The sequence below is a fragment of the Notamacropus eugenii genome, chromosome 2 (assembly GCF_028372415.1).
Source record: "Notamacropus eugenii isolate mMacEug1 chromosome 2, mMacEug1.pri_v2, whole genome shotgun sequence".
Classification (NCBI taxonomy): domain Eukaryota; kingdom Metazoa; phylum Chordata; class Mammalia; order Diprotodontia; family Macropodidae; genus Notamacropus; species Notamacropus eugenii.
The window spans coordinates 301,636,988-301,709,076 of NC_092873.1; the positions used below are offsets into that span (position 1 = coordinate 301,636,988).

General features: G+C 39.9%; 1 long non-coding RNA gene across 1 annotated transcript; it reads right to left on the bottom strand.

Annotated features, from left to right (window-relative positions):
- Positions 1-14,120: 14,120 nt before the first annotated feature.
- Positions 14,121-45,941, bottom strand: LOC140523927 (uncharacterized). Its single transcript, XR_011973516.1, has 3 exons — positions 45,731-45,941; positions 37,822-37,924; positions 14,121-14,841 (listed from the first exon to the last, which is right to left on the bottom strand). It is a non-coding gene; the product is annotated as an uncharacterized lncRNA (long non-coding RNA).
- Between the last annotated feature and the right edge of the window lie 26,148 nt (positions 45,942-72,089).

Genomic DNA, 72,089 nt, shown 5'->3' on the forward strand with positions numbered 1-72,089 from the left:
AGCCCCAAAACTCTGTGGGACAGAGATCACCACCTCAAAAAATGTTGGAGTATGAATCAGAGATCAGAAAAGGTCTTTATTCCTTCTGTTGACCTGAAAACTTGTTGAAGAAAAGGCAACATGGCTGAATGCATATATTTTATGATTTAATTAATTAATTGATCAATTCCCCATAAAGAAAACAGTTACATAATGCATTATGGAGCCAGAAATGTTCTGGCTACCCAGTGCAGAAATCTTCTGGCTTATATACATTTTGCCATGAGAAAGGAACTCTCCTAATTGAGCAAATCATAAATTCAGTAAGACAGGACAATTAACAAAGTAATGTTGGTCAGGCCTTGGGATTCCAGCTGGGTAAACACATGTCTCAGTGATAAAGAAGGAAATCCCACCACTAGTGAGTGGCAGGCTTCCTGCCCTAAACAGATAACTGACATAGGAAAGGGTAAACAAAGTTCAATAGAAACTACGACCTAGGTTAAAGGTCTCCTAAGGAGGGTAGAGTCAGCCTTGGCTGGCTTTTGCTGACATAGGAAGAGGCACCCTCTGAGTTTGCTTCAGAGAGAACAAAGAGATTATTCCAAAATTTTATATTAAACATTATCACTTCTCATGAGAAAGGCCATCACCCTTGAAGTTCAATTAGCTGTAGCCAGGGAGTGCACTAGCTGGCCTTGAGAAGCAGATTTTTATAGCCCTAACCTATTCCCCCATCCTTACCTATTTACTCATTTGCTGAGTACTTGGGATTTAATGGAAACTTATCAGGGGCTACTGAGATTTCAGATGACTTATAGAAACTTAACAAAAGGGGGAAAGTCCTTCTAGTCTTCAACTGAGGAAACTACATTATAGGCTATCTCCCACACTCCAAAAGCTCCTGTTTGCAGATGACATTTTATTGATTTCATCAAGCCCCAAAACATTGCAGAAAATCCTGCAATCACTCAGAGGAATTTAACCTGTCTATCCACGTAGGGAAGATCAAATGGATGAAAATATCTATTGCCTAGAGTTTCAACATGCACCTGACTGTACATCCTGTAGATTTTTCCAACAGTACACACACACATACAGACACACACACACACACACACACACACACACACACACACACTTCAAATGGTCCAAATCAGACACTGACTTGGGCCCAGAGTTGAAAAGGAAGAGAGCACAGAGCAGGCTGGATTACTTTCCAGAAACTGCAAACTTTTACTGAGCCCAGATTTCCCATGAGAGTTTTCTCCTCCTCACTCAAACATGAGGGGATAGTCAACAAATCCCCCAATATGGGGGGCTAGCAAACCAAGCCCCAGTTCTTTGGGCATGTCCAATATGCTCTGCCTGATGTCAATTCATGTGAATATTTGGTTAGCCTGTTTCTAGAAATGTATGAAGAAGGTGCCTTTTCTCAGATCATGTCTTTTTGAAAGACTCAAATGAACAAAACTCTCTCTTGCTGGCAGCATTCAGTGAAAAGGAGGAAATGTTGTGAGCCTTTAAGGGAGAGCTGCCCATGGACAGATGTCCTACCTCCCCACCCAGCCACCGTATGAAGAATTCATTGCACAGTGGATTGCAGTTTGGGGTTTTTTTTGTGTCTGTTTCCTTATGTTAGGTGAATAAGTATCAGAGACACAGCAGAACAGATTATGATTTAGGGAGTTTTAAATGGTTTGAGGAACACCTGAGACCTAACAGTTGGTTTCCATATGTTGCATAAGAAGACACAACCCCTCAGGGTTACTTATACAGTCCTGTAGGGAGAAATCATCATTGCTTTCTAGGGAATCAACCCGCCTATTAGAGTGGGAGTTAGGAGAGTGAATCCAGAGGGTATATTGCATATATTTAAGCCATACTTGTTATTTTATTGATATAGGAAATCCCCAGTAAGGAAACCCTTTGCATAACTACAACAAAAACTTTAAATCTGAAGAGAAAATGCCTTAACATTAGTAAATTTGGGGGCAGATTACGTTTGATAAAGGCCATTAAAAGCCCTTAATCCAGAGTTGTCAATTTCTGCAGGCTCAGGCATTCCTAGGGAGGAGATGTACCTGCCTACTCTCTTTCTGTAAGTTTGTGTCTTCACTCCTCCCTCTATGGATACTTATACTTTGAACATAGAAAGTGCCCTCAGTTTATCTTCTGTTTAGTAAAAGTTTCTGAGTTAATTGAGCTCATTTTGGCTGATTTGTTAAGTGAGAAGTATATCAGCATGGGCTCGGGACCCACAGTTATGAGTAGTATAAATCTAGCTCCTGCAATGTAGGGTGTCCCCTAAGATCCTCAGAGAGTGAATTACAGCAGTGTGCACACTCATTTTGGAAGCCCTGACCTGCCAGTATGAGGGCAGCTTGTTTGATTGAGCCAGCCCAAAGAGAAAAAAGAAGGGAACAGGAAATAAGAATGGGAAGGGGTCAGACAACACATCCACTGCACTACAAAGGATTGGAAAAATATCAGGAAGATAGAATAATCCAGAACAGAGCTATTAAAAAGTTTGAGTTGCTGTGAAGAGAACACCTGTCATAGAACCCATATCCAGGTGAAGCTGACATCAGGCTAAGTTAGGCTTTCAAGGGGAAGCAAAAGACCCAGTTACAGCAGGAAGGAGTTATAGCCTGAGGGAAGAAACAAAACTACAAACACACTGAACTAGAAAACCATGGCCACCTAGGGCACTGGTCTCCAAAGTGGAGTGGGCACACCCTTCAGGGTACCAAAGAGAATCCACCAATGTGCTGGAAGACAACAGAACTGCTGTTTCTATTTTGTTTTATCTAAGGAAAGAAATTAAGCTTTACTAATAAGAATGTGTAGATTTCTGCCAATGTCCTCATTAATCCCACATGTTGGACACTTGTGTGCCATAGGTCATGGATCATCCTGAGGAAAGAGAGCACCACAATAAAGAGAGATTAACAGACACTGTAACAACCCTCATTCATTGTTTACTTTCAGAGGATTGTTATGCACAGAAGTTTATGTGCCTGCTTAAGTAGATTAATGGAATATATTATGTAGCTTTAGCTAAATGAATCTAACCAACAATGTCTTGAAAAAGGTCCTACCAAGAAATACTAAATGAAAGATAATACTAAAAGTGAGTGACAGAGCTCCTACTCCAAACTTCTGCCCTTTAGCATTATAGAAAGCAACAAAACAAACCAACCCCAACATGATGATATAATTAGACCTTTCTTTTTTTTTTGGAAGCAATCACGGATAAGTGACTTGCCTAGGGTCACACAGCTAATAAATGTCTAAGGACTGATTTGACCTCAGGTCCTCCCTTCTTGCTTAAAAGAAAACTGTATCATTTCTTAAAACTCTCATATGGACGTATTTATAAAACTAGGAAACAGAATTTTCCAATGTGTTTAAAAATCTTCAAACTAAAATATTTTAATGGATTTTAAACTGTTGGGGGCTGTAAAAATATAACAATCCAACACCTTCTGATTAGTTTATAAGACCAACTGATTGATATCAAAAGGAGGAAATTTTTTAAGTGAGATTTGAACAAACGTTTTTGCATCATTGGTGAATGGGATCAAGAAACATATATCATTAGTAAACACAGCCAATGATGCAGTTTTTCTACTTGAATCTATTTCTTTTCATTGGACACCTTTTTTTCAGGGAGTATTGAAATAAACTAAACTTAGAAACAAAACTTTCAATTACTATGTCACAAAGGGTTAAAAAAAGTTAAAATATTATAGAACATCCAATTATATTGCTTTCACTATAACATGACATTTTAAGAGAAAAGTAAAAAGAGGTTTTGTATTGGTAATAGGTAAAATAAAAATTATTTTAAAATCCTGTTTTTAACATCTTTGTGACATACTTTAAAAATTCTATTTGCATGTATTTTTTATAATTTGTATATAGTATATTATTACATTAGTGTAGGTATAGAATTATTTTTTATCTTAAGAGTATTATTTTTCCAATTACATGTAAAGATAGTTTTCAACATCCAGTTTTGTAAAATTATGAATTCCAATTTTGTCACCCTCTCCCTCTCCAAGACAGTAAGCAAAATGATGCAGATTATACTAATACAATCATATTTAAATATATTTCTCCATTCGTTAAATTGTGAAAGAAAAAGTAGTAGAAAATGAAAAATCCACGAGAAAGGAAAAGCAACAAAAAAAGTGAAAACAGCATGCTTTCATCAGCATTTAGACTCCTTAGTTCTTTCTCTGGACGTAGGTAGCATTTTCTGTCACTGCTCTTTTGGACTTGTCTTGCACAATTGTATTACTGAGAAGAGGGAAGTCTATCCTAGTTCATCCTTGCACAATGTGGCTATTGCTGTGTACAGTCTTCTCTTAGTTCTGCTCACTTAAGTCAGCTTTACTTCCTATAAGTCTTTCCAGGGTTTTCTGAAGTCTGGCTGCTCATCATTTCTTGTCGCACAGTAGTATTCCATTACATTCATATACCACAACTTGTTCAGTCATTCCCCAATTGATGATCCTTCTCTCAATTTCCAATTCTTTGCTACCACAAAAAGAGCTGCTATAGATATTTGTGTACATGTGGGTCCTTTTTCCTTTTTATGATTTCTTTAGGATACAGTCCTGGCAGTGATAATGCTGGATCAAAGAATATGCATAGTTTTACAGCCCTTCGGACATGGTTTCAAATTGCTCTCCAGAATGGGTGGATCAGTTCCCAACTCCACCAACAATGCATTAGGGTTCCTGTTTTCCCACATCTTCTGCAATGTTATCATTTCATCTTATCTCTCATATTAGCCAGTCTGAGAGGGGCGAGATAATGCCTTAGAGTTGTTTGAGCAGGCATAGAATTTACAAATAAATATACATATATTGTGACTGCATGCCAAACTTCATTTTAGTGATGGGATGTGTTCTAGTCAAAAAGACTGGAGAAACTGTCCTTGATTCTTTCAGATAAGGACAACTAGTCCCAAAACACCTGAAGAAGCCTGGAGGACACCATTGAATTGTAACAGTAAGCTAACTAAAGATCCTAATTATGCCTCCAAGTCATAAAGAAAGGTGTAAATAATATTTAAAAGTCAGGAAATGAGTTTGGATTTTAATAAAAATATTTATTTAATAACTGTTGTATACAGATCCTGTTTTGGGAGTGGTAAACAATTAAGAAAAGCCTTGGTTCCTGCCTTCACAGAGTTTACAATCTGTTAAAATTTTCTTTAGGAAGACTTCAAATAAAAGGTTTTTTTTAATGATTGGTGCATTGCAAGATCATAGATCCATAGCTGAAAGTACAGTATCAGGCACATAGTAAATATTTTAAAAATTCTTGGTGATTGATGGCAGGAGGAGACATTAGAAGTCATTTAGTCCAAAGCCCTCCACCCCCAGCCCCATTTTCAGGTAAGGAATCTGAGGCCCTGAAGGGAAAATTTAAGGACTTGCTTTATAAAGTCCTTCTGCATAACAAGGACATGTCTGTATCACCAACCAGTGTGTCAGAGGTTCTCTTCTGAACTCACTCTCTTAGGTCCTCAATTAAAAACCAGTAACTGAAAATATTGTAGAAGGAAATTTTAATGACAAAAAAATGGGGGAAGATGAACAAACCTGAAAACTATGAATTCATATAGATTATTCCCAAAGATTTAAATCACTCTCTATCATTTTAAAAAGTTTATAAATTCCCAGAGCCAGAGTTGCAGACAGGATGATTCCTCTCATGTTGTGGTACCCAGGAGATGGTCTGGTCTGGGAAGCGGCCCATAGCTCTCTGCTGCCTTCCAACTTTTCTAACGTAGCTCTAGTTGAGTGGTCCTTTTTAAGTTCCACAGACTCCTCCAGGTAGTCCTCTCTCTCATTTAGTTGTTCTTTAGCTCAAAATGTTTTAAAAAACAACTTCACTGTGGAGTAGAACTTTTTTTGTTCTTAGGCATGGTCTTAGCTACCAAGGGGGTAAAACAGAAAAAAAGAGTTTTGTCATGTCCTTCAATCTGTAGGGGAGAATAGTTTTGTCCACAGTCAGAAACTCAATAACTATTTATTAAGCCCTACAATGTGACAGGCACTGTACTAAACTGGGGATTCAAATAAAGGAGGTCTTGAGGAGCTCACGTTCTAAGGGGGAGACAACATGCCAACAAGCTCTGTGTAGGCTAAATAGAAAATAATTGACTAGAAGGAAGAGTGTGTTCGAAAGGCTTCCAGTAGAAGGTAGCATTTTAGTTGGAACTTAAAGGAAGCTGGGGAAGCCAGGAGGCAGAGGATTCTGGAAATGGGGGACAGCCCATCAAAATTCCCAGAGCTAAGAAATGAATTGTTTTGTTTGGGGAAGGTGGTGACCAGTAGACAAGCTTGAATGCCCTGGATACCTGAGGGCTCTCAGGTCTGTCTTTTGTACAGAATCACATATTCACCGGAGCTGTGTCACCAGGCAGGTGACATCCATCTCTCTGCCTATCATTAAGTAATCATGGTGGTGATGATGGAGTAGCCCTATGGTGGGGAGAGGAGAGCAACAAGCATTATGCTTAGGTGCCTATCATGCAGCCCAGTCACAAATCCAGTACAATCCAAATTCACCAGGACAGCACTAAATGTTTCACAATTATTTCATTTTATCCTTACAATAATTTTAACCCTGTAAGGTAGGTGCTATCATAATTCCCATTTGGTAGTTGAGGAAATAGTTAAATGACTTGCCCTAATGTAGGTGTCTGAGGTTGGATTTGAACTCAGGTCTTCCTGACCCTAGGTCCAGTGCTCTATCTATTGCCTTAGGGGAAATATGTGTGAGTGTACATGTGTACATACAGACATGTATATACATGTATGTATACACATGTGTGCATGTGTGTGAATATATATCTCATTTGAGGCTTGAAAGAGGCATCTTTTAGTTTAATATCTTTCCTTCATTCAATTTAAAGAACATTTATTAAATTCATACTACATAGAAATCTTTGGAATGCAAAGATGACAATGAGATATGATAGGTACACAAGGAAATTAAACACATACAAAAAAACACAAAGTTGCTGGATGAGGGCCCAGAGCCACTCCCGGGAAGATCAGGAAAAGCCACTTCTGGGAGGTGTCACCTACCCGAAGGCTTAAGTATTCTACAAGGTTGAGGTGAGGGTAGCTAGAGAAGGAGAGATCCACCTGTGGTAAAGCAGGAGAGGGCAATGTCACATGCAGAGAACAAGTGGCTGGTCAGCTTGTTTGTGTGTATGTATTCATCCATCACAGCCAAAGAAGACCATGCCATCAGAGAAATGATGACATGACTTGCACTTGACTTTGTTTTGAGGGAGGGAAGGATGTGCAGGTCACCATCTTCACTTCTTCTCCAGAGTTATCTGAATCCAGTGACCAGATATTCATCAGGATGACTGGAGATGACCCAGGATGAGGCAAGTGGGGTAAGTGACTTGCCCAAGGTCACACAGCTAGTGAGTGTTGAGTGTCTGAGGTGAGATTTGAACTCAGGTCCTCCTGAACTGGTGCTCTATCCACTGCACTACCTAGCTGCCCCATCAGCTTGTAACAGAGAATACGAAGGGCTAAGTGTGAAATCAAAGTGAAAAGATAGGTGGGAATCAGACAATGGACAGGTGCATGTGGGAGGACATTACTCTGTCCTTGAGAGAATAGGGAGCCACAGTTTTTTACTGTGGTCAGTTGGATGGAGACCTTGTTAGATCTGTGTTTGAAGACTGACAGTTTAGAAGCTGTGTTGAGAATACATTTGATAAGGAAGAGGCTGAGGGTGAAGGGCAGGGAGGCTAGCCGCAGGTTCTTGCTAGAATCCACATGAGAGATGATGAGAGCCTGAACCAGGGTGGAGGTTATGAAGGTGGAGAGGAGAAGAGAGAAAGGTTGGTTGGGTAGTGATGAAGAGACTTAGCAACTACTGGGACCTGGGAGCTGAGGATGAGGGAAGAGTTAGAAATAAGGACAGGAGAAGTTTCCTTTTTGTCTCTGCACTGCCAGCACCCAGCAGGGCATCTGGCACATAGTAGGAGAGCACATGGGGAAATGGACCTGAGATTTCACTAGTACAGGAAATTCTTGTGCTCTCCTTCCTTTTAGTCCAACTAATTCCCCTATGGTGCAGCTAGGTGGTGCAGTAGATAGAGCACTGGGCCTGGAGTCAGGAGTACCTGAGTTTGAATCTTTTCTCAGATACTTACTACCTGTGTGACCTTAGGCAAGTCACTTGATCCTGTCTGCCTCAGTCCTCTCATCTGTAAAATGAGCTGGAGAAGAGAATGCCAAACCACTCTAGAAACTTTGCCAAGAAAACCCCAAAAGGAGTCACAAAGAGTGGGACATGACTGAACAAACTTTCCTCTGAGGCAGTAAGTAAATGCAGTGCACTTTCTTTGGAGAACCCATACCTTGCATTTGTTCTTTTATAGAATGACAGACTTCCTGACAATAGCAGCAGCATCTCTTTTAAAAACACCTGTTATGTGTAGGACAGTGTGCTAGGCAATGGGATGAGGTTTAGGGGTGGGGAATGTAAAATTTAAAGAATGTATGGTCCCCACCCTCTCAGGACCTGACAGAGCACTGCTTCTCAGCAATCCACAGGTTTGTGTTTTCTAGTGACACTAAGATGATTTAGCAAGACGGCCACTTACCTGGAATTCCTAACCACCTGATCATAACAAGGCAGGTGTTCTGTGCTAAAGCTATGGCTACCTTTCTGGGTGTCATTCAGCCCAGTCACAAATCCGAGGCTGAGATCATTGAGAAGTTTTGCAATGTGGATATAATTTTTCCAAAAATTTCTGATGTGACTACTTAAAACCTAGACACTCTTTCACTCATGATAGTTCTCTGATACTTCTGATGGTTCTCTGAGGGTGGCCAGTGCTTCTTTTCTCCTGCCCAGGTCAGTACTTACTCATTGAGATACTATGCAATACCACTCATTCCAAGATCTTGGGGAAAACTGAAATTTCTCAGTGGATAGATAGCTTTAGACTGGTCACCTCCAGTCTGCCTTATACACTCAGAAGTCTCTCCTCTGGCTCTAACAACTTCTTTTCATCCAGGTAGAGCAGCTCTGCTAAGAAGCTCATGTTGACAATCACTTTTTCCCATGAATTGTTGAAAATAGTCAATGTTGGAGAAATCTTTTACTTGAAGTCTTCACTTAAATCAGAGGTTCTTAACCTGAGGTCCAAGGACCCCTGTGGGGTCTGTGGATGAATTTCAGGAGATCCATGAATTTGGATCAGAAAATAATTGCATCCTTATTTTTACAATCATCTAACTGAAAATTTACATTTCCTTCTATTGTGAATATAAGAAACAAAACATTCTGAGAAAGGGTTCATAGGCTTTAGTATGCTGCCAAAGGGCATAAAAAAGGCTAAAAACCTTTGACTTAAATAGGTAGAACTCTACTGGGTCAACATAGACTTCACATCATGGGGATCTGAAGGCTTTCTCTCTGGAAGTATAATATGGACAATCACTGTATACCCAACATGCACGTCAAGGAAAACAGAACTTCTTGGCATAGTGACTGGTCAATTTCAGTACAAGTATTATTCTTAACCCTATCTTGGCTCATTTGTACCAAGGTCATGAACGTTTTCGTTAGTAGTATAATTTATTTTCCAATGTTTCCATGTAACTGGAAGACTTTTTACTCACTTCTTGACCTACAGTTTAGAATTCGATGCAAATGTCTTTAGCATGACCCATGTTCCCCAAAAGGCTATTCAGGATCCTCAAACAACCATGTGCCGTATCAGAATAAGCGACTTTCCATTTTGAGTATGAAACACATCAGATACAAGTCCTCTGAGATTCTCTAGCAGTTGGCTGAGTTTCTGCTTTTGACACCTATGATTTCTATAACCATTGGCAATTCAATTCTGATATTCTCAAATATGGACTCTATAGTATATAGTCCTCCTATAGGACAGTAGCATCTTCTAAATACAATGACTGATTCCTGGGGCAATCCATTCAGGGTACAATTATCTGCCTCTGTGTCTGCCTGAGGACCTGTCTTTGCCACACAGAGAAGCACAGTAAGTATGCCATACCTCACACCTCTCTCTTTCAAAAATATTACAAATGTCTTTTAGTCAGATTCTTGACCAAAGCCCCTGGATCAATTAGCATGAGAAATATTCTCAGTCTTTAACTCTCAATTCCTAAAAAAAAAAATCCCTTTTCCTCCTAGTCAAAGTCCTAATCCTTTCCTTTGAAGAAATTGAATAAAAAGATCAGAAATTCTGTTCTCCAGGATGACAAAAATCAGGCCCTTTATAACCTTTCCAATCTTCTTAGGCCCATCTCCCTTTCCATGTTCTATGCAATCCAGTGACACTGTGGCCATACCCCGTTCCTGGGCTTCCTTCCCTCCTCGTCTCTGCCTTCTAGCTTCAACCATTTCCTCTCATCATTAGGAAGCTGTTCTTGACGTTAAGCTTCAATGTGCTTCTTTATGATTTCCCTCCTCAAGGGGTAGAGAGGGAGGGAGCTAAAGAAGTCGGAACTCAAAGTGTTAGGACCAAATGTAATGTTCTTACCACTGGGTAACAAGAAATACAGGTTAAGGGGTCAAGAAAGCTATCCGGCCCTACAGGACAAAAGAGAAGACAGAGACAAGGGCAGGGAGGGAGGATAGAGGAGAGAGCAGATAGGTCACAGGGGCAATTAGAAAGCTTGGGTCTGGGGGGGGGGAGGGGAAAAAAGGGGAGAAAATTTGTAACCCAAAATTGTGTGAAAATAAATGTTAAAAGTTTAATTTAAAAAAAAAATGATTTCCCTCCTCATCATTCCTGGTTCCACTTTCCATGGCTTAATGTTCTCAGCTCTCTTCTGCACAAACTTCCTTCCAATACTTGAAGACAGTTCCCATATTCTTTGGGTCTTCTCTTCCCCAGACTAACTATTCTCAATTCCTTTAAGTGAGACTAATATGACATAGATTCAAGGTCCTTCCTTACCCTGGTTGTCATCCCTCACATAGTCTAGCTCATCAACGTCCTTTTTCTACTGTGGTGATCAGACCGAACACAATACTCTAGGGGTGGTATTACTGTCACGGTCTTGTTCTGGGAAATGTTTTTGCCTTCTATATCATAATGCTGACTCATACTGACCCTGCGATCTACTGAGTCTCCAAGGTCATTTTCCGGCAAATTCTTGTTCAACCTTGACTCCTTATACTTACATTTCAGTTTTTGATCTCAGGTAGAAGACTTTACATTTATCCCTATTGAATTTTATCATGTTGTTGCTGCTCAGTTGGCCTAACTCTTTGTGATCCTGTGGGCACGCCAATGCTGTCCAGGAGGTTTTCTTGCAAAAATACTAGAGTGGTTTGCCATTTCCTTCTCCAGTGGATTAAGGCAAACAGTGGTTAAGTGATTTGTCCAGGTTCACAGAGTTAGTAAATGTTTGAGGCAGGGTTTGAATTCAGATCTTTTTGATCCACCTAGCTGCACCTTTATCTTATTAGATGTAACTTAGTAAGATTTCTATAGATCCTGACTCTGTCATCCAGTATGTTAAGTACACCTTGCCATTTTGTATCATCTGTAGATCTAATGAACATTCATTTCATCTATGCCTTTATCCAAGGCATTGATAAAAATACTCCACAGAACTCTCTCTGGGGCTCTCTACTGGAGACCTCCTGCTAAAGCAACAATAAACTATTAATGACAACCCTTGGAGTATGGCAAATCAATCAGCTTCAAATCCATTGAACTGTATTACTGTCTAGTTCATGTTGATATTCTTGACTCTTATATCCCTACTCAGGAAACCTTAGGAAAATCTGCATGCCTGACTCTCCAGTAATCTGAAACCAATTCCCCACTTGGAGGTATTCAGTTTATAACTTTGGGACAGAGTGTTGTGTTCAGAGTCAATAAAACTCATCTTCCTGAATTCAGATCTGGTCTCAAATACTTCCTAGCTATGTGGCCCTGGGCAAATCACTTACCCCTGTTTGCTTTCATTTTCTCATCTGTAAAATGAGAAGGAAATAGCCAATTATTGCAGTATCTTTGCCAAGAAAACCCCAAACCCCATGAAGAGTTGGACACAATTGAAAAACAACTGAACAATGAAGTTCGTAACATTACAGTTCATAACATATTGAAAAGAAAATAGGAGATGAGAAAGAAAGCTGTGAATGAATAACTATTGATTCCAAGTAGTTATGTAAATCCTCACTCCCTTATTATCCCATAGATGGTTTTGGGTGTGACTCTCTGCTGCCCCTTCCTGTCCACCTAGTGCTCCTTCTAATTTTTCTCATTGATAAGGTTCCTTTGGCAGTTAGACTTTGCCCCAAGCCTGGTATGCTGCTTGCTCAGTGGCCGACATGTCCGTTAACCTAGGAAGCCAAAAAAAATGCTGTCTAAGCAGGCCACAATTCTCCTTGTCATTGGGTCTAGAAACTCCCAAGTTCTTTGTCCATCAGGAAACCTTCCTTAACAGTTCTAACTATGTCAGGCCATACCAGGAACTATTTTGGCCCCTGTCTTCTTGCCCAGGGCCAAGGTGTGTCCCTTGGCATCCAACTTCTGGAGAGTTTCAGTCCTATCACAAATTTTAGGTTCAGATAGGAACAGAAGTGAGCTGATCAATTTTAACAACTGGCTTTCCCCCACCTCCAATGTGCCCAATTTACTTTTAAGTTCAATAACCATTTTAAACATTTCTTGCATCCCTTTCTTAAGTTCAGACAACCAAGAAAACAACAAATAAACTTGTAGCAACTTCGGATTTCTGAAGTGCAAATGCTTTCACTTATAGTTTAATAATCAACTTTTGATAAAAGCCTGGCTCCAGCATACCCCTAGATGGGTGACTAGGTGTTTTTTTTTTTTCTTCTCTGCTACCCCAGGATCATGGAGCATTAGAAGTTATGAGGAAACTGAAGTCTAGAGAAAGGGAGAGACTTTCCCAAGATTTTATATATAGTAAGTAGCAGAGCTTAGATTTGAAATCAGGTCCCACAAAAAACCAGAGCCAAACCTTGCAGCCTCTCACCATGCTACTCCTGGCATATGTATATGACTCTGATTCTGTCTGTTCCTCACAGCAGAACTGGAGATGTGACTATATAACTCCTGGAAAGGCTCAGGCATGGGCAGGTTAGGGGACAAGAGGGAGAGGAATGGCACATGTCCCCAACCCAATGAACTCGCTTCATTTTCTGCATTCTCACTGAGGGGCTGGCAAGCCCACTGACTTCCACTGACTCTCCTGGACCTGTGTCACCCTCGTGCTCTTCCTAGGAAGGACCCATATGCTAGGTCACCTTTTGGATATATTCCCCAGAAGACCTCCCAGCTCTTGCACCATGGCTCCAATCTTGAACAAACCTCCATTCCTAGACTCCCTGTCAGTGGGAGCACTATCCTCCCTGGATCCCTCCACTTCTCATCTGAGTCTTGGCTGAGAATCTTGCCTTATATTTCACTGAAACACTGAAACCACTTGCTGAGTTTCCCCTTCATCTCACAAGATTCAGATACCTTCTACCACTCTGTCTTACATGAGAAAGTGGCCCTTCTTGCCAAGGAAAACCCTGCTAAGGCACACACATGATCCTGTCTCATCCTATCCCATGTTGTCTAGTAGATTGTTGCTGTTTCTGTCATCTTCACTCTTATTTATTTTCAATGTCTTCTTGTCTAATGGCTTGTTCCCAACTGTATATAAGCATGCTTACGTCTTCTCCATCCTCAAAAACCCTTCATTTGATTTGTTGATACTCTCTTATTATTGTTCCAGATCTCTCCCTTTCATGGCTAAACTTCTTGAGAAGACTGTCTACAACTGATGCCAACACCTCCTTTCTTCTCAGTCTTTTTGTAACTCTATGTAGTCATCATTCAACTGAAACCACTCTTTCCAGTTATCAAATCTAATGTTGCTGTTCAATAATTTTCAGTTGTATCCACCACTTTGTGATCCCTTTCTGGTGTTGGCAAAGAGATTGGAGTGGTTTTTCATTTTCTTCTCCAGCTCCTTTTACATATGAGGAAACTGAGGCAAACAGGGTGAAGTGACTTGCCCAGGGTCACACAGCTAGTAAGTGTCTGAGGTTGGATTTGAACTCATGAAGAGGAGCCTTCCTGCCTCTAGGCCTGGTACTCTATCTACCGTGCCATGTCACTGCCCTCTCAGACAGTTGCTGCCTGTATTAAGGACAAATCATTTTAGCTGAGCTCCACTAACAACCTGCGAGGTTGTCTCAGCCAAAGTGCGCATAGGGGCTCTGCCCCAGAGCTTTGGGTCAAACTTAGAATGGGGTAAACAAAAAGAAAAAGGAATCTTAACCAACACAAATGGGGGAAAGGGGAACAACAGGGTGACAGGTTGAGGGAGCCATTGGAAGGATAAGCCCTGAGGGGAAGAGAGGAGAGGAGCTCCCCAAATTCTTCTTTTGGCATTCTGAAGGCACTTTTGGATCTAGCTACCCCACTAAAGCTGCAGCGATGAGCTCCAGTGCTAAAAATATGCTAAGATAATAGAAAGAAAGACTACAGCCAGCATCCGTTTGCCAACTGCCATCATCATTAAGGACCTGTGGCTATTTTTTCCCATTGCCCTTGTCTTCATTAATTTCTTGGTATGATCAGTCACTGTAGGGATGGCCTTTCAGGCTCCATCCCACTTCCCCCATACTTGCAGATGATACTAGATCAGGATACACAGCCTGAAGAAAAAATGAGATGCCACTTCAGGATCAGTGAAGACCAGAGGCAGCAGTTTGAGCCTCACCCCCACCAACTCAGCAAAGTCCTCCATTCTTTCCACGTAATCTGTCTGGATGGTGTGATGGGGCTTCTCCACGTACCTATGAGAAGGAAGACAGAAGCAGTGGCCCTTCATCAGTCCAACCAGTCAATCAACAGGTACCTACTGTGGGCTCAATCCTGCTCCTAGAGTTGTGGGAGATACAGTAGTGATCCCACCCTCTGGGAGCTTACATCCTTACTGGGGAGATAGAACTGAGACACAGGAAACAGACAACAGCACCCAGACACCGATGATGGAATATCGAATGCTGCTACGGTGATTTAGGGGAAGCGGGGACGACTAGGGGCTTGCTTCAGTTGTTGGGAAAGGCTTCAGCTATGCCTCGGGATATCCTGCTGTAGCTTAAGCCCAGAATGCCTGCCCTGCACGCTCACTTTTCTCTGCCTAATTCCTAGATATCTTTCAAGTCTCAACTTGAATTCTCTCTCCTATTAAACATTTCTTGATTTGGCCCTACATGAAGAGATTTCTCTGCTCTGAACCACCATTGAATTTGTCTGAATCTTACTGCTCATTTATTCATAGTCCATTTCATATTAGTTACTGGTGTTTGATCATTCATATCAGTCAGTAAGCACTGAGGCAGCTAGGAGTCATGGGGAGCCTAGAATCAGGAAGACCTTAGTTCAGATTTGGCCTCAGACTCTTAGTAGCTGGCGGACGCTGGAGAAATTGTTTAATCTCCATTTGTCTGTTTCCTCCTCTGTAAAATGGGAATAATAACAGCACCTACCTCCCAGAGTTGTTGTGAAGATCAAATGAGACAATGTTTGTAAAGTGCTTAGCATGGTGCCTGGCAAATAGTAGGAACTCTGTTATTGGTGGTGGTATTTGTTAAATACCTGCTATGTGCCAGGCTTTGTGCTAGGGGTACAGAGATAAAGGACAGTCCCTGTCCTCAAGGAGCTCACCATCTCATGGCGGAGACAACATGAAAACAATTACGTACAAACTATATCCAGGAACAATGGGAAATGATTGACAGAGGGAAGGCACTAGAATTAGGAGGGACTGGGAGAAGCTTCCTGTAGGAAGGGGAATTGTAGCTGGGACTAGAAGGAAGCAGGGGAAGCCAGGAGGAGGAGATGAGAAGGGAGAGCATTCTAGGTATGAGAGACGGCCAGTGAAGTTGCCTGAGGCTGAGAGAGGGAGTATTTTACTCAAACAATAGCCAGAAGGCCAGTTTCACTGAAACAAAGAGTACATGGGAACACATAAGGTATAAGAAGTCTAGAAAAGGAGAGAGAGGAGAGCACTGGTTTATGGAAGGCTTTGAGTACCACAGGACTTATATTTTATCCTGCAGGCTATAGAGAGACCCTGGAGGTTAGTGAAGAGGGATGTGATTTGTGCTTAAAAAAAAAAAATCACTGTAGTACCTCAATGGAGAATGGAATGGAGTGGGGAGCAACTTCAGCAACTCCTCCTAGACTATTGCAATAGTCCAGGCATAGCTGATGGGGGCCTGCTCTGGCAGGATGGCTGTATGAGAGGAGGGAAAGGATCATTTAAGAGAGATGATATAAAAGGTAAAATTGACAGGAAGTAGTGGGGGTGGGGTGGGGTGAGAGAGATAATGAGGAGTTATGGATGACTCCTGAGTTGTGAGCCCTCTGGGAACTAGGGAGTTTGGTGGTGTTAGTAGTAGAGAAGTTTAAAGTGGAGACAGTTTGCAGAGAAAGTAATGAGTTCAGTTTGGGACCCGTTGAGTTTAAGATATCTAGAGGACATCCAATATGAGATGTTCATTAGGCAGCCAGAGATGGACCTGCCACCAGTTCTTGATGAATTGTGAAACAGCCAGCTTGTGATGTGTTCATTTGGTAGTAGTGATGAGACTTTGATCTATTTTCTTCCTTGATTCACAGAAATTATGGTATCTGATTCTGAGATTAGGGAGCCCTGAATTGATAGGCCAAGCTGCAATGTGTGTTCTGTTGCTAAACCTACTCATTTTTACCTCTAGACTAGTAAGTGTTACTACCATCTATGTAGAGAGATATGATTATCTTGGTCAACATGTACTTTCTAGAAGGATTTTTTTGAATGATTTTTTTTTATTGTATTTTTCTTTCTAAGGTTTAGAGTACTTGAAGAAAACCTCATCTTTCCTATTCAACATGTAGGTTCTATGTGCTGAGCATGTAGGGAGGAAAAGGGCTGACAGGCATTGTGTAGGATTCACTGAAGGAATGAAGGAGTTTGAAGTCTGGAGAAGAGAAGACATGGAGGACATGCTAGCTGTCTTTAAGGATTTAGAGTGTTAACATGCAGAAGCAGTATTAGCCTTAGTTCTGCTTGGCCTGGAGGTCAGAACCAGGAACAGTAGAAATGAGTGATGAAGAGGAGAATTTTAGCTCAATATAAGAAGGCCCTTCCTGACACTGAGAGCTGTCCAGAAGTGGAATTGGGCTTCTGTGGGAGCTAGGGAGCTCTATGTCACTGGGTGTTTTCCAGCAGATGCTGCTGCATAACCACTTGTCCCATTGAGGAAAAGACCTTGGTCAGGCAGTAATGGGAGGTGACACATGAGGTCCCTTCCAGTTCTGAAATTTTTCCCCTCCCCAGAAAAGACAAAACTTCCTTTCTGCCCTTGCTTCTGTCTCAGCTGCTGCAGGTGATGGAGGGGCTGGTAGAAGAGCAGGGCTGGCTCAACGAAGCCCTCCAAGCAGAGAGGGCTCTACAGCAGGTCTGGTAGAGTACCACATGCACCTGGGCAGGTAAAAGGCCTCAAGGGCTTCATCTTGGTAATGTGCACTGAGGGAAAGTTCTATTTTTGTATTACCAGATAAAGACAAAGTGGACAAAGTGGACAAAGAAAGAAGGAATGCAAAGGGTCTTTAATGAGCTCTCCTAGTCTGCTCCAAGGAGACCACATTTATTGGAGGGAGGCCATGAAGGGCCAGATAGAACCATTCATTTCTGTCTGCAGAATCGCTGACCCTATATTGAGCTTGTTGTGAAATGAGCTTGTTCCTGGGTCTCTGCAGTTTTCTTTCTTTATGTTTTGTCATTTTGCTTCAATTTTTCCCTCTTTTCTATTCATTACATCCCTTTTCCAATTTTTGTCTTCTCATTTTTCAGGAACTCCTAGTTAATTTCCTTTTAATCTTTTTTCACCATTTGTTTCTTTCTTTCTTTTTTATTTTTGAAGCAAAAGACATTTTATTTGCTGACAGGTAAAGACCATATACTTTTTAGAGGTGCAAAATGCACCAAAGACCCCTCCCCCAATACAAAAACTGGTGCTAGTACACATTTAAGCAATGTTGCACTTTTCTTCTTTTTTTTTGGCAAAGTGCTGTTTATTACTCAGTCTGTTTTGTAAAACCAAATCTTTCCTCTGTGAACCAATCAATATCAAATTTTCTATGAAAATAGAAACTAGACAGTGAGTGGCCCAAGAAACAAACTGCCATTTATGCATAGATTGATGTACAGTATTTCTCTTAAATGAATGTCCTTGAGTCTTTCAAGTTGTTCTGTGTATAGAAATACTTTTTTTATTTGTATAGAAATACAACTTTTCAAGTTGTTCTGTGTATAGAAATACATTTCTAAGGCACATAGTCCAATGGACAATAGTATTTAATCTAGTTATCAAATTTATTGTCTTGGGGAAAAAAATCAATGTGTTCACAAAATTTCTAAAACAAAACAAAACAAAAACAAAACTTCTTTTACTTTAAGTAAAACACATAAAGATAACTAAGTCCAGAGCCTCTGGGGAAAACAAACTAAAGGTATCAGTAGAAAACCCTCACACATACAAGCCAGACCTGAAAGCCCAACCTTCCCTCTAGTGGTTTGGTTTGTACATAGCCATGCAGTTAGAAAATAAAAATGCCTTCAAATTCCAGACAAAAATACAAAGCATTGTTATAGGGAATGTAACATTTAGATTTAAATTGAAAACAAACAAACAAACAAAAAAACCCACAACACATACATTAAAAGAATCCCCAGTGATATGCAACCATATACATCATCTTGAATGGAACTGCTTTTTCTGAAAATAACTTCTCCCAAAATAAAGACATTAAAATAGAGATATCCTTCTAGCTGCATATATTTTACTAGTTTTCAAACTGCTTACGCTTGGACAGTTTTAAGAATAATGTGGTATATGACAAGGCTCATCATTACAAAAAAGTGAATATTTTTCTAAACATAAAAATTTAAATAACATTTTAAACATACATATGGGAAAGGATGAAATCACTTTACTTAATTTGACTGCAGACAAAGGACCTTCAGATTCAGATGACCCAGTTCTACAACAATTAGTAAAAACAGACCTTAAAAAACTTTAATTAACATTACCAAAACAAACAAAAAACACCCAACAGATTAGTAATATCTCCCCTGTGAAAGGAGCAGTCTCGAACAGTCTTTATAGCAAAAATAAAACCCTAATACTTGCAAGTTCTTTTCACTTCATTATTCAGTCTCACTATTTATTGTTTTTAATTACTTATTTATTGATTCATTTTAAGTTTTCAACATTCATTTCCACAAAATTTTGAGCTCCAAATTTTCAACCCATCTCTCCCCTCCCCACCCCAAAACACTGAGCATTCTGATTACCCCTACCACCAATCTGCCCTCCCTTCCAACATCCCTCCCTTCCCTTGTCCCCATCTTCTCTTTTGTCCTGTAGGGCAAGATAAATTTCTATACCACATTACTGTATTTCTTATTTCCCAGTTGTATGCAAGAGCAATTCTCTACTTTTGTTCCTAAGACTTTGAGTTCCAACTTCTCTTCCTCCCCCACCTCATCCCCACCGAGAAGGCAAGCAATTCAATACAGGTTATATATGTGTAGTTTTGCAAATGACTTCCATAATAGTCTGGTTGTGTAAGACTAACTATATTTCCCTCCATCTTATCCTGCCCTCCATTTCTTCTGTTCTCTCTTTTGACTTTGTCCCTCCCCAAGAGTATTTAATTCTAATTGTTCCCACCTCCCATTTGCCCTCACTTCCTTCATCCCCCCATCCCTGCTAATCTCCTATTTTCCTGTACTGTAAAATATGTTTTCATACCAAATTCAGTGTGCATGTTATTCCTTCCTTGAGCCAAATGTGACAAGTAAGCTTCACTTTTTCCCTCTCACCTCCTCTCTTTTTCCCTCCATTGAAAAAGCTTTTCTTGCCTCTTTTATGAGAGATAATTTGCCCCATTCCATTTCTCCCTTTCTCCTCCCAATATATTTCTCTCTCACTGCTTAATTTCATTTTTTTAAGATATGATCCCATCCTATTCAATTCACTCTGTTCTCTCTGTCTCTCTCTGTCTTTCTCTGTGTGTGTGTGTGTGTATGTGTGTGTGTGTGTGTGTAATCCCACCAACTACCCAGATACTGAAAAAAGTTTCAAGAGTTACAAATATTGTTTTTCTGTGTAGGAGTGGAAATAGTTCAACTTCAGTAAGTCCCTTATGACTTCTCTTTGCTGTTTACCTTTTCATGCTTCTCTTCCTTCTTGTGTTTGAAAGTCAAATTTTCTTTTCAGCTCTGGTCTTTTCATCAAAAATGCTTGAAAGTCCTCTATTTCATTGAATGACCATTTTCTCCCCTGAAAGATTATACTCAGTTTTGCTGGGTAGGTGATTCTTGGTTTTAGTCCTAGTTCCTTTGACTTCTGGAATATCATATCCCACGTCCTTCAATCCCTTAATGTAGAAGCTGCTAGATCCTGTGTTATCCTGATTGTATTTCCACAATACTTGAATTGTTTCTTTCTAGCTGCTTGCAATATTTTCTCCTCAACCTGGGAACTCTGGAATTTGGCCACAATGTTCCTAGGAGTTTCTCTTTTTGGATCTCAGGAGGTGATCGGTGGATTCTTTCAATATTTATTTTGCCCCCTGGTTCTAGAATATCAGGGCAGTTTTCCTTGATAATTTCATGAAAGATGATGTCTAGGCTCTTTTTTTTGATCATGGCTTTCAGGTAGTCCCATAATTTTTAAATTATCTCTCCTGGATCTATTTTCCAGGTCAGTTGTTTTTCCAATGAGATATTTCACATTATCTTCCATTTTCTCATTCTTTTGCTTTTGTTTTGTGATTTCTTGGTTTCTCATAAATTCGTTAGCCTCCATCTGTTCCATTCTAATTTTGAAAGAACTATTTTGTTCAGTGAGCTTTTGAACCTCCTTTTCCATTTGGCTAATTCTGCTTTTTAAAGCATTCTTCTCCTCATTGGCTTTTTGAACTTCTTTTGCCGATTGAGTTAGCTTATTTTTAAAGGTGTTTTTACTTCAGCATTTTTTTGGGTCTCCTTTAGCAAGTTGTTGACTCACTTTTCATGATTTTCTTGCATCCCTCTTAGTCTCTTCCCAGTTTTTCCTCCACCTCTCTTACTTGATTTTCAAAATCCTTTTTGAACTCTTCCATGGCCTGAGACCATTGAATATTTATTATGGATGTTTGGGATACAGAAGCCTTGACTTTTATGTCTTTCTCTGATGGTAAGCATTATTCTTCCTCCTCTGAAAGGATGGGAGAAGATATCTGTTCACCAAGAAAGTAGCCTTCTATAGTCTTATTTTTTTCCCTTTTTTGGTAATTTTCCCAAGCAGTTACTTGACTTTTGGGTCCTTTGTCAAGAGTAGGGTATACTCTGGGAATGTGTAAGATCTCAGTTCCTCCAGAGTGGCACAATGAAGCCTGTACACTGGTCTGGGAGAAGCCAGAAACTTTTGTGCCCAGGATCTGCAAGTAGTAGTTTCCTCTTCACAACCACCTCTCCTCCAGTTCTGCCAATCCAGCCCTAGGGACTGAGATTCAGATCAGCTGGCCAATTCCCCCAGGGGTTTTAGATGGGGGCAGGGCTGCCATTCAGTGTGAAGCTAAAATCAGCTGCTCAATTCCCCCAGGAACTTTAGGTGGGGGCAGGGCCAACACACAGGGCTCAGTTCCTTCAGGGGCTTTATGATGAGGCCTTCAACAATTGATGTGGGCTACTGCCTGCCTTGGGAGCTTGACCGCTGCTGCCTCTGCTGTCACCCACCTTAGGCTAGAGTTATAGGAACACCCTGCTCCCTTCTTGACCAGCTGAAAAAACCCTCTCACTGACCTTTGGTGCCTGTGAGTTGAGGGATCTGCGTTGCCACTGGGGATTCTGTCTCTGAAGGCTGCTTGGTCTTGCTTCTCCCAGTGCTGCATGGCTAAGACTGGACTGGGCTCTGCTCTGCATTGGGCATGACAAACCTTTCCTATCAGCCTTTCAGGTCACCCTGAGCTAGAAATCTCCTCCACTCCATTGTTCTGTGACTTCTGCTGCTCTACAATTTGTTGAGAATCTTTCTTTACAGGTATTTTATGGGCTGTGAGGGAACAGCTAGTGTGTCTTTCTATGCCACCATCTTCCCAACAGTTTTTAAAAAAGAATTTTAAGCTTGCAAAACTAAGCTGATAGGCAAACAAAGGTTCAGTAGCTACCATAGAGATGAACAAAGTCTTAATCATATCATTTTGTTGATATATTGCTCTTGGTTTTATGTGTGAGAGTGTGGGTGTTTGTGATGTGCATGCATGCACTCAAGTAACATAAGGTGTGTATTTGTAGTTTGACTGATGATCAGTTATTTAAATGGAATTGTTAAGATAATTTTTTTAGAAGAATATATTCTGTGTATCACACAATGCCTTGCTCTTAAGAATTAACTTGTTCCTGAACTTTTTCAGAATGTTTTAGAAACATCAGTATAATTGCAGTGTTTAGTACTTTGGAAATGTCTTTGATTCAACTAAGTCATGTGAATTAGTTGGCATTTTAAAGAAATTTCTTACTGACTGATGGAATAGTCAGGTTTCAGCTGATTTTCATTCTTTCTTTTCTTTGTATTAATCAAAAGTTTGAGTAAACAAAATCTCTCAAGGTCAGTCATACACGTTAATGACCAATACTTAATAATCTTTTCTGTATATAATGAAAACATTTTTTTACACTCTAACATGCATTAAAAGGCAGTGGTTACTGTGGACATAATGGAATCATGGCTGAACTTTATTGAAAGAGAACTTGATATTTTGCTATTTCCTCATCCTTCATAGTTAATTTTGATATGTCAGGTACATTTAGTTCATAGATAGGAGTTAGCTATCTTTCTGGTGATTACAGTGATGTGGTACAAATATTATATGTTATTGTGGGACAGAAATATCTGTTTCATTTAGTAAAAGCAGATCTGTGGTTTATATTTCAAAGTGTTCATTTATAAAAAGATGCACATTTGTTCCAGTGTTTTCATTACTTAAAGTTCTTCTTTTTCCCTATTATTTAGTTGCAGGATTAGAAAATAGCCATTATTATGATGTAGAAATGAACTCAGCCTCTTCATTTTACACAGGGAGAAGTGAAAGTTTTTATTTCCATCCTAGGAATAGAATTATTAAATTCTGCTTTTCTACCTTTGAGTTTGTGTTGATACGTGGTATGCATGGATTGACCTCTGACAAACACTGTTTCCAGACTAACATTGTCTTGAATGAAGATTAATAGCAGCTGAGGTTTTCTTGATTTTTTTTTTTTTTTTTTGGTTCTTGCTCTATGGGCTAATTTTTCTATTTCGGGCAATATCTCGAACTACTCTATCTTTTGTTTTCTTCATTCAATAGATGAATAAAGATACCTACCTCACAGGGGTCTTGTGAGGATTATAAATAAGGTTGAAGTAGAGATAGATTTCTAGAACTGGACCTTCCATGTAATTCCAAGGGGCTCTCTCTACTGAATCAGTTGTTATTTCACTATATTTCTGCCCAGGCTGGGTAGGTAGTTGAAGAGAGCATGGTGCTAATGAAGCTAATCTCTGGTTTAATTTCTCTTCAGGATAATTAATTTAGCTTCACAAAAGGAAAAAATAACCATGACAGACCACCATTAATCTGTAGCTAGCTTTACTTTTCCAGCATTTAGTGATGGTTTTCATTGAGCTATCCAGACTACAAATTCTCACTTCCTTGTATGGCCAGGGACACATAATTAGAACTCAATGTCCATTTCTACTCACAGTAGTAGAGTATCATCATGCTAATTGCTTGTCAGTTCTTTTTTCAACTGCAGTCCAACCCTGACTACATAATAAATGGAGGTCAAAATACTTTTGAAAGGAAAAACATTATAATCAATAGAGTATTTTTTTAAATAGCTCTGTGTGGAATTCAGAAACCAGGAATTATGGAAGCCTTTCCCCTTCTCTAAGTGTGAAAAGCAATGTCGAATAGTATGGAGTGACTGTGATTCAAGAGGTCAAATGGTTAGTGTGTTTAGATGCTTAAAACAGTTCTTCCAATAGCACTAAGGAAGTGTCATCTTTCAAAACAAGATTTAAGTCTACTTTTTATGGCTTTCCCTATTATTTATTTATGTTTTTCTGATTAGGGGCCAAATCCACAAAGCTGTCAAATGGGGCTACTATTTTGTGAAACTGCTTGTGTTTACATGGGAAGAGAATGATTTAGAAACTATTTGCTAATATGGCTGTACAGTTGGATAACTTGAAAATAATACGGCTTCTTTTAAAGCTCTTCTCAGTATCAAGAAGGAAGATTCTTTTACACAGGTTACTTGAAGTGCTGGTACCTCGAGGTATAGATCTGACGTTCAGTTGTGAAAATTTGCTATGGCCACATGAACAGATTTGTGTGTAAAATTACTGTCTTTTCTCCCCTTTCTAGAGGGCTTTCAATTCATTCATCTCTATGTTAACTACTGACCCTTTGTTTTCTTTTTCTTCTTTGTTTAGGTGGAAGTAAAGATTCTGATAGGGATATTTAAGAGAAGAAAGACTGTACAATAAGAGTGGACCAAAAACAATTTGAAAACATCTTTCTCTTAGTAGTACTTTAATTTTTGTTCTCAGTGTTTGAAAAAAATCTTTGAATCTTTAGTTTCTTTGTGTCAGTAATCTTTTTAGGACTTGGCATAGTTATCCCAAAATTTCATAACTCGTATAGGAAAAAAGTCTTTAGAGAAAGACCCTCTCTGGTCATGGTTTTCTTTTAGATTGAAACTTGTTTCAATAATCCACATAGGAAGATTCTTCCTTAGTATAATGGGTTGTTAGGGAAGTAGAACATGTGATTGAAAATTGGAAGGAGATATGATCTGGGAGGGGAACAGGAATCTCTAGGAAACTCCTTTCCTGGGAATTTGAGCTAAAATTTGCAATCAGAAGAGTAGGTACTGAAACAGGCCTAACAAACACCCAGCTACTACTGATGCCTGTAGTAGCATGGGGGCTTTCCTTAAGTCCTAGAAAGCAGCTGATTTGGAAAACTTAGTGATGCCAGTTTTCATGAAGAGTGATTTGGTCTCATTCAAGCCACTTTCTAATTCTTCTTCCTTTCTGTGTCCAAGCAGCTCTGAGTGAGAGCAAACCCTGCAGGTGGAGTTGGAAGGAGCCCAGGTGCTACACATACCACTAGAGGAAGCTCTAGGAAGAAGCCCGGAGTGCCTAAGCAGGCTGGAGGCCTTGTCTGCCTTTGGAGGTGGGGAATGGGAGAGTGTGAGAGCTCACCACAAGCATGCCTTCTGAGCACTGGCAGGTCAGGCTACAGCCCAGATGGAAAATGATATTTGCACTAAAAGAGAGGGAGGAGCCTTGTCCGACTTGGACAGAGATAACTGGTGATTTACCCACATTGGAATCAACTCAAAAGCAAAACTCAATTCAATACATCTGTGTTCTTTTGTACGCACCTGTCTCTAATCTTGTGGTGGAGGTAACCAAATGTATTTGCACATTAATCCATTCCATTTTAGTTTATTCCCACCCATTTTCATTCCCTCTCTTTTAGTCTCTCCCCTTACTTCCCAATCCTCTCTCTGGGTCAAATAAAGTTTTTTTCACGCTTTCCCCCAAACTATTTTAAATGTTCTTCATCATGTCAAAAAGGCATACATGTACATTATGATTCTTTTTCCATTCAGAGGACTCTTGCTTTTGAAATGAGGACTGTTTTACGACCAGAACATAATTGCAAAAGAAACAGATGACAACTTTCTTGAAACAGCAGTAGCATCTTTTACTTGGAGGAAATTTAAAATCCAAAGGGTGGCAGTACAGGACTTGCCTTTAGGGAATGGGACAGGCACCATTTGTGAGGTGAGCTAAGGGCTACTCCTCCTTCAGGGCCCCCAGGTAAATGTAGATTAAGACCAGTTCAAAATCAATCTTTGAATTCTTATTCACTGCTCCTTTGAGGCATCCTGGATCTAGGGCAAGCTATTCTTTTCTAGTGGGATCTATCTAAGCAAGCCCTGAGATCTTTCCAGCCCAGAATGATTAACATAGAAAGTTCATTTCAGAACCAAGGTTTCTCCTCTTTTAAAATGTGATAGTGATGAGGACAGGAGGTGGAGACTAGCAAGAAAGCATCTTTGCCACCTACTCAGATTTAGTCAGAAGAAACTTGTGTAGACACGTTTGGCAGTAGAAAAAGAGGGTTTAGAATAGACAGAGGATTCCTGGGTGCTTTCCAGATGAATGCTAATGCATCTCTCCCATGAACAGGAACAGATATCAATCCCTGGAGAACTTTGAATAGTTATGATTCAAAAAATCGATCTATCACTTCCTTTGATGAGAACTGGTCTCCCACAGGCATAGAAGCCATGATTGTCTCATAGTGACAGGATATATGTAAGGAAATCTGCCCAACATGTTGTAACAAATAGGTTTCCAATGTCCTAAGTGCCAAGAATGGAAAAGTTCTAGAGGATACTTGGAGGCACATGAATATATCATTATGGGCTATATCTCCTTTGCCTTCAAAGTGTTGACCTGAAAGTTTGGTTAAAGAAAAGGCAACAGGCTAAAGGCATACATTTTTAATATTCTCTTTGAAGTTAATGATATATGATCATGGAGCAGGAAATGAAAATTTCTGACTGCTCAGTACAAGAATGGGCAGGCTTAAATACATTTTACCATGAGAAAGGAACTCTCTTAGTTGAACTGTTGACCTGAAACTTTGGTTAAAGAAAAGGCAACTGGCTAAATTTATACATTTTTATTTTTATACATTCTAATTACTCTCTTTAAAGTAACAGTTATGTAGATCTATGGAGCCAGGATTAGAACTTGACTACCCAGTACAGGAATAGTCAGGCTTAAATACATTTTACCATGAGAAAAGAATTCTCTTAGTTGAACAAATTCTAAATTTAGTGAGACAAGACAATTAACAAACTAGTGTCAGTAGAATTTATGATTCCAGGCTGTGTGTATAGCATATGTCTTTGTGACACAAGATAAAGAGAAAATCTCACCACTCTGGTGGCAGGCATCCTGTCATAAACAAGTCCCTGAAACTGCTGACACAGGAAAGGGTATTTTTAACAGAGTTGACAAAGTTTCAATTGAAATTGCAACCCAGGATATCTGTGTTTTCTTTACCACTAACATGCCATAAGGGTCTCGTAAGAAATGTTAAGTCAATCCCATTTGTCTTTGTTGACATGGCAAAAGGCATTCTCTGAGTCTACTTCAGATAACAAAGAAACTATTAGGTCCAGACTCTTCTTAACTCAAGCTCCCGCCCTTATTAAAGTTCAAAATTTATAGTAAATATTATCAGAACAAATTCTAGATTTAGTGAGACAAGACAATTAACTAAGTAGTGTCAGCTGGAATTTATGATTCCAGGATATGTAAATTTCTTTTCTGTAGCATGTGTCTCTATGACACACAATAAGGAGAAAATCCCACCACTCTGGTTGTAGGTATCCTGTCATAAACTGGTCTTTGAATTTGTTGATACAGGAAAGAGTATTTTTAACAGAGTTGACAAAGATTCAATTGAAATTATGACCCAGGGTATCTGTGTTTTCTTTACCATTAACATGCCACGGGAAATGGAAAACGTCCCATTATTCAAGATACTGTAAGGGTCTTATAAGGAATGCTAAGTCAGCCCCATCTGACTTTGTTGACATAAGAAGAAGTATTCTCTGAGTTTACTTCAGAGAACAATGAGACTGTTAAGTCCAGGCTCTTCTTAATTCAAGTTCTGGCTCTTATTGAAGTCCAAAATTTATATTAAATGATTATCAAATGTTTCCAAGATTATAGACTTGAGAGTATATAAAAACTCTGAGATTTAAGTTAGTTTAGAACTGGGAACTCCTAGGGGATTTTGCCCACTTAAGATGACTGAACATCCTTTCTGAGCAAAGACCTCTGTTTCTGACCATTTTATATGAATCTATATTTTTTCCACATTCATGAGTCCAGTGGCTAGAACTTCATTCTGAGTTCCATTCAAGTTTCTGTAACCTTAGCTGGGCATATAACTGCTACAGCACCACTCAAACTGGAGTGGGCAGAGAATAAAATGCTCCAATAGGAGAAATTTTCCAGTCACATCCAGACTGATGAAAGAGTCTGATTTGTATCACATTATTAATTCTCCACCCATGGGATACAAAAGCTTACCACTCTGAGCTTCCTTTGGGGAGAGAAAAACCTGCTTGAAGTAAGAAAGATGACAAGGTAATCAGAAGAAGCTCAGTGGACTAAACCTGAGGTTCTTTCTCCCAGTAGTCAGGAAGAGTAGTATTCTTAAGAGCTATGGAAATGGCAGACTTCTGTCAGCCAATGTGGAGAGTGAAGGTAAGGAGAAATGCTCCTCTGGAGTCAAGGAAGCGTAGCCTTGTGATAGGTCCAAAGTCATAACTCAAATGCAACGAGGCCTCATATTTTTGGCTATTTGTTCCATTCCAATCATTTTCAATTATCAAAATTAGAGATGTTTGCACTTTTTTAAGTTACTGTGAAATGCCTATCAATACCTTACTGAAGTGGACTAAGAAAAGAGAGTAGGTTAAGATATTGATAAAAAATATTGAAAATCTAAGCCATTTCTTACTTTTTTCTTCCTTGCCACTGGGCATCACAAGGCATTCTTATAATTGGGTGACTTGATGGTATTATTGTTTATAAATTGACAAGGTAGATCCAGAGAGTGAGGGTATGTTGGAAAGGTGAGTGCAGAGTGTGAGCTTGGTAGCCCAGTTGTAACCACATGCTAATATTAAACCTTATTTAGCTGACTTGGGTTCTAAAGTATGAATCTGAAGGAGGTCTGCTGGTTTGGAGATTTATAACAGTTTGGTATCCTTTCAGAAAACAATCTGTTAAACTAGGTTTATTAGCCTGCAGAAAAGTGCTTTGATAGGACAGCACTTCTGTTACCCTTTTCTCAATATAATCTGAGGCCATCATGAATTCAAGGGCACCTAACCTTTGTTTAGGTTGTCCAACAATTCTGTAATTCTGTATAAATTGTAGGCTTATGAAGAAAACCATTTTACTCAAGGAGAAAAATGTTCTTTGCACTGGGACTTCCAGTGTAAGATATTTTTTTGGAAACATGGAGTCAAATTAGGAAAAATCCATATTACACATTATAAAATATGCTGTACAATGTATGTTCCTGTTCCTCCTCACACATTTCATCTCATTTGCTCTCATTTAATTTGGAGAGTGGGCATTCTGCTATGTTCTGAATGTCATGACTTTGAGAATTTGGCCTGCTTCAGTGAGCTTCATGAACCGTTGAATGTGTGCACTTAAAGTGACCTTCAAGAAATTTACTTTGTGAACGAGGGTTTTTTTTTTTAATTACATTTAAATTTTTTCTTTTTATTCACTTTTGAGAAAAATATTCCTTTCATATTATTTTCTTTTGCAGTTTAAAATCCATGCTGTCTAAACATGTTTGTCAATGGAATTAAGCATTTCTCAAATTAGCTCCTCCTTTCATATAACCTCTCAAGCCTACCATCTATCTGTATTTTTTAAAAAAGATCACATTTGGGAGATGGTTGTGCCATGGGGCTCTTAAAGCATCAGTTGCCAATCAAACTCCCAAGCTTATCCTTTACAAGGTATCATTCCATCTTTTACCTTCCCTGACCAAACTGCCTTTCAATTATTATTTGTAATCCTGATAATACTTTGCAATTTCACAGAAAGAAGTGAACCTTTCATTCCATTCTTTCAGTAGTAGCATGCCTATAAAACTATGATGTAAATTATTTGTTCATTTAAGATCCCCAAAGTATCAACTTTCAGAACAAAAGGACATCTTTGCAAACTTAGTTTTAGGAATTAAAAAAAAAAAATGTACAAGAAATATTAAGGATGCAAAATGTTTTTAGGCCAAATTTACCACTGACTTATTTCACTGTTTATAATCTCCAGTGGCTGATCATTGAAAAAAAATTGCAGTGTTTCTGCCAGATTTCCCAACAAGTTTCATCCAGGAAAGCACAAAATTCCCTCGTATTTTATGCTAACATGCCCTGTTCCTACATTATGACATATGTGTACTCTGTAAGAGTTGAAATGAGAGGCAGATGATCTGAGAGCAGTTTACCTGAGTGAAGTTCTCTCCAATTTCAAGCCAAATCAGAGTTTTCTTTTTCACCAAATAATCACGTCAAATAGGTCTTTTTGCAAAGAAGATTTAGCTGTACTTGTAAGTCAAAGTATTGACTTTCTTCTGTCACTACCCTTTGTTTTAAAGAGATGTAGTTAGAGATTTAGTTATTGGGTTTCCTAAGCTTATGTGAGAGAGCCCTGGCCCCTTGTGGCAAGATAATGAAAATTTTTTCCAGCCTTCATAGTTTTTTTGGCAGAGAAAATCCTGTATTATCACAAAATTTAAAAAAAAAAAAACCTTAAATGGTTAAACAAAATCAGTCCCCTGTTCTGGGGAAGCAATTCCAAAATGAATGAAAACAGCAGTTTTCTAAGTCAATCCTCCATTAAGGAATTCTAATAGTGCCAGTGAATGACCTTTTTCCAGGGCTGAGTTAAGTGAAAGTACATGGATGGTTTTCTCATATCATCTAGGACAAAGATGTCAAATACATGGCCCACAATGCTCCTGAGTGAGACCTGACAAAATAAGTTAAAATTCAATAAATTGTAGATGATGTATGTGGTTTTATAAGCCAATATGTGATTGTTATACACTGCTTGGTGGCTTCTGTTTTGAGTTTGAGTTTGACATCAACTGACCTAGAGAGAGATCTCAAGGGAGCGTTCCTCCCTTTGTTTGATCATATGTAATATGTAGTTGCTGGATTACTATCCATAGGACTGGGAGAAAGAATCCCTGAGGGTATGGGGCCAGTTCAGGTAACCCTGTAGTTTGAAAGATGCTGCATTGAGGGATGATCGTGGGGTAATGGTTTGAGTTGTTAGCTCATCTCTGAAATGAGTTTTCATCCCATTCCCCAGATACCCACAGGGATGACTTTCTCAGAGCATTTTATCATGGGCAAGAGACAAATGAGTCCCTCCATGGGAAATGGTCTGAATGTAACTGGAGCTAAGTCCTTAACTCCCATATATCACATCAGCATTAAGCTACCAGAGTGACTTTTCCATGTGACAAAGTGGCCTTTATTTCTATTGTTCCTGCAGGAAATAGTGAAGTGAAGGGAAAAAAAACTGGTAGGGTGGAAATAAAAATATCAGAGTTGTGTCCCATTTCAGTTGATGGAAGAGATTGCAGTGGGGAGGGTGGGGACAGAGCTGTGAAAACAAAATGCACACAGCTATAGAAAATTCCCTAAGGAAACAACTCAAAAGTAGGCTTTGTTCCATTCTTCCTCTGGAATCTGCAAAATGGGATTCCAGAAATGACAATATACATTCCACTGTTTTCTTTCTACTGTGTCTGCAATGTGAAGAGGAGAAGTCAGACATAAAGTGAATATCTGCAAATGTTTGATTTCAATGAATAATGCCAAGAGCAGAGATTTCCCTGTACAGCCCTCCTGATTGTATGAGCAGAATCGGCTTCCCATTCCCTTTGACAGAAGGAAATTCTTCAGGCAAATGAATGTGAACAGCCTCTGGTTGCCTTTTGTGGCCTTTTGAGGTATGTTTGTATAAATATGTAAAAGTGTGTTTGTATGAAATTTGACTTTTTCCATCTCACTTTCCTCACTTGTGCCAGGAGCTTCTTATTTCACTAGCTTTTAACTTAAAACACTTTCCTGGGAACACAAGACTGTTTAGAGAACAGGAAAGGATTTCTTGCTTTCTTTGGGCAAGAAGGAAATGACATTTTATTTATTTTTTTCTTTTTTTTTTGTTTTATTTTATTAAATTTATTTATTTAACTTTTAACATTCATTTTCACAAAATTTTGGGTTACAAATTTTCTCCCCTTTTATCCCCTCCCCACCCCAAACACCAAGCATTTTAATTGCCCCTATGACCAATCTGCTCTCTCTTCTATCATCCCTCTCTGCCCTTGTCTCCGTCTTCTCTTTTGTCCTGTAGGGCCAGATAGCTTTCTATACCCCTTTACCTGTATTTCTTATTTCCTAGTGGCAAGAACATTACTCGACAGTTGATCCTAACACTTTGAGTTCCAACTTCTTTACCTCCCTCCCTCTCCACCCCTTCCCTTTGGAAAGCAAGCAATTCAATATAGGCCAAATCTGTGTATTTTTGCAAATGACTTCCATAATAGTTGTGTTGTATAGGACTAACTATATTTCCCTCCATCCTATCCTGTCCCCCATTACTTCTATTCTCTTTTAATCCTATCCCTCTTCATGAGTGTCCACCTCGAATTGCACTCTCCTCCCCATGCCCTTCCTTCTATCATCCCCCCCACCCTGCTTGTCCCCTTATCCCCCACTTTCCTGTATTGTGAGATAGGTTTTCATACCAAAATGAGTGTGCATTTTATTCTTTCCTTTAGTGGAATGTGATGAGAGTAGACTTCATGTTTTTCTCTCACCTCCCCTCTTTATCCCTCCACTAATGAATCTTTTGCTTGCCTCTTTTATGAGAGATAATTTGCCCCATTCCATTTCTCCCTTTCTCCTCCCAATATATTTCTCTCTCACTGCTTGATTTCATTTTTTTTTTAAGATATGATCCCATCCTCTTCAATTCACTCTGTGCACTCTGTCTCTATGTATGTGTGTGTGTGTGCATGTGTGTGTGTGTGTACTCCCACCCAGTACCCAGAAACTGAGATATTTCAAGAGTTACAAATATTGTCTTTCCATGTAGGAATGTAAACAGCTCAGCTTTAGTAAGTCCCTTATGACTTCTCTTTGCTGTTCACCTTTTAATGGTTCTCTTCATTCTTGTATTTGAAAGTCAAATTTTCTTTTCAGCTCTGGTCTTTTCATCAAGAAAATTTGAAAATCCTCTATTTCCTTGAAAGACCAATTTTTCCCCTGAAGTATTATACTCAGTTTTGCTGGGTAGGTGATTCTTGGTTTTAGTCCTAGTTCCTTTGACTTCTGGAATATCCTATTCCATGCCCTTCGATTCCTTAATGTAGAGGCTGCTAGATCTTGTGTTATCCTGATTATATTTCCACAATACTTGAATTGTTTCTTTCTAGCTGCTTGCAATATTTTCTCCTTGAGGTACAGTTCTCAGCTTAAGCCACCCTCACTCCGATACCTGGTCATTCTCCTTGGTAGGAAAGACCGTCACTCTCAAGTATCAATCATGAACTTCTTCCAACTCATGATGAAAAAGAAAGAGCTTATCCCTTTGATCGCATTTGCGAGTATTGCCAGAGGTGGAGGAGTCTTCATGTCCCTATACTCCCTTGGCAAAAGTGATGTGATTGTTAACAGACACAGAAATCCAGAACAGTGGGAAAATGTGAATCCTTCCCAGCCTCAAAAGCTTTTCTCAATTAACCAAAAATGGGAGCCTGTTGAAGAGCTGGAGACTGTTAAACAGTTGACCAAATGAAGAGTATTCATCTAAAGCACACTCTATGAATCTAGTGGAAACATTTCTGCACAAACTATACTACTGAAACCAGTGTGCAGAAGCGCTTCTGCTACATTTTTAGGGTCTCCCTACATTTTTGGGCTCTGAATAAGGAATTCCATTTTGGATAAAATGTATGTAACTCATTAAAATATTCATGAGGATTTTTTGCATTTATTTGTACTTATGTATTTATTTTGGGGGGCAGCAAATGTATAATGACTTGTAAGATAAATTGTCTACTATAAAAGTGATGCTGTGTTTTTTTTCCTCCAAAGGTTAGGTAAATACTTATTTCATCATTGAATTGATGAGTTATTGGAAAATATATCTAATCAAATATATATATATACTGCTTTACAATTTGAATTTTTGCATTTGAAATACACTTCCATTTTAAAACCCAAATAACTTTTTACACATATCTTTCCAGTTGAAATGTAAATATTATTCCATTCAGTCTAAAAGAGTATTATTTAACTTGATATTTTGAGGGTCTTTGATTTCATTGGTATAGACAGATATAACTCAGAGATATTGCAGGTTCAATTCAGACCACTGCAGTAAAGGAAATATCTCAATAAAATGAATCACATGAATTTTTAAATTTCTCATTGCATATAAAAGTTATGTACATTTTTAATAGTATAATGTAAACATATCTTAATTAAATACTTTATTGCTAAAAAAATATATATATATTTTCTCCTTGACCTGGGAACTCTGGAATTTGGCCACAATGTTCCTAGGAGTTTCTCTTTTTGGATCTCTTTCAGGCGGTGTTCTGTGGATTCCTTGAATATTTATTTTGCCCTCTGGTTCTAGAATCTCAAGGCAGTTTTCCTTGATAATTTCATGAAAGATGATGTCTAGGCTCTTCTTTTGATCATGGCTTTCAGGTAGTCCCATAATTTTTAAATTGTCTCTCCTGGATCTATTTTCCAGGTCTGTTGTTTTTCCAATGAGATGTTTCACATTATCTTCCATTTTTCCATTCTTCTCTCTTTGTTCTGTGATATCATGCTTTCTCATAAAGTCATTAGCCTCCATCTGTGCCATTTTAATTTTGAAAGAACTATTTTCTTCAGTGAGCTTTTGAATTTCCTTTTCCATTTGGCTAATTCTGCTTTTGAAAGCATTCTTCTCCTCATTGGCTTTTTGAACCTCTTTTGCCAATTGAGTTAGGCTAGTTTTCAAGGTGTTAATTTCTTCAACATTTTTTTGGGTCTCCTTTAGCAGGGAGCTGATCTGCTTTTCATGCTTTTCTTTCATCTCTCTCATTTCTCTTCCCAGTTTTTCCTCCACCTCTCTAACTTGATTTTCAAAATTCTTTTTGAGCTCTTCCATGGCCTGAGCCCATTGGGTGGGCTGGGACACAGAAGCCTTGATTTCTGTGTCTTTGCCTGATGGTAAGCATTGTTCTTCCTCATCAGAAAGGAAGGGAGGAAATGTCTGTTCTCCAAGAAAGTAACCTTCTATTGTCTTATTTCTTTTCCCTTTTCTGGGCATTTTCCCAGCCAGTGACTTGACCTCTGAATATTCTCCTCACACCCACCTCGCCTCCTGATCCTCCCAGCCAGCGTTTGGGGTCTGAGATTCAAATGCTGCTTCCAGCCTTAGGGCTTTTGGAGGGGGCAGGGCTGCTATTCAGTGTGAGATTAAGTTCAGGTGCTCAGGTGGGGGCAGGGCCACCTCTCAGGCTCAGTTCCCTCAGGGGGTTTATGCACAGACCTTCCACAATGGATCCAGGCTCCCGCCCGCTTGGGGAGCCCCGTTCTGCAGCCGCCTCTCAGCTTCTACCTCCCGGGGGGCCTGAATTATGGGGGCACCCCACTCCCCTCTCAACCCGCCAAAGAGACTCTCTCACCGACCCCCATCACCTGTGGGTGGAGGGACTTGTGCGGCTGCTGGAGATCCTGTCCCTGAAGCCTGCTCGGATCTGTATCTCTCGGTGCCGCTGCCGCTGCCACAGCAGGTCTGGACTGGGCTCCGCGTCTGCAGCGCGACGGACCTTTTGCGAGAGGTTTGCAGGTCCCTCTGTGGGTGGAGGGACCCGCGTGGCCGCTGGAGAGCCCATCCCTGAAGCCCGCTCAGATCTTTTCCTCTCGGTGCCACGGCCGCAGCAGGGCTGCACTCAGCTCCCAGTCCCGGCGCCCAGTCCGCAGCGCGAAGGACCCCCCACGAGAGGTTTGCAGGTCTCTCCGGAACAGAAATCTCCCTCGCTCCAATGTTCCATGGCCTCTGGGTGCAGAATTCGCCGTGAGTTACTCCCCTGTAGCCGTTCTATGTGTTGTGGGTTCGGAGCTATGTGTATGTGCGTCTTTCTACTCTGCCATCTTGGCTCCGCCCCAGGAAATGACATTTTATTAAATAATGAAGAAACTTGACCCTTGTGTCTTTCCACTATTTCCCCATCCCTGCCCCTTCTTCCAGTAAGTTGTACTTTTTTTTGGTGGCCATAGCGGTTTTTTTGTCTGTTACATCCTTCATTTCAGAACACATGTTTTATTAGTTATTAAATCTGTCAGCAGCTTCAAGTGATGGATAAATGTTCTTTCTATTGGCTCAGTAAAAGTTGACAAGGACCAATAGTAATGATTTGATTTTATTCTGTTTAGGGAAAGCTTAGTTGTTTTTCTTATGTGAGAACCAGCCTTTTGAGCATCTCAGTAAAATTCCAAGCTAAAGGCTTTTTAAAGTAAGAAACAGGAGAAGAGGGGAGTATCTAGTAGGCTCATCTTGGAAGCCTCTAGCTAGAAAGTAGTGATGAAGAAGAAATTATGTGATGTCTCCTTCACACAATTTGGAATGACCATCCTCAGAACCTTTGGTTCCTTCTCCTCCTTAATGAATTAGATTAAAAAAATAGGAAGGATTGAGAGAATCAGATGTTAGAGAGTAAGATCTACTTGAGAGAGATAGCTTGGTGTAGGGCAAAGAGAGCTGGACTCAAAGTCAGTCATTAAGTGTATATTTAGTATCAGACACTGTGCTAAGTTCTGAGTATGGAAAGACAGGTAAAAGATAGCCCCTGCTCTCATGGAGTTCACCATCTAGTGGGGGAATCAACATACCAAAGACCATAGAAACAAAATATATACAGAATAAATTAGAAATAATTTAATTTATTAAATAATTTAACTAACATTAAAAGGGATCAGGATATACTTCTTGTAAAATGTGAGAGTTTATGTAAGAACTGAATGAAGCCAGGGAAGCCAGGAGGTGGATCAGGAGGAGAAGAATTCCAGGTGTGGGGAAACAGGCAGCAAAAATACCTGGGATTAAGAAATGGAGTATCTTGTGTGAGAAACAACAAAGAGGTCAATGTCACTGGATCATAGAGTATGTTGTGGATGAATAAAATGTAAGAAGACTAGAAAGGTAGGAAGGGATCAGGTAAAATATAAAGGGTTTCAAAAGCCAAACTGGATTCTATAGTTGACCCTGGAGTTCAAGTGATAGGGAAATACTCACACCTATGCTTTATGGACAGAGCCAAAAGTCCTAGATTTGCACCACTGTTCTTACTAGCTGTGAAATAAATTCTCCTCTGTGAGCTTTGGATTCCTCTGCAAAACAGATAATACTTGTTCTATTGTATTGTAGATAACACACTATATAAACATGAACTAATCAGCTCTGATACTTCCGGAGGAAACACAGAAAATACTGCTTGTGTCCTGCTTTATGGAGAAAGTAGACCAATGAACAGAACCAGAAATTTGGGAGAAACGGGAGTCTAGATAATTATAATTTATTTAAAATTGAATTATTTAATTATGCTTTTGGGAAGGTGATCATCTTTCTGGAATGCTTCCCAGGATTTCAAGTCTCCCAAAGACTATTAAGATTGTGAATGATAATAAATGAATCAGTGCTACAGAAGAGCAGAGGAAAGTCAGTCATGGAAAGATGTCCTTAAGTAATATACAAGCTTGTAAGACCCCCAGGTTACTAGGAAAAGCAACTGAAGAGACTCGGGAAATAACAGACAACTCAAAGGGACTATTTGAAATTGAAGTTTGCATCTGACACTTTAACTTCTCAGGGAAATGCTCTACCAACAGCATCAGAGTAACTAGATAATGATGTCACCCTCCCAGTGGGAGTAATTATAGGGCGCCATAAAGAAGCCCATGGAAGTTTTCCTGATGTTTTGGCAGGGAATGGGAGCAGGTGATGGTGCAGCTGTTTGGAGGAGGCCCACTCTAGCTTAGAGCAATCACTTACCAAGGACAGCAGAGTGTGGAAATGCAAGGTCCTTTTCCCCTTTTGGACAGTAGTCAAAGTGTTGCTTGAAAATGGAATTCAAGTCCACCTTTTCTGAGATGTGCTAGAATAAGAGGATAGTAATTCAGGAAGAGATAAACTTTGGGATTCATACTGAGTGGGCTGGCCAAGAAAATGTATTGGTGAAGTGATTGCTTCATTAGGAAGTGAATACTTTCTTATTATTTAATTAGAAGCCTAGGACCTCCTTACGGGCAGCTAGGAGATAGAGTGGATAGAGTGCTGGGCTTGGAGTCAGGAAGACTTATCTTCTCGAGTTCAAATCTGGCCTCAGACATCTACAAACTATGTGATTCTAGGCAAGTCACTTAACCCTGTTTGCCTCAATTTCCTCAACTTTGAAATATGCTGGGCAAGGAAATGGCAAACCTCTCCAGCATCTTTGCAAAGAAAACCCTAAAATGACACAATGTAAAAGTGCTCAGGCCTTCTAGTCTAATCTCATTTTATAGAGAAGGAAACTGACTTGCTCAAAGTCATATAAGCCTTAAGCATTAGCAATAGGATTTGAACCTAGGTCTTCTGGCTCCAGAAGCCTTTCCCCTAATATCATGTCAGTTCAAAACATGGAATCCCCCCAACAGTCTTCAGTCATCATGTGGGAAATATCTATTACCTTCAGTTGGCATCTTTTATCGGTAGTCTAAAGTTTTTAAAATGACCCTGAGTGAAGGAGCCCTAAGGAAAGCATCATATGGGAACCTCAGTGTCAATCAAAATTTGGTAAAGATAGTCTGGGACCTGATTCAAGGAGGATTTGGTTATAGAAGTATGACTTAATGCTTTTTATAAAGTGACTAAGCCAATAGCACAGTCCCCTAACTTGGAGTTAAGATACATGTTAGAGGCTTCATTTCAGCCAGGCTCAATCAGGTATTTGTAAAGTGCCTACTCTGTGCTAGCAACTAGCTCGATATTTTTTATACATTCTACTTAAAAAGTATCTCTTCAGGAGAAATCCATCTAAACTTACTGATACCCCAACAACCCTCCAGTCTCTTCGTAAAACAAGAAGAGGGCAGTGTAGTATCTCAGGTAAACAATGGTACTTAGTGACAAGTGAAAGAACTTAAATAAGATTCATCAAGTACAGAAGGCTCCTCCTTTCTCTCTGGTCCCTATTGTTGTTCAGTTGTTTCAGACATGTCTGATTCTTTATGACCCCATTGGGATTCTCTTGGCAGAGATGCTGGAGTGGTTTCCCATTTCCTTCTCCAGCTCATCTGACAGATGAGCAAACTGAGGTATACAAGGTTAAGTGACTTGCCCAGGATCACACAGCCAGAAAGTGTCTGAGACTAGATTTGAACTCAGGAAGATGAGTCTTCTTGACTCCAGGCCTGACCCTCTATGCACTATGTGACTGCCTAGACTCTCCTCACTGACACATGAGGAAACACACTGCCTATACTTATTTGTGTCTAGTAGTAGCCATCTCTAGGGTGAGGCAGGGAAGGGGAAGGAACAAAAATTGCATGACAACTTTATTATGTATTTAAATATATATATATTTATTATATATTTAAATATATATATTATATATTTAAAATATATATTCAAATTGTACACAAGAGATTTGCAGTTTCATATGCAATCATCTTTTTATTATACTGCATTATGGGATTGCATGTTTTAGTTCATAAATTTAAAATTAAATAACTTTAAATTAATTTTCAAAAAAGACACTGAGAAGAAAAGGGTTTTAAACAGGATTAATGAAGGTCATAAAGTAGAGAAGGTTTCTCCTTCCTCTCTGGAGGAAGTTTCAGCCCTAATTTTACAATCACCTATGGAAGTTTCTAGGAGGTGCATCACTAATTATGAAGCCCTATTGAGAAAGAAAAACAATGGTGGACTTTTTGTCTAACTCATACTAATATGACATTTTCCTCTTGTACCATGCTTGAAACTTTTAAAAACATTTTCACATCTTTCTATTTACATAATCAAATATGTGTGTGCACGCACACGCACTTGCACTTTGTATGTATGTTCAAGTTGGTGAGGGAACAACATACTTCAAAAAACTCATAGTTCCCTAAGTTCTGATCTTCCCTCTGCCAATGCAAATAGCAACCCTTAATAGATGATTTTTATAACTTGCTTTCTCAAAATAAAATCCTTCACCTAGTGGTCAGCCTTCTTGAGATGAGTGAGCTTCTCCAAAACAGACACATCTTCTAATGTTGACAAGACATTCCATAAATGAAACCTTTCCAGTCTGGGGTTGGAACGACTAGCCAGCACTTGGACTGTTTTGACTTAGCCTTCAAGGTTACCTCCATCCCAGGACAAGAAAGTAGAAGACAGCCAGATTTCAATAGAACAGAAAACTGCCCTAGAGAGACATTGGATAAACACTATGGCCTGGATTTGATGCAGCTGCAGACCAAGAGTTAACCCTTTCCATGGGTTATCTCATGTGATCCTCACTGAAACCTGGTGAGGTAGGTGTTATTTATTACCTTCATTTTTCAAAAGAGGGTACTCAGGCTGAGAGAGGTTAAGTGACTTGCCTAGGGTCACAGTAGATTCCTGAAGAAGGATTTAAATTCAGGTCTTCCTGAATCCAAGTCCAGTCGGATCAGCAGTAATCCTTGGACCACACGTTGAGAACCAGTGCCCTAGACCATAATCATACTTCCTTAGGAAAATAAAATCATCAAAGTATAATGATTAAAATCTGGTTTTAGATCAGTTCTTCAGGTTTTAGTCTATTTTAGAACTACTGGGGTATTAATAGCTCTTTTTATTTCTAGGCATCTACTGCTAAAGTTTCTTTTTTATCAAGTATATTTAGTTCTATTCAGCATAACCAATTTATTTTAGTTATTTTTAAGTCAGTACAATTTAATTTTGTAAGAAACAATTTTGCTGCTTGAGAGAAGCTTAATGATACAAATTCTCAGGAAAGAGAGTCATACTCTTAAGGACATATGTGAGATGAAAGATGAAGGAAGATGTTATGTTCAGTCATTTTAGTTGTGTCTGACTCTTCATGACCACATTTGGGGTTTTCCTGGCAAAGGTACCTGAGTGGTTTGCCATTTCCTTCTCCAGCTCATTTTACAAGTGAGAATACTGAGGCAGAAAAGGTTAAGTGACTTGCTCAGAGTCACCCAGCATAGAGAGTCCATCTGACATGCATGGGATGAAGCTTCTGGCCTTGAAACTAAGCCTATAGCTTTCAAAAATTATAATAGGCAACCCTGTTTCAGTCATCCCTCTTCAAATGGATTAGATCAATTCCCTTTATGGGAATTATAAAAAGTAAAGTTCCAATTTGTACTGTCTTATGTTGAAAGATAGAACAAAAAGTAAGCATTTCACAAGTACTCAGGAATTCGCTAGCAAAACCCATTTAATTAGGTTACAAAGTCCCTGGAGCGAAAAAGTTGATTCTTCCCCAGGGACCATTCCAGTGAAATAACCCTATGCCAGATTTTCCTGAAAGAGCATTGGTGATCTGTCTGGCTGCTCCTTGTAATGCAAATGTAATCTTTTTTTTAATGATTTTTTTTCAATTACCACTCAATTTTCTTCTGTCCCTCACCATTGAGGGAAAAAAGAAAAGAAAGCCCTTGTAACAAATCTATATAATCAAGCAAAAGAACTTCCTTCACTGGCCATGTCAAAGCAGCATGGTCTATTAAGAGCTGCAGTAGTGTAGCTCAGATGACAAAGCACCACCCTGGGGGAACCTCCACTTAAGGTTCTGTTCACAATAGCTGTTAATCCACCTGGTGCAGGAAAAGCTATGCTGGGAGGGGAGACTCAATGGGAGAGGAATTCTTAGAAAAAATGGGAAATTTACTACTATTCTGTTTTTTAAAGTCACAGAAACCAGGACTTTGCAAATAGATATGGCATCAGGGGACAAGCAACCAGAGTAATGCCATATGTCCTTGTGAACCTCCTTAACCGAGAGTCAACACTTCCCTCGTTAGTCATACTAAGATTTGCTCCAGGGGTGTCCAGTTTCAAGGTGCCATATTCTCATTTCCCAGATGGAAAAGACAAGAAGAGGGTATTTATGAACTGAGATGCCAGAGGAAATGATGATTTCAGTGAAGTAGGTACAGATAGGGGACACTGTCACATTACATTTGTACCAACAAATAAAGGCTCCAAGTATTGAATTTGTTCATCAGAGGACCTGGTTGTCCTATCTTAGTCTTGAAAATTACTCTGAGAGTTTTTGTTTCCCCATCAGTAAAATAAAGGGGATTGGACTGGATGTCAAAAGTCCTTCCAAGTCTATATTCCTTTGTCATTGGAATTCACATCAATTTCTTCAGAGCCAGAAGGTGTTTGTCATCATCACTGGTCATACTCTGATCTAGTCCAGAATGACTGTAGACCCTGATACACATTTGGGGAAACAATGTGACAGACTGGTGATAGGAGAGACTTCACAAAAGCAGTCTCACAGAGCAGCCTGGAGGTTGCCCTGCTGATGAGATAATAGACCAGGCTTGAGAAGGGGAAAGGTTTTCCAATTTGGATTGACTCTCACTTGGGGAAAGAAATACCATGAAGAAGTAGGGACTTACAAGATGAAAGCCCTCAAAGACAAGGGAACTCCAAGGAAGTTTCCATTTCCCCAAAGCAGATGTGTGTGTTTGTCTTTCATTGCCAAAGAAGACCATGCTATCAGAGAAATAATGACATGACTTGCACTTGACTTTATTTTGAGTGAGGGAGGGCTGTGCAGGTCACCAGCCTCACTTCTCTTCCAGAGCCATCTGAATCCAGTGACCACATATTCATCAGGATGACTGGACATGACCCAGGATGAGGCAACTGGGTTTAAGTCACTTGCCTAAGGTCACACAGCTAGTGAGTGTCAAATGTCTGAGGTGAGTTATGGACTCAGGTCCTCCTGACTCCTGCACTGGTAGTCTCTCCACTGCACCACCTAGCTGCCCAAGGAACAGGATAAGGAACACAAGAAGGCATAATAGTATATTATGGAAGGTCTTGGTGGGCTGTCCTCTCTGTCTGTCTGTCTGTCTCTCTCCCTCAGTACAGTGGATAAAGAATATGGCTTAGAATCAGGAAGATTCATCTTCATGAGTTCAAATCTGGCCTCAGATACTTCTGATCTGTGTGACACTGGGAAAGTCAATTAACCCTGTTGGTCTTAGTTCCCCATCTGTCAAGTGAGCTAGAGAAGGAAATGGCAAACGACTCCATTATCTTTGTCAAGAAAGTCCCCAAAGAGGGTCACAAAAAGTCAGATACGAATAAGGCAACTGAAAAATTTTCCCAGGAGAGATGAAGGTGCTAGAAAATTTAAATCCAGTGAAGGTTATAATCAGGGAGGGTCTGAGAGAGTGAGGGAGATGGCATATATGAAGCATTTATACTTCTTTCTTTGTCCTCAAGTGCAAATGCTTGAATGATCTTGACTTGTCCCAGTTCCCTCTTTGGGTCTGGACTTTACCTGGTATTTGGGGTAGCCTGAGATTCTTGGAGGTGGAATCTTGAAGAGCAGTTTTCACTAGCTATCTTTGGAATGTCATTCCTTCAAATGTTAGTATTCCCAAGCAAGTAGAAAAGATAGGAGGAGTTGGGTAGGTAGGTCTATATTGGAGAAATTTACATTAGCAGGCATCAAAAAGCAATGAGGCTTCTTAGGATCTGGTAGGTGTAAGTTAATAGGTAGGTCGTGGTTCCATTTTATTGATGGGGAAAATGAAGTTATAAAGGGTGACAATGACTGAGTTGGGAAGAAAACTCATACTTTCTGCCTATTGGTCAGCATCTGTGTTCACTTGCCTGCTGTAATGGTGAGTAGTACTTCCATAGATCACATCATCAAATAAAATTGGGGGGTAAAACAAAAACAGTTTCCTTGGATTAAGAATAATTAACTACAGCCCTGCATTGGCCATGGCACCGAGAGGAGCAGATCCGAGCAGGCTTCAGGGACGGGATCTCCAGCAGCTGCGCGGGTCCCTCCACCCACAGGTGATGGGGGTTTGTGAGAGGGTCTCTTTGGCGGGTCGAGAGGGGAGTGGGGTGCCCCCATAACTCAGGCCCCCTCGGGAGGCAGCAGCAGAGGCAGGAGCAGACCAAGGCTCCCCAAGCAGGCAGCAGCCTGGATCCATTGTTGAAGGTCTCTGCATAAACCCCCTGAGGGAACTAAACCCGTGAGGCAGCCCTGCCCCCACCTGAGCAGCTGAACTTAATCTCACACTGGCTAGCAGCCCCACCCCCGCCCAAAGCCCTGAGGCTGGGAAGCAGTATTTGAATCTCAGACCCCAAGCGCTGGCTGGGAGGATCTGGAGGCGAAGTGGGTGTGAAGAGAATATTCAGAAGTCAAGTCACTGGCTGGGAGAATGCCCAGAAAAGGGAAAAGAAATAAGACTATAGAAGGTTACTTTCTTGGTGAACACGTATTTCCTCCCTTCCTTTCTGATGAGAAAGAACAATGCTTACCATCAGGGAAAGACACAGAAGTCAAGGCTTCTGTATCCCAGCCCACTCAATGGGCTCAGGCCATGGAAGAGCTCAAAAAGGAATTTGAAAATCAAGTTAGAGAGGTGGAGGAAAAGCTGGGAAGAGAAATGAGAGACATGCAGTCAAAGCATGAACAGCAGGTCAGCACCCTGCTAAAGGAGACCCAAAAAAATGCTGAGGAAAATAACACCTTGAAAAATAGGCTAACTCAACTGGCAAAAGAGGTTCAAAAAGCCGATGAGGAGAAGAATGCTTTCAAAAGCAGAATTAGCCAAATGGAAAAGGAGGTTCAAAAGCTCACTGAAGAATAATTAGCTAGGACAAATTGTCCATCCTAATGAGGAAGAAATGATATAGATATTGTATTCAAGATCTGAAGAAAAGGGAAAGTCAAAAGTTAGTAAGAAAAAGAAAAGATAATTGAGGAAAGTAATTTTTTTAATGCACATAGATCATGCAAGGAGAAGAGAGGCTAGTGACCTTGTATAGCTCTCCCTCACTCAAAACAAAGTCAAGTGCAAGTCATGTCATCATTTCTTTGATGGCATGGTCTTCTTTCACAATGAAGGACTAACACAACAATCTCATTTCCCCAAGGGGTGGAGTCAAAATGGTGGAGTGAGACCAACTACTCAGGTAAACTCTAAGACATACTCCTTCAGATACCTCTAAAAAGAGAATCTTACAAAATTTTTGAGTGCCTGAATCCAAAGGGAGACTGACTGTGGCAGATTTTCAACCTGGGACAGACTAGAAGGTCGAAGGGAAGGATCTGTTGCATGGGGCTGGAGGAGCACACAGGCTGTACTAGCACAGACCCTACCATAGCAAAACCAAGCAGGAAGCCCTGGGCAATTTGAAGCAGCAGCCACACTGAGGAATCTCAAGCATGTCAGCCCAGAACCAGAGTACAGTGAACTGAGAGAGAAGCACAGAACCCCAGACAACTGCAGTACCCATTCCTGAGACTATAAGCCTACAGATTAAATGTCTGTAAGTTACCTACTTGGACTTCCAGGAGTCAAGATGGTGGAGTAATAGGTAAATGCTCTACCATTCCCCTTTTTTACCTTGAAAAACCCATAGAATATTTCCCCAGAAAAAATCCTGGAACACTGGGATCAACCAAGGGGATAAACAGTCTCTTAGCCCATGAGGTTAGGAAAATGGCAAAAGGGAGTCCCTCTTGCTGTGGTTGAAGGGGATCAGTGCAGTACTGGAGCTGTCCCAGACAGCCCCACCTCAGCAAACATGGAGGAGATTCTGAGCCCCAGGGGGGTTAAGCCTGCAATCGTCAATACCAGGACCCCAGGTGTGCCTCAGCACAGCCAGGGGAATAGGGAAGACACTAGTGCAAACAGGGTTCATCAACCACTGAGCCTACCTGTGCTCAGGAAAGGAGACCTCCTGTGATCAGACCAGCCCTCCCCCATACCTCATTCAGCTAACTCCAGGGTATCTCCTGGGAAACTCAGAAAGACTTCACCTGGGCTCTGCTTTTGCACATCAGTCAGCTCAGCACCAGGTAAGCTACAGCATTCTAACTTTCAGGTGAAAGAAGCAGAGGTCACAATACACAAAGCCCCAAGTTCTAAGCACAAGAATGTTGGGGCAGAGTCCCCTGTGCCCCAGAAGCAGACATCCATTTTAAAATTCAGGAAAAGGGTGATCATCAAGAGCAAGAAGCAAACAAGAAAAGATAAGACCATAGAATATTTCTATGGGGACAAGGACCAAAACACAAATACCAAAGAGAGCAGCATTGAGACTGAACTCCCATCTGAAACTTCAGAAGGGAATATGAACTGATCTCAGACCCAAAGAGCATTCTTGGAAGAGTTCAAGAATGATTTTAAAAGCAAAATTGGAGAAGCAGAAAAAAAACTGACCAATGATTTTTAAAATATAAAAAAAGAAATCATGGAAGAATTTAAAAGGAAAATTGGACTAATGCAAAAGGAAACACAAAACCTAACTGAGAAAATTGGACAAATGGAAAAGGAAGTACAACAACTAACTGGAGAAAGTAATTCCTTAAAATGAACAATTGGACAGATGGAAATGGAGATGTAAAAGTTAACTGAAGAAAACAACTTCATAAAAATTAGAATTGGGCAAGTAGAAGCTAATGACTCTATGAGAGATCAAGAATCAGTCAAACAGAATCTAAAGAATAAAAAGATAGAAGAAAATGTAAAATGTCTAATTGGAAAAACAACTGACCTGGAAAATAGATCCACAAGAGAAAAATCTAAGAATTACTCATCTACCAGAAAACCATGATGAAAGAAAAGAGCCTGAACAATATTTTCCATGAAATCATCAAGGAAAACTGCCCAAAAGTCCTAAGGGCACAATAGTCATCAAAAGAATCCACTGTTCACCTTCTGAAAGCGATCCAAAACTAAAAACAGCAAGGAATATCATTGCCAAATTCCAGAATTATCAAGTGAAGGAGAAAATACTGCAAGCAGCTAGTAAGAAACAATTCAAATATTGAAGAGCTACAGTCAGGATCACACAGGACCTTGGAGCTTCTACATTAAAAGATTGAAGGGATTGAAATATAATATTCTGTAAGCAAAGGAGGTAGGACTACAATCAAGAATCTATTGCCCAACAAAATTGAGCATACTATTTTAGGCAAGGAGATGGACATTCAATGAAATAAGGGATTTCCAGACCTTTCTGAAGAACAGACCAGAGCACAATAGAAATTTCTATCTTCAAACACAAGTCTCAAGACCAACATAAAAAGGTAAACGGAGAAAAAAAACTTGATATTCAATATGGGCAAACTGTTTACATCCCTATAAGGGAAGATGATATTTGTTAATCTTGAGAATTGTATATTTATTATGATATTTGAAAAGGATATACATAGATGGAGTAGGTATAAATTAATTGATGTGATGATAAAAAATGTGATTTAAGGGTGCGAAGGGATTGTAACAGGAGATGTAAAAAGAAGGAAGCAGAAAAAGCTAAATTACATCACAGGAAGAGGGAAAGAGAGGAGGGGGATGAGCATTGTCTGAGATTTACTCTCATCTGATTTGGTTCAAGGAGGGAACAACAAACTCAGTTAAGTATAGAAATCTAACTAGCTCTAGGAGGGGAAAGGGGAAAGAAAAGGGAGGAAAGGATAAAAAGGAGGGAAGAAGTAGTAAGAGAAAAGAGGATTAAAATGGAGGGGGACTAAAAGAAGGGAGGGAAGACTGAGGGAGGTAGTGGTCAAAAATTAAAATTCTCTCATGGAGGGGAAAGGAAAAGGGAGAAGTAAAAGCATAAATGGGGGAGGAAAGAGGATGGAGGGAAAGACACAGATAGTAATCATAATTGTGAATGTGAATGAGATGAACTCTCCCATAAAACGGGGATAGATAGCAGAATGAATTAAAAACCATAATCCAACAATATGTTGTTTACAAGAAACACATTTGAAATGGGGAGGGGGCTGTGTGGGAATACACACAGGGTAAAGGTAAAAGGCTGAAGCAGAATATACTATGCTTCAGCTGGTTTAAAAAAAGCAAGGGGAGCAATACTAATCTCAGACAAAGCAAAAATAGAAATAGATCTAATCAAAAGAGATAAGGTGGGGGGAGGAGCCAAGATAGTGGAGAAAGATGCACATATGCCAGTTCTTACCCCACAGCCCATAAAATTCCTATAAAGAAGAACTCTCAACAAATTCTAGAGCAGCAGAAGCCACAGAACAACGAAGTGGAGGAGATTTCTATCCCAGAGAGACCTGAAAGACTGACAGGAAAGGTATATCACACAGCGGACATGGAGCAGAGAGCCTAGCCCTGCCTTGGCCACGTGACACCAAGAGGAGCAGATCCCAGCAGGCTTCAGGGGAAGAATCTCCAGCAGCAGCACAGATCCCTCAATCTACAGGTGCCAAAGGTCAGTGAGAAGGTCTTTCTGGCTGCCTGAGAGAGGAGCAGGGCATCCCCATAACTCAGGTCTCCTCAGGAGGCAGCAATAGAGGCAGCAGTGGACTGGGCTCCCAAAGCAGTTAGAAAAGATTCAATATAAGGCAAAAAATTTCCATTTCAAGAAAACGTATGTAATAAATACTACACACTGTTTTCAGAGCTGTCCATATATTCTTTGCTTCCTAGTAGATGTTCTTTTGTTTTCTACTGTGTACTTTTTACTTTATTTTTTTCCTCCTTCCTTCCCCCCTCCCCCAGAAGGCACAATTGAGTGTGGAAATTTCATGTAGACATATATGTCTATATGTATATATATATGTATATATACATTAAACACACATTTATATGCACACACATATATATGCACATATACACATATGCATAGATATCTGTAATCATACCCATGTATACATATATATTCATACACATATAGGTAAGCTACATACTATGCTTATTTCTACTTGTGCTCTGTTTCTCTGAAAGTGGATAGCATCTTTTTTATAAGTCCAAATCTTTCCACACTTTTCTAAATCCACCAGCTCATCATTTCCCACACCACAACAATATTCCCACTTTACACTGCCTGCTTATTTTCAATAGTTTAAAACAATATTGATTGATATGGCTAACACATACTGTAGTTTCCCCTTTTTGGTCTTTTGATTAATTCTATTTTAGCTTTAACTTTATCTGAGATCATGATTACTACCTCTGCTTTCTGTTTTTACATAATAAAGTCTACTCCTGACTTTTATTTTACATATGTGTGAATCTCTCATTTTTATAGACTTTCTTGAAAGTAACATATTGTTGAATTCAAATTTTTAATCTGCTGTTTCCATTTTACAGGTGAATTCACCCCATTCACATTCTAGATTATAATTATTTATTTATTTTCCTCACTATCCTTATTCTTATCCCTCCTCACTTCTCTGCTTTACTTCTACCTGCTACTTTTCCCTTCTGCTGGTTACCCCACCCCCCTTCACGAATCCCTCCCTTATCCTCTCCCCTGACCCTACCCTCTTCCGCTCTTGTTTCTGTTTGAATTTGGAAGATTTTTATATCTTGCAAATATATCTGTTGTTCCTCTTTATCCCATTCCTGTTCTTCTACACAACTTTCTACACCCACCTACTCTCTCCCCCTCTTATTTCTTTATAAATTTAGAACACTTTTATACCCTTCCAAATGTATATATTGTTCTTTCTTTCACCCAAATCTGATGAGTAGGTTCTCTCTAAGAATCCCTCCTTGTGCTCTTCCTACTCTGTATACCTTTATCCTCTTATTTCTTTCTGAATATTCCCTTGTAGATATTTATGTATTGTTACCTCTTTAACTCATTCCCAAGGAGATCAGGGTTGTAGAACTAGCAGCCCTGCTCCCCCATCTCGTTCCTCTGTAGCAATTCTTCTTCTTCCATCTCATTTATATGAGATAATTACTCTTTTTGCCTTTTCTTATACCACTGTGCTTTTAAAAATCACATCATACTCAGCATTACCATAATCTTTCTTTTGAACTACCCAATCACTAATAACAATTTCAGACATACGGTTTACATTTCCATGTATAAGAAGTAAACAATCTGTCCTCATTGAGTACCTTGTAATTTATTCTTTAATGTTTACCTTGGATCTTATGTGTGAAACTTTTTATTAAGTTCTGTTCTTTTTGCAAGAAAATCCTGAAAGTCTGTCAACTCATTGAATATCCATTTTTCTTATTCAGAATTATATTAACCTTTGCTGGGTATTATACTTCCAGTCACAATCCCAGTTCTTTTGCTCTTTGATATATAGTGTTCCAAGACATGCAGTCTTTTAGTGTAGCTGCTACTAGGACTTGTGTGATTCTAACTGTGGCTTGGCCGTTTTTAAGTTGTTTTTTTTTCTTGTTGCTCATAGTATTTCCTCCTTAACTTGCGGATTCATGAATTTTGCTATGATATTTCTGTAGGTTTTCCTTCTTGAATCTCTTTCATGTGGTGGTCAGAGAATTTTTTCTATTTAAAATTTCCTTCTTGATCTAATGCAGACGCATTAATAGTTTTCTTTATTTTATTATTGTTATCAAGGTTCTTTTTATATCATAACTTTAAGGTAATCTGATTATGCTTATGTTGTCTCTTCTTGATCTATTCTCTAGATCAGTTGTATTTTTTTATGAGATGTTTCACATTCTCTTCTTTTTTTTCATTCTTAATATTTTGTTTTATTATTTCTTGGTCTCTTCTAACTTTGCTGGCTTCTCCTTGCCGAGTTCTAATTTTTAAGTTGTTTTCTTCCTTAACATTCTGGATCTCCTTTTCCAGTTGGTTGACCTTCTTTTCATAATCATGTTTTTATTGGATTGTTATAATTTTTTTTAGTTTTACTCCAACTTCGCTTTTTGATTTTTGAAGTCTTTTTTGAATTCTTCTATCAATTATTTTTGGGCAATTAACCATTTGAAGTTATTCTTTGCTTCAGTATGCTACTCTGAAGAAGAACCCTGGTCTTCTCGGTTCCCATAGTAACTGTCTATGATTGGATTCTTTCTCCTTTGCCTACTCATTTTTTGAAAAAGAATTAGCAGCTTGTTATTATAATCACCTGTAATACTGGGGTTTGGTGAGTGTTGCTTGTGGCCTCAGATCCTTCTGACTGTAATTTTTTGAACTTTGCCTAGAGCCCAACCTCTGCAATCCTTTCTCCCTCCAAGCCACAAGTAGGACCCCCAGGCACACTATGCTGGAAATGCTCTTGCTTCCTGATAACTTTGCAGTGGCTATAACTTTCAGTTCTCCTCTATGTCCTGGAATGAAGATCAAGGACTCAGCTCTCCTGTTAAGTGTCCACAGGCACCAGCATCCCTGCCCCACTGCTTCTGTACTCACCTCGTGTATACTGGTTCCTTCTTGCCAAAGACTGTATCTTATCAGCACAGCTGGACTTGGCATGCCTTGTCAGCAGGGGCCACGTTAACCTCTCCTTCCCCCCAATCCTAATCCAACTCTCCACTTTTGTCCAGGAGGTGAATATTCCTGTGGCTGAGCCTGAGGCTACCTTCAAACCCAGCTGCTCCCTGGGCTTGTTGTTTGTTCAGAGGAGATAACCTGGAGGTGTTTATACTTCACTCCTCAGAACCTCCAGGGATTTTTCTTTGGATCTTCTCCAATTGTCACAAGAGGAACACTGTTCTACCTGTGTCTATTTTCGCTGCTCTGTGTTCACTCTGAGGCACTATTTGTCTTGTTTGGGGAACAAATATGGAGAAGTTGGAATTTTCTAAACTGTTCTGACATCTTCCCAAAATTCTCTTTTTTTCTTAATAAGTGGGACTCATAGACTTTCCATATTGCCTGAAATCTCAGCCTAATTTGTTCAATAGGTATGCACAAATTCTACTCATATCTCCTCCCCCTGAAACCTCCCAAACACACACACAATTGGGGCAGCTAGGTGGTACTGTGCAAAGAACATGGGGCTTGCAGTCAAGAAGATTCAACTTCCTGAGTTCAAATCTGGCTTTAGACACTTACTTGCTGAGCAGCCCTGGACAAGTTACTTCACCCTGTTTGTCTCCATTCCTCTTCTTTTAAATGAACTGAAGAAGGAAATGGCAAGCCACTCCAATATCTCTGTCAAGAAAATCCCAAATGGGGGTCACGAAGAGTCAGACAAGACTAAAATGACTCACCATCAGCAAAAAATTCCATCCAAGGATCTTAGAACCTCATAGTTAAACTTCCCTTCATAGTATAAATTGTCTTTATAAAATTCCAGAAGGTGATCATCTATCCTCTGGCCAATCAGCCAATTATACTTCAGGTAAACTATTAACAAGTCTAATCCCTATAAATGGAGGCCAAATATGTTTCCTTGTAACTCCCATTTAATTGGGAGTTACATCCAAGCTCCAACAGATTAAGTCTAATCCATTTTCTGTAGGAGAGTACTTTCAATATTTGAAGACATTGACCATCCTTTAGTAATCCTCTCCAACTCCATCTTCTCTCCTCCAGGCTAATCAGCCTCAGTCCCTGCAGCTGATGCTCCTAAGACATACTTTTAAATCCTCTCACCATTCTGATTGCCTTCTTCTGGAGGTTATTGCTGAACACCAAACTCTAGATTTACTCTAATCAGGGTAACTCATAATCAAACCACCACCTTCCTCTTTCTCAACACTAAGCAGCCTAAGTCAGACATATTCCCTCCTTGTGAGCCTGCAATACATTAACATTCTCCACCCCTCCCAACTCCTGACGTTTTCAATCACACTATTTTCTAGCCAGAATAACTCCCACTCTCTTATGTGTGCTGTTAAATTTTTGTAACACAAGAGCCACACTTTACATGTGTCTTTACTACTGCTTTTCATTGGATTTAGTCCCTTGTCTCAACCTCTGGAGACTTTTGGATTCCAATTCTTTTAGCTGGAGTTGTCAGTCCTTCCCATCCTTTAGCAGAAGGCATCTCTACCAATTAATATATTTTCAGTGTGAGCATTTCACCTTTCACCCAATGCAAGCATTTACACATTGGAAAGTGGTAAAGCCCACAATTCATCTGGGAAATTTGCACCTATCTGCATGTTTGGTAACCATGACATCTATACTCTCATTCAAATAACTAGAAAAATTCACTTCATTCAGTGGATATTTGTGATATAAATGTTGGGGGCTATGTGGTCACACTGTTGTTCTCAAACAGAAAATCTTTCTTCCAGATCAGGAAATGGACTAAAAGTTTTCTGCAGGTTTCTTGACAAGCACCCAGGACCTTTCTTTAATTTTTTCCTCCATTCTTGCATGTGTCTAATTGCTTCTTCCATTGATCTAAATCCCTAGAAATAATTCAACTTAGTTGTCTGATCCTCTGTGGGAGTGGGAGGAACATGACAGGAGGAGGGTGATGGGTATTGTAAATTACCTGAGTCCCAAGACTTAGCATGGACAGGTTCTTGACATATAGTCAGTACTTAATAAATCCATTTTGACTGACAGGCACCCAGACTCTCCTTTACTTTCCTGTCAAGTTCCCTCCCAATTCCTATTTCTGTACCCTGAAGGGACAATCACAGGCACTGATTTGCTAGAGGAACATCTCAGTGACACCTGGAAACTCCACCAAAATCCTGAGGAATCAATCTCCATTAATGACCTTCTTAGAGAATAGCTAGAGGACAGGTTGTCCTCTACCACAAGGGCTGGTGGAAAGAAAATTCAAATCAGCTCAGGCCCATTAAAATTCTAGGTCTTTCTTGCAGTTCAGGGGGTACAGAGCTTGATCTCTGGGGAATAAGGCACAGGGCTTGTCTTTTTAGGACTTTTTCTTGATGAAGATATTCATTCACATCTGTATAAATCTTTATATTCCTCACAGCTCTTCCTTGACATAGAACCATAGAGGTGGAAGGGACCAGAAAATCATCTTTTTCAGACTCCTCCTTATTTGATAGATGAAGAGGCTTTGAGCTCTAAAAGGCTAGGTGAACTTTGTAAGGTCATATTCCCAATGAGTGAAAGACCCAAAACTAAAACGCAAGGCTCCTGACTTATAATTGATTATCTCACATCCATCATCTTCACAACAACCTCATGAAATTGGAAGTATCTTGGATCTTGTTGTTCTGATTTTACAAGGCAGGGAACTGAGATTTAGAGAGTCAGCAACCAAGTTCAGGTCTTTGGACCTCCAAGGTGGGTTTTGGGTTTGTTTCCTTTGTAGTATTATTATTCATTCTATTCTCTCCATTTTACTAAAGGTGTCTTGGTTGGGCAGTAGAGGTGTGTTCTAAGATGACCTCCCTCCCACCATCAGCCATCTCCCTGACCTTCATCTTTCTCATGACTCATCCCCTGCTATTTCCCTGCTGTAATCTTTCTTTATATTACATCTCTGTATTGTTCCAATCACTTCTATCTAGGAGTGAGCTGGAGTCTCCTTGTACAAGCTTGAGAGAGTCAATTGTTAAATCTACAGTGTGAGCCTTTATGTCATGGAAATCAGCAAATCAGAGCTTGAGTGCCTCCTGAGATACACACCTGAGGATCATGGAAAGCTCTGTATAGCTTCTCAAATGTGAACCAAGGCACAGTTCAATAGTGCAGTAAAATAGAGCCCTGGCCCTGCAATCAGGAGAACCTGAATTCAAATCTGACCTCAGAAACTTTTTATCTGTGTGACTGGGCATGTCACTTAACCCTGATTGCTTCCCCCACAAAAAAAGGGGGAAAAAATGTGAACCAGTATTATCTTTTCCTCACATTCAATCACAGGCCAGTTTATTGTCCATTTACCATGCTTGTCCAAAACATTTGGATGAGAAGAATCAACTCAGTGGGCTTCCCATTCATGACATATCATAGTATGGGCAATTATCTACTTATCTATTTCAATGTGGGCAAGATCATGACATCCACTCCACCTATATTTTTCTCTATATGTGTTTTTAGACCCACCTTTTTTGAATGGTCATATAATCTCACTGAGGAGTTAAAAAATCACTTAGCTTTTTTTAGCTGTCATATCATACCACTGATTCACACTAAGCTTGTAGCTCTCCAAAATTCCCCCAGCTCTTTTCTGTATTAACTTGTCTGGTCATAGCTTCTCCATCCTGTTGATTTTTTATATCTAAAAGTAAGACTTTATATTCATGTCTACTACATTTCATTGCTTAGATGAATTTAGATTAGATTAGATTTAGATTTTCAATTACCATTCTAGTCTTTCCTACTCTGCACCTGCTTCCTATGGCTGTGGTGAAGATCAAAAGAGGTAATATACGTAAGACTCTTAGTCTGTGCCCAGCACATGGTGGGTGCTCAAGAAACGGTTGTTCTCTTCCTTTCCCTTGAATCCTGACTTGACTCTGTCATCTAACATGTTCCCTATACCTTTTACCTTGGAGCCTTCTGAAAATGAGGTAAACACACCATTTATTACTCCAATGGCAATCCAGGTCATATAGAAAAATAATGAATGCCCCAGAGCCAAGGGCAGATCCCTCAAGCACTCTCCTAGAGACTTCCTTCCAGGTTGATATGTATCTCTCTGCTTTGGTCCAGTCATTCAGTCCATTTGTAATCCACCTACCTGTACTTTTATCTTCCCCACACCCCTCTATCCCATCCTCAAGGATAGTATGAGAAGCTTCCTCCAACGCCTCCCTAAAAATCTAGGTATATTTTATTTACAAAAGTCCCTAGATGTACCAGAGAAATACTCTGTAAAAATAAAAAGTGGGGTTGGGTGGACTTTGGCTGTGATGGGTTGGAATCACTGGGGATCAGAAATGAGCCAGTCATGAAGTCAATACAGATGCTGCGTGTACATAATTTACCTGAGTTGCCCAATTCCTGTAACAGGCTCCTCCTGTAGCATTCACATACCAAATCTGGAGTCTGTGTCTGACCTGGGCAATGAGATCAGAATCCTCCTGGCACAAAAGCAAAACCTGCAGGCTCAGCTGAGCCAACTGTCCAAAGGTAACAGGGGCAAGATCCCAGACAACGGCCTCCTCCCTCTGTGGGGGAAATCCTGAAGCTACTTCCATTATTCATGATGCTCAGAATTCTCAAAGTGGCTTTGGCTCTGGCCTGCTTCTTCCATGAGACAACATCCATGGGTTCAGGGAGGGCATAGAAGTGAACATTCTAGGTGCCACAGCCCTGGTCAAGCTGCCTTAGCTGGGCTGTGAGCTAGGGAGAGGCATGATAGAAAGAACAAGCAGCCTTAGCAACAGAAGTCTTGGGTTTGAGTCCTGATTTTGTCACTCCCTACTTGTATGACCACAGAGAAATTTCTCTCTCTCTTACCCTTAATTTTTATTTTCATCTGCAAAAGGAAGATAATTAATCCTTGTCCTATCTACCACTTAGAGTTTTTGTATCAAAAATGTAATAACAGCTTACATTTATATAGCACTTAAAGGTCTGTTAAAAGATCCTTTATTATTTCTCTTTTATCATTTTTAAAAATTCAATTCAAAAAATGATTTTCAGCTCCAAATTTCCTTCCTCTCTCCCATTTGGAAGGCAAGAAATACAATACCCATCATAAACAGGAAGTTATCATATCTCTTGATAATTATGACAACCCTATGATTTACAGATGAAATTGAGATTGAAAGCAGTTCAGTGAGGTGGAATTTGAATTCAGGTCTTCCTGACTCTGCAATCCAACTCTCTACTCATCAAGCTACCCAGCTGCCTCAAATGTGATGGTGTCCAAAGGGTGTATATAAATATAAGCTAGTACTAACATTATTATCTAGCTTCATTTACGAGGTGCATTGAATGTCATATCTAGAGCCTGTTACATTAGGAAGACCTGAGCTCAAATCTGGCCTCAGACATTTATTAGTTGTGTGAGTCTGCACAAGTCACTTATCCCTGTTTGCCTCAGTTTCCTCATCTGTCAAATGAGTTGGAGAAGGAAATGACAAACCACTCCATTTACCTTTGCTAAGAAACTTATCTTTACTAGAAAACCCAAATGGGGTCACCAAGAGTCAGACATAACTGAGACAACGGAACAAAGCATTTTCAGTGTGTCTTCTCAAGCATATTTTATAGAAAATTTTCCCAGAGTGGAGCAAGCATGGCTTTTCTGTGCCAGGAGGCTAAGCTGAGTGCCCACTTGCTCCTTTGTTTTTAAGTCACTAATGGTGACTTAAGACTATGAAAGAAATATCTGTTTGCCATCTGGTAGAGTCCAATGTTTTCCCACTCCTGATGGTCATCAGCAGGCATAGGGTCTCTCCCTCCACTTTCCCCTCCTCTCAGTTTGCCAAGTCTCTTCTGGTGGAGCTTTCTTCTTCCTTGCTGAGGTTTGGGAGTTTCCAAGGGGTCACCTCAGTGCCTCAGAAACCCAAATCTTTCTTCTCTGCCCCATCAGAGCATTCTAGGGAGCTGGAGTATCTGAGGGAGGCTCTGCTGGCCTCCCACACCAGACTTCAAGAGCTAAAGGCCACACTGGAGATACAGAAGGCTGAGCAGTGGCAAATGGCTGAGGACCTGAAGTAGAGGCAGCAGGTTATCCTGAAGTTCAGAGAGAAGCAGCTCTCCCTCCAGGAGAAAAACAACAGGTGAGCCAGGCCTGTCTAGGGGCAGGGCAACCCTCTGTCTCATACCTTCTGCAAGACTGGTGAAACAGGCTGTTAGAAGACAGAGTTTCTTTCTCTGCCTCTGATCCCAACTACCCTTGTAACAAACTCAAAGTCAGAAATGTACTGGAAGTCATCTAGGCAGGCTCAGAGAGTCAGCTGGACAGTTTTCAGGGTGAGCATTTACACCTCAGAAATCAGCAATCCATACATATAAAGGCTTGATATAGTGTTTTGTCCATTGTTTAGACCAGCGCTTCTTAAATTGTGGTTTTTGACCCCACATGGGGTCTTGAAAAATATGGCAATAGCAAAAGGTTTCTGAACCTGCAACAACCAAAAATTAATTTAAAAAATCAAACACAGACTGGATCCAAGGTGTTTCTGGCAGTGTTTCACTGTAGCCTTGGTTCTGAACACAAAGCATGCACCCTTTGCACTATGAATGCCATCAGGCCATGAAATGCCAACAGTGCTGCTAAAATTTGAAAAGGCGTCATGAGTGGAAAAAGTTTAAGAAGTCCTGGTCTAGATCTAAGAAAGTGATAGGAAAAAATGTTTATAATGCATGTTAAATTCGAAAGTCTGTGGTATACGTATTTTTCAGTCAATTAACCATTTACCAGCACACCCCTGCCCTAACTGCATGAGAATCCCTCTTGAGAAACCTCCTTTTCTTTCCATGTATCACTAGTGAGAGGCAGCTAGTGGCACAGTGGATAGAGCACTGGTCCTAGAGTCAGGAGAACCTGAGTTCAAACCTGACCTCAGACACTTACTAGTTTTGTGACACCCTGGGCAAGTCACCTAAACCTCAGTTTCCTCATTTGTAAAATGAGCTGGAGAAGGAAGTGGCAAACCCCTCCAGCATCTTTGCCAAGAACACTCCAAATGGGGTCACAAAGAATTAGACAAGAATGAACAATAATTTGGAAGCATGGTGGCACAGTAGATAAGAGGCTTAGAGTGACCTAGAGTCAGATAGATCTGAGTTCAAATCTTACCTCAGATGTTTATTAGTGATGTGACCCTGGGCAAATCTCAATTTCATTTGTAGCCTATTTTCCAGGGTGCTTGCGAAGATTTAATGAGATGGAAACGATGATGATGATGATGATGATAGATCACATTTATATACAACTTACTATGTGCCAGGCACTGTGCCAAGAGCTTTACAATTATTATTTCATTTATTTCTCATAACAGCTCTGAGAGGTAAGTGCTATTATTATCCCCATTTTACACAAGTGAGAAAAGTGAGGCAAACAGAGGTTATGTGACTGGTCCAGGATCACACAGTTATGAAGTATCTGAGGCATGATTTGAACTCAGGTCTCTCAGATTCCAGGTCCAGTACTCTATCCACCACCCCTGTGCTAATAGATACAATTCTACTGAGAGCCTATTAATCCCCTCAGTGATATGCAGTGCATCTTTCTTCCTCTAACACAGAAAGCCTTCATGGTAGCTGTTCTCATTCTGTCCTACACCAATCTAAGGCATCTGCCTCTGGAGAGTATCATTAGCTCACAGTGATTCTGTCCTGATGGATCTGTTGCCCTGTGGAATCCCAGGTGTTCATAAGCCATGCTCTTTTTCCTGGTAGGCTATAGCACAAAATGATCCGCTTATAGCAGCAGGGTGAGGAGAACCAGAGACTCCTCCAGTTCCTGCAGTCTGAGCTGCAGTTCTACATAACCCTCTACAACAGCTTGAAGCAGATGCTGGAAAGGTAAGTGATTTCATCCCCATCTGCCTCCTGCCCCAGCTCTCTGCCTGGGAATTCCATCTTCCACAGAGATACAGCATTCCATCCTGGAAATATACCATGAAAGATGGGCTGGGGTTGGAGGAAAGAGAGGAGAGACCTTTTCAGACACAAATCGCAGGGATGAGCTGCCTATGTTGTGATTGGGGTCATGTCTAGGCAGCCTTCACAGTAAGACAATAGCACAGTTCAACCTAATCCAGTCAGGTTACTTAAGACAAAGGTCAGTGTGAAATATTGAAATGCCCAAGTCATACATTGGATTTTTAAAGAAATTTAGTTGCGTTGCCTTCAAGTAGAAGAATACTTCTGGATTCCTGGGTTCACAGTGAGCAGGTTTCAGATACTCATGATGTACAGATCCAAACCAGTAGCCCAAACCCCACAGTTCATCTTTCTTGTTAACACCTACTTGGTAGTTTGGTCCAGAGCCCAGAAAAGCTAGGAGAATCTTCTCTGTCCATCACACAGACAATCTAATATTTCCAAATTACAGCAAAATGTTTTCTGTGGAGGGAGTGGGCTTTCTAAAGATAGCCTGACTGACACTAGGCAAATAAAATGTCTATGACTTTAAACAAGACAAAATTGAATAGGGAATCTGAATGGTTACTGTTTCAGGGAGGGGGTGGGTGGAAGGATAGAAGTTGGAACTCAAAACTGTTTCTTTAAATGTGTAAAAACTTTTTACCATGTAATTTGGGGGAAAATAAAATATTAAAAAAGACTTAAGGGTCACTAACAAGATGGGTAAAAGGGAGAGCATGCTATAGCAGATAGGGGACTGGATTAAAAAAATTTAATGGGGACAAGTTAAAACTTCAGATTTAGGTTAAAACAAATTTATTTCTTTAAATATAAAGTGAAGGAAGACCTACCTTGAGAGCATTTCACATAAAATAGTTATAGGTTGTTTGGTTGATCCAAACCATTTCATCTTTCTTGTTAACACCTACTTGGTAGTTTGGTCCAGAGCCCATAAAAGCTGGGGGAATCTTCTCTATCCATCACACAGACAATCTAATATTTCCAAATTACAGTTGAATGTGTTTTCTGTGGAGGGTGTGGGCTTCAGATTTAAGTTAAAAAAATTTAATTGTTTAAATATAAGGTGAAGAAAGACCTGCCTTGAGAACATTTCATATAAAAAAGGTTTAGGGGCTTTAGCTGAAAGAATATTAATATGAGACAGCATTGTATGTGGCCTTCTTATACTTCCTCACACATCACTCTCTATCTCGCATCTCTGCCCTTGCAGTGGTTGTCTCTTTAGACTCCTAAACTGAGCCCTTAAGGGCTATAGATGACATCATCATCATCCATCATTCATTATCATCCATGTGGAAGGTGGTCCATCCTCAGTTTCCTCAACTGTAAAATGGGGTTGATAGGGTAGGGAGGGAGGGAAGGAGAGAAGTTGGAATTCAAAGTATTAGAAATGAATGTTGAGAATTATTATTGCATATAACTAGGAAATAAGAAATACAGGTAATGGGGTATAGAAATTTATCTTGCCCTACAAGAAAAGAGAGAAGATGGGGATAAGGGAAGGGTAGGGTGTGACAGAAGGGAAGGTACATGAAGGTAAGGGGTAATCACAAAGGTATTTGGGGGTGGGGGGAGGGGAGAGATGGTGAGAAAAATAGGAACTCAAAATTTTGTGGAAATGAATGTCAAAATCTAAAAATTAATTAATTAATTAAAAGTAATAATAAAGGTTAATCAGAAACCTCCTTTTATTGACAAAAAAAAAAGAGTTGGGAAGGATGCACGTTTCAGGACAGATTGAAGTGTGCCTGCAAGAGAAGCTGGGACTGAGTAACAGACGAAAGGAACTGTCAGGAGATAGCCTTTGGAGAGAGGAAATGTGAATGTGAAGGATTAATGCAAGACAGGGCTTTCTGGTTTGTGTTTCCTGTATGCAGCTCCATATGGACTTTCTTTTCCCCTGGGATGAGCTACTCAACCAGAGAAACAGAAACAGTTTGAGAACTATTGAAAGAACACACTTCCTGGAGATATTAACAATGTACTATTATGTTTTTCCATTGAAGATTGTTAAAGCAAAGAGCCAAATATTCACCATTCATCTTTCTTCTTTAATGATAACAATAGCCAAAACTTATCTATAGCACTTTGAAGTTTAGAAAGGAATCTACAAATATTATCTCATTTGATCCTCACAAGACCTGAGAGGTAAGTACTATTATCACCCCCATTTTGCAGATGAGGAAACTGAGGCAGACAATTTAAGTGACTTGACTAAGCACAGATAGTAAGTATCTGAACTCAAGTCTTCCTGACTACAGATCTAACATCTTCTCCACTACACCACCTGGTTTCCTTTAAACCCTTCTATTACAGCCATCAGTACTACACAATTAGTCTGACATAATCACAAACTGGTCCTATTAAGTCATAAGGTTTCCCAGGCACAGACCTTGAAACCCTGACATGGATTTAGAATCTTAGCATTCTGAAGGAGGAGGTAGGGAAGGTCTGAGAAATTGACAGTCATTCCAAGGACTGTTCTCTGAGCTCAAGCCTGACTTTCAGGTGAAAACAGAATTGGTGCACATATTTCAAGGGGTCCATGAACTTGTATGGAAAAAAAAAATTTACACCTTTATTTCCACTAACTTCTTTCTGAAATTTATCATGCCTTTCAATTATGAATGTAGGAGACATATAATCTGAGAAAGGGGTTCATCAGCTTCACTAGATTGCTGGAGGTGTTCAGGCCCCCAAAAGTTTAAGGGACCCTGAGCTAAAAAATCTCTCGATTGAGTCCAGTACCTCTTTCTCCTCCTAGTAGGGGTTAGATATTGGATCAATGTCCTAGATACAGCTACAGATTGTTGCATCAGGCTCAACAACCGTTTGCTGTCTTTAAGGCATTAGACAAATTTTTATCAGCCTAAACATGCAAATTTTCCCCAGTCCACTCATTTCCCTAGTTGCTGAATAAATTAACACACATTTAATGAATGCCCAACCTTCATATAATGGCACAGTAAATGTGAAAATGATGTCAAAGATCCCAGGTAATTGCAAAGAAGAAAAAGATTATAGGGTTTTTTTTTTTTAATTAAAATTCTGACATGTCCTATTTCATTCAGGCTCCCAGTTTATCTGTATGCCTGCTTTAGATGTCTTAAAACCCCATTCCTGTGAAGTCCTATCTGCAGATCCAGACTTTCTTTGGTTAGCAGTAGGGTATTGGCTGTAATGGAGGGAGGTCATCTCAGAATTACAGCTGAGGAGTGTGTGGAATAGGAGAAATTCTAACTCTGAAAACCAAATTATCTGAGCAAGAGAATTTCCTAAAGAATACAAATGAACACCTAAAGACAATCAAGCTAAATTCATTGTCAAGCAATGTAGGTGTTTCCAGTAAGCACTGCTTGAGATCAGGGGCTTTGGGGAAATAAGGTGGACAAAAGAAGCTGTTTATACATGTCCCTGCCCTTCTGATAGATGTCCAGGAACCATGGAGAACAAAAAGCTTCCATCACATGAATGTGTCCATGAATGGAGATTTCCTGATGTCCCCATGCCTCCTATACATTATGTCTAATCAATCAACATGCATTTACTATGTGTCAGGCAATATGCTAAATACTGGGGATACAAAGAGAGAAATAAACGTTCCTGTCCTCAGGGAGCTTAAATATGCTCATATCATAGATACATAATATAAAAAAAGTAAATAAAAGACAATTGGGAGGAGGGTCCTAGCAGCTAGAGGAGGAAGATCAGGATAAGCCCCATAGAGGAAGTGGTACTTGAGTTGGGGTTTGAAGATGTGGATACTAAGACATGTAGGTGGAGAGTAGTCCAAGTATAAGGAAAACTATACAAGGGCACACACACACACACACACACACACACACACACATGAACAAAATGTATGACAGTGGCAGGAATGTCTGGTTGAATCATAATAGTGTGTGAAGAGGAAAAATGTGTACCAGGACTGAAAGAGCCAGGTTGACAAAAGCTTCAAGTGCTAGGAGAATTTGAATTCTACCCTATAAGCAATACAGAGTGATTGAAGTTTCTTGAGCAGAGGAGGGACATAGTCGGACCTGTGCTTTCGGAATATCCCTTTGGGAGCTGTGTGTTAAGATAGATTGGAAAAGGAAGAGACTGGAGGTAGGAAGAAGCAAATAAGAAGCTATTATATTTGCCCCTGAAAGAGGTAATGTGGTTTGAAACTAACAGGGTGATCATGAAAATGGAGAGAAGAGGTAAACTTAACATTGGTGATGGGGAATGAGGGTGATGGAAGAGTCAGATTATGAACCTGGATGACTGGAAAGATGGTGTAGTATCTTCAACAGAAAAAGAGAAGTGAGCCAGAGAGGGGTGGGTTCTTATGGAAACATGATGAGTTCTGTTTTGGACATGTTGAGTTTGAGACTCCTATAGTTTATCCAATTTCAAATGTCTAGTAGGTAGTTATGATGGAACTCAGGAACAGTATATATTAGGGTTGTATAGAAAGAGATGGAAATTGAACCTATAGGAGTTAGTGAGTTCACCCTAGAAAGGAAAGAGAGGAAAGAGGAGAGGATCCAGGACTGATCTTTTAAGTTTATCCATGATCAGGGGATGGAACATAGCTGAAGATTCATCAAAAGAGACTAAAAAAAATAAGATAAGGATAAATGAGAGAACATTATCTCCAAAAAAACAAAAACAAAAACAACCCAAAGAGGACAGAGTAGCCAGGAAAAGACAATATCAAATACTACAGATAGGTCAAGATAGATGAAGATTGAGAAAAGATCATTGGATATAGCAGTTAAGAGACCGTTGTGAACTTTGGAGAGTGCATTATCAGTTGCATGGTAAGGTCAGAATCTAGCTTTCAAAAGATGAGGAGTGAGAGAAGAGAGGGAAAGCAAAATGTAAAGATATTGGGGGTTTTCCCCCTCAAAGTTGGCTGTGAAAAGGAGGAGAGAACATAGGGTGATAGATTGAAAGTGACGTTGGGTGAGTTTTTTTTAAATAGGGTCCAGTGAGGGGAGGTTATTGCTAGGAGATAGGAGCAGATGGAGAGGATGGGATGAAGGTATGGCTTCTTTAGGAGAAGGTCATGTCTCATCAAAGACTTGAATAAAGAAGGAAATGAGAGAAATAAGTCCAGGGGAATTTTGATATGGAGAGTAGTGGTGAATGGTCTCTTTTATTAGTAAGGTGAGGTGAGGGGGAAGTTTCCTGTGAAAGACTGAGGAAGAGAAGTATGAAAGAGTCTCTAGGGAGAGTCTCTCTTGTAATGGAGATCTGATTGGGGAAGAATGAAAACATTTCCTTGCAGTAGCAAGGGTCCATTGAGATTAGACAGAATCAATGTGACCCAGAGTCAGCATGGTTTCATGGTTTCCTGAAGCACCAAACAGTGGTAGAATTGGATGAAATGGCCAATGTGAATACGCTGAGGCTGGAGATAGTCAGGCCAGAAAAGTGATAAGATAAAGAGGCAAGTGATTTGGATGGACAGAAATCATGAATGAGAGAAATGGGGTTGACTAAGTAAGGTAAGCCAAAGGAGCAAGCTTACAACGCACCTATACTCTGTATGCTAAACCAAGTGAGTCATTAGCAGACTTTTGATTTTTGCCTCCTTATAGTTCCAGTAACTAGAACACATGAGATTTTAAAGAAGGCAAGCACAAATCTTGAGGTAAGAGAATAGGAGCTGGTAAGGAAAAAGAAGCTGGAGAAGAAAATGGAAAACCACTCCAGTATCTTTGCTGGATACCAGCAGAAAGGGATCACGAAGACGTGGAAACAACTGAAAATTACTGCACAACATTAGATTTGATAAGTGGAAAGAGTGGTTAGATATTGGATCAATGTCCTAGATACAGCTACAGATTGTTGCATCAGGCTCAACAACCGTTTGCTGTTTTTAAGGGATTAGACAAATTTTTATCAGCCTAAACATGCAAATTTTCCCTAGTCCACTCATTTCCCCAGTTGCTGAATAAATTAACACACATTTAATGAATGCCCAACCTTCATATAATGGCACTTTATATTTACCTTTTATTGATAAGTGAAAAGACTGAGATGAAAGGAGGTGTCGGCATCAATTGCAGACAGTCATCTCAAGAAGTTTAGCCATGAAAAGCGAGCGATTTGAAACAATAGTAAGAGGGTATGAACAAATCTAATGAGGGGTTTTTGAGGATGGAGAAGACATAATGATGGTTATATGCAGTTAGGAAACAGCCATTATACCAGGAGACATTGAAGATAAGTAAGAGTCAGGATGACAGAAAGAGCAACAGTTTACTAGACAACATGGGATGGGATAAGACAGGATCACATATGTGCTTTAGCAGGGTTTGCCTTGGCAAGAAGGGCCACCTTCTCATGTAAGACAGAGGGGTAGAAAGCAACTGAATCTTGTGAGATGAAGGGGGAACTCAGGAGTGGTTTCACTTTCTTAGTGAAATATGAGGCAAGATTCTCAGCTGAGTCTCAGATGAGAAAGGCAAGAGGGCAGGGGCCAAAACAGTTCCTGGTCTGGCCCTGCGTAGACAGAGCTGCAAGGAATATTTCCTGATGGACAAAAAGAACTTGGGAATTTTTAAACCCAATGAAAAGGAGAATTTTGGCCTCCTCAAAAAACATTTTTTGGGCTTCCTAAGTCAACAGACGTGGGCCACCGAGCAAGAGTCATACCTGGCTGGGGGCAAAGCCTAACAGCCAAAGGAACCTTATCAATGAGAAAAATTAGAAGGAGCACTAGGTGGACAGGAGGGGGCAGCAGAGAGTCACACGCAAAACCATCTAGTGGAAGACCTTTCATCTATGGGATAATAAGGGAGTGAGGATTTACATAACTATTTGGAATCAATAGTTATTCATTCACAGGTTTCCTTCTCATCCCCTTTTTTCTTTTCAATATATTATGAACTGTAATGTTATGAACTTCATTGTTCAGTTGTTTTTCAGTTGTGTCCAACTCTTCATTACGCCATTTGGGGTTTTCTTGGAAGAGACTGCAATAATTTGCTATTTCCTTCTCATTTGATAGATGAGGAAACAGAAGCTAACAGGGTAAGTGATTTGCACAGGGACACATAGCTAGGAAGTGGCTAAGACCAGATCTGAATTCAGGAAGATGAGTTTTACTGACTCTAAACACAACACTCTGTCCCAAAGTTATAAACTGAATACCTGCAAGTGGGAATTGGTTTCACTTTACTGGAGAGTCAGGCATGCAGATTTCCCTAGGTTTCCTAAGTAAAGATATGAGTCAAAAATATCAACATGAACTGGACAGTAATACAATTCAATGGATTTAAAGCTGATTGATTTGCCAGACTCCAAGAGTTGTCATTAATATTTTATTGTTGCTTTAGCAGGAGGTCTCCAGCAGAGAGCCCAAGGAATTTGTCCTGTGGAATATTTTTATCAATGACTTGGATAAAAGCATACATGAAATGAATGTTCATTAGATCTACAGATGATATAAAATGGCAAGGTATACTTAACAGACTGGATGGCAAAGTCAGGATCTACAGAAATCTTACTAAGATACATCTAATAAGACAAAGGTGCAGCTAGGTGGGTCAAAAAGTTCTGAATTCAAACCCTGCCTCAAGCATTTACTAACTCTGTGAACCTGGACAAGCCACTTAACCACTGTTTGCCTTAATCCACTGAAGAAGGAAATGGCAAACCACTCCAGTATTTCTGCAAAAAAAAAAAACTCCTGGATAGCATTGGCGTGCCCACAGGATCACAAAGGCTCAGGCCTACTGAGCAGCATTTAGGAGATACTATTGTGCTAGAAGGAGTAGAGAAATATAAATTGCCAATAGTTATGGAAATCATAGGTGTCAAAAGCAGAAACTAAGCAAACTGCTACAGAATCTTAGAGGACCTGAATTTGATGTGTTTCAAACTCAAAATGGAAAGTCACTTATTCTGATATGGCACATGATTGCATGAGGATCCTGAATTGCTTCTTGGGGACATGGGTTATGCTAAAGACCTCAGTGTTTAATTCTAAACTATAGGCCAAGAAGTGAGTAAAAAGTCTTTCAGTTATATGGAAAGATTGGAAAATAAGTTATACCATTGATGAAAAGGTTCATGACCTTAGTATGAATGAGCCACATCAGGGTTAAGAACAATACTTTGTACTGAGATGAACCAGTCACTGTGCCAAGGAGTTCTGTTTGCCTTGGCTTGCTTATTGGGTATTCAGTGATTCTCTACATTAGACTTCCAGAGAGTAAGCCTTCAGAATCTCATGACATGAAGGCTATGTTGACCTAGTACAGTTCTACCTATTTAAGTCAAAGGCTATTAGCCTTTTTTTAAAGTCTATGAACACTTTCTCAGAATATTTTCTTGCTTATATTCACAAAAGAAGAAAATGCAAATTTTCATTTAGAGGTTAATAAAAATAAGAATGTAATAATTTTCCCATCCAAACTCATGGATCTCCTGAAATCCATCCACAGACCTCATAGGGGTCCTTAGGCCTCAGGTTAAGAACCTCTGATTTAAGCGAAAGTTTCAAGTAAAAGATTTCTCAGACACTGAACACTTCTCAACAATTCATGGGAAAAAGTAATTGGCAATATGAGCTTCTTAGAAGGGCTACTCTACCTGGATGAAAAGAAGTTGTCAGAGCCAGAGGAGAGACCTGAATGCATAAGGCAGACTAGAGGTGACCAGTCTAAAGTGATCTTATCCACTGAGAAGCTTCAGTTTTCCCCAACATCTTGGAATGAGTGGTATTGCATAGTATCTCACTGAGTAAGTACTGACCTTGGGGTTGGGGGCGGGGGGGAGGAGTACTGGTCACCCTCAGAGAACTATCATGAGGTGAAAGAGGGTCTAGGTTTTAAGTAGTCACTATCAGAAATTTTTGGAAAAATTATATCAACATTACAAAACTTCTCAATGATTTCAGCCTTGGATTTGTAACTGGGCTAAATGACACCCAGAAAGATAGCCATAGCTTTATACCTGAGAGGACTCACCTGTCTTGTTATGATCAGGTTGTCAGGAATTCCAGGTAAGTGGAGGTCCTGTTAAATCATCTTAGTGTCACTAGAAAACGCAAGCCAGGGGATTGCTGAAAAGCAGTGCTCTGTCAGGTCCCTGAGAGGGTAGGGACTATATATTCTTTAAACTTTATATTCCCTACCATCACCCCCATTGCTTAGCCCACCATCCTGCACATAATAGGTGTTTCTAAAAGACATGCTGCTGCAGCTGTCAAGAAGTCTGTCATTTTATAATACAAGAAAAGCAAAGGACAGGTTCTCCAAAGACAATGCACTACATTTACTTACTGCCTAGGAGGCAACTTTGTTTAGTCATGTCTCACTCTTTGTGACTCCTTTTGGGGTTTCCTTGACAGACACTAGAATGGTTTGCCATTTCCTTTTCCAGTTCATTTTACAGATGAGAAAACTGAGGCAGACAGGATCAAGTAACTTGCCTAAGGTCACACAGCTAGTAAGTATCTGAGGCAGGATTTGAACTCAGGTCTTCCTGAATTCAGGCCCATTGTTCTATGTACTGCACCACCTAGCTGCAATAGGGGAATTAATTGGACTAAAAGGAAGGAGAGCACAAGAAGTTCCAAGACTAGTAAAATCACAGGTCCATTCCCTATGTGCTTGCCTACCATGTGCCAGGTGCCATGTTGGGTGCTGGCAATACAGAAACAAAAAGGAAACTGCCCCTGTCCTTATTCCTGACTCTTCCCTCATCCTCAGCTCCCAGGCCCCAGTGGTTGCTAAGTCTCTTCATTTCTACCCAACCAACCTTTCTCTCTTCTCCTCTCCACTTTCATAACCTCCACCCTGGTTCAGACTCTCATCATCTCTTATCTGGATTCTAGGAAGAACTTGCAGTTAGCCTCCCTGCCTCTTGCCCCCAGCCTCATCCTTTTTGAACATATTCTCCACAAAGCTTCCAAATTGTCAGTCTTCACACACATATCTAACAATGACTTGATCTGATGCATCTGGCCACATCCAAAAACTGTGGCTCCTTATTCACTCAAGGACAGAGTATGGGATACTTAGCCTCACACATGCACCCGTCTACTGTCTGATTCCCACCTACCTTTTCACTTTGATTTCATGTCTTTCCCCTTCATACTCTCTGTTACAAGCTGACCAGCTACCTGTTCTCTGCATGTAACACTCCCCTGCCCAGTCTTCGCACAGGTAAATTGCTCCTTCCCTAGCTACACTGATCTGGAATTTGCTCCTCACCTCAACCCTGTAGAATGCTTAGCCTTCAAGTGACACCTCCCAGAAATGGCCTTTCCTGATCCTCCCAGGGAGTGGCTCTTGGGCCCTCATCCAGCAACCTTGTGTTGTTTTGTATGTGTTGTATTTCCTTGTGTATGTATCTTATCTCATTGTCATCTCTGCATTCCCAAGATTTCTACATGTATGAATTTAATAAATGTTCTTTAAATAGAATTGAGGAAAGATGTTAAACCAAGAGCAGCCTTTCTCAAGCCTCAAATGATATATATTATATATGTAATATATAATATATACACACACATACATAGTGTATGTATACATGTATGTGTGTATATGTGTGCTTATATATACACATGTACACAAACACATGTTTCCCCTAAGGCAATAGATAGAGCACTGGACCTAGAGTCAGGAAGACCTGAGTTGAAATCCAACCTCAGACACCAACATCGGGGCAAGTCATTTAACTATTTCCTCAACTACCAAATGGGAACAATGGCAGCACCTATTCTGCAGAGTTAAAATTGTTGTAAGGACAAAATGAAATAATTGTAAAGCATTTAGTGCCATACTAGGCACACAGTAGGCACCTAATAAATGCTTGTTGCTCTTCCCCCAAGGTTACTCCCTCATCATGACCACGACTACTTAGTGACAGGCAGATAGATGGATGTCACTTGCCTGGTGACACAGATACGATGAATATGTGATTCTCTACAAAAGACAGACCTGAAAGCCCTCAAGTATCTGGGGGATCCACAGCTTGTCAACTGGTCACTGCCTTTCCCAAACAAGACAATTCATCTCTTAGCTCTGGGAATTTTTATGGGCTGTTCTCCATTCCCAGAATGCTCTGCCTCCTGGCTTCCCCAGCTTATTTCCCCTTTCCCAAACCCTCTTCATTCTAGTCATTTATTTTCTATTTAGCCTGCACAGGGCTCCTCAAGAACTCCTTTCTTTGTATCCCTAGTTCAGTACAGCGCCTGGCACATATTAGAGCTTAATAAATACTTATTGACTGATAGACTGTGGTCAAACTTCTTTTCCCCTAACAACTGAAAACCAGGGCATAGCGGCAGCAAGTTAGTGCCTGGATTCTATGGGTAGCCTCTGATGCTCTGTCCGATGAACGAAGATGTCACAGACGTCGCAAGTAGGGGATGCCTGCTCCTGGAAGCAGACTGCATCCTGTGAAGAGTGGCAGGTAACTAAGAGAGTGTGTATAAATTTCCTAGATGTGGCTGTACTAGACACGAACATCATATATTCTTTTTTTCCCCCACATTTAATTATTTTTACTTTGTGGAATAAAACAAGCATTTCCATAACATAGTAGAATAAAAAAGATGATTTTATATGAAACTAAAAATTCATTATGTACAACTTGCTATTCCTTTTAAATATGTAATAAAGTTATCATGTGATTTTTTTTCTTTCCATGCTTTTTCTTTCTTCCTGCCCCCCCACCATAGAGGTGGTTAGCATTAGGCACAAATGGGTACATACATGTAAAATTTTTCTATATATACTTCTTTTTTTCATCAGTTCTGTACCTGGATGCAGATAGCATCTTTCTTCATATGTCCTTCATAGCTAATTCAGATATTTATGATAGTCAAAATGACTTATTCACTCAAAATCATTCTTAAAACAATATTGCTATTTAACATCGCATATATTACAGACTATAATGTATACATGTAGATAAACGTGTTTTGTATGAACATGATAAAATGAGATCGCATTTGTAAAAATTCTTTATAAACCTTAAAGTGCTATGCAAATTCTAGCTATTATGATTTTTATGATGAACAGTAGGACATGGATAAGGAGTGGACCTGTGGTCTTGTTAGTATGAATGTAATATGGACAGTTTTGACAGTCACTTAGCATCTATTAAATCCTCTTATGTGCCAGGCACTGTGCTAAGCAGGGGACAGAAGGAAAGGTAAGCTCCCTTATGAGAAAACTTCTACCAATATAGAATGACATCTTCTGATCTTAGAAGGTTGCTTAGAACTGAAGGCAGAGACCTCAGCAGGCTCAAAACACATCCACGTGCAGTCTGAACTAGATTAAAATGTAATTGGGAAAGATTTAACAAAATAGATTAAATCCAATAAAACACAGATAATGTTACATTTTAAAACCAAGTCCATATGTGGCTCTCAGGGATCTTTAGGGCTAAGTGGTCCCCCATTTTTATTTGAGCTTGATACCACAGCTGCCTCTCTGTAGAAACCATATCTGGTATAATTTGCAGAGATTTTCAATTTATTACCTAGTTTAACAAGTATTGCAGGTGCTGAGCTCTCCTCCCCTTCCTCCTTTCCTACTGAATTGCATGGGAAAATCAAAGGTGAGAACCAGATGGTAGGCCTACCTGAGGACTGCCAGCAACGCAGACCTCACCTCAGGCAGGACGGGCAACTGGTCAAGACTATTGATAGCTATGGATGATCAGAATGATCTCACCCAGGTCCTTAAGACAGATGACTAGAGAGAAAATGAGCTACATTTGTTGGCTCATAAATAATCCAGGAATGTTCCCTTGGGTGGAAGATGCTCCTCCCAGATGTCAGGGGTGGAAAAGACATCAAGATTTGTGGTTATCACATCAGAATGTAGAACTGATAAAACATGAGGACTCTCTCAAAGCTGGAGCACAAG